Source organism: Marmota monax, unplaced genomic scaffold (genome assembly GCF_021218885.2).
Source record: "Marmota monax isolate L192 unplaced genomic scaffold, Marmota_monax_Labrador192_F-V1.1 WCK01_AAM20220418_F8-fsc00092, whole genome shotgun sequence".
NCBI classification, from domain to species: Eukaryota; Metazoa; Chordata; class Mammalia; order Rodentia; family Sciuridae; genus Marmota; species Marmota monax.
The window spans coordinates 7,210,983-7,281,661 of record NW_026692583.1 but is presented as its reverse complement, the minus strand read 5'-3'; the positions used below and the strand labels follow the sequence as shown (position 1 = coordinate 7,281,661).

At 49.0% G+C, this 70,679-nt stretch overlaps 1 protein-coding gene and 1 long non-coding RNA gene across 4 annotated transcripts; both read right to left on the bottom strand.

The window, feature by feature from the left end:
- Positions 1-25,516: 25,516 nt before the first annotated feature.
- On the bottom strand, positions 25,517-49,014 carry LOC124093524 (uncharacterized). 2 transcript variants are annotated; one of them, XR_006851982.2, is made up of 7 exons: positions 41,840-49,014; positions 38,389-38,546; positions 37,261-37,359; positions 35,780-35,915; positions 33,374-33,488; positions 28,411-29,251; positions 25,517-28,258 (listed from the first exon to the last, which is right to left on the bottom strand). It is a non-coding gene; the product is annotated as an uncharacterized LOC124093524 (long non-coding RNA). The 2 variants fall into 2 exon arrangements; XR_006851983.2 differs by having other exon boundaries at positions 25,517-27,358; positions 29,181-29,251.
- A 2,008-nt stretch (positions 49,015-51,022) lies between these two features.
- Tbx3 (T-box transcription factor 3) lies at positions 51,023-65,103 on the bottom strand. Of its 2 annotated transcripts, XM_046446241.2 has the most exons (8): positions 63,403-65,103; positions 61,526-61,793; positions 60,550-60,609; positions 60,139-60,285; positions 58,250-58,326; positions 56,965-57,122; positions 54,827-55,500; positions 51,023-53,108 (listed from the first exon to the last, which is right to left on the bottom strand). In XM_046446241.2, the coding sequence occupies exons 1-8, from the start codon at positions 63,789-63,791 to the stop codon at positions 52,647-52,649; spliced, it is 2,235 nt and encodes a 744-aa protein (XP_046302197.1). In that variant the 5' UTR covers positions 63,792-65,103; the 3' UTR covers positions 51,023-52,646. The 2 variants fall into 2 exon arrangements, with proteins under 2 accessions (XP_046302197.1, XP_046302198.1); XM_046446242.2 differs by lacking the exon at positions 60,550-60,609 and having other exon boundaries at positions 63,403-65,097.
- Between the last annotated feature and the right edge of the window lie 5,576 nt (positions 65,104-70,679).

Genomic DNA, 70,679 nt, shown 5'->3' with positions numbered 1-70,679 from the left:
GGGGGGAATTCTGGGAAGTGCCACTGGGGGAGCCTCATTCCTGGGCCGTGAACACAGGCAAATAGATGGCGTCAATGTTTATTTTAAGGGGGGGGGGTCATTTATTTTTCAGGCAGAAAGTTTATACAGCTTGAGAGAATTATTTGAAAGGAAATGAGACCCGTGGCATATGACGCTTATGGGCCTGGCCCGCCTCCCTCCCCTCCACCCCACTATGAAAATGAGAAAGGGGACCCCCTTCCCCAAGCCCCCCACACCCCACACCTCCCCGGCTCCCCCACCACCCGATGCCGAGGCTGCACAAGGGCGTTTCTTGTTGGAAAGGGCTCCACACTGTGGCCTGGCGGGGTCCCCAGTGGAGGATAAACTTAGGCTTATTTTCTAGACGGAACAAGGCTGGTTCTGGAAGCCAGGGGACCTGGCAGTCGGACTGAGAATTTGAGCCACGGGCCTCCCGGATGGAGGACCTCACCTGGGCTGTGGCACGTACCTGGGCCTCAGTTTCCCCGCTTATAAGTAGGAGGGTGGACTCAGATGGCATCTCGGGGAATAAAAATACCACACGCGCCACTCACCGTCCGCCCGTCAGGCTTGGTCATGTCTGTGGTCCTCCCTGGGTCCCCACAGCTTTCATTCATTTCACTTCACATGGTCGTCCAGCTTACAGGCCAGGTCTGCTGAGGACCCTGGGGCCCAGAAGGCAAGAGGACAGAGGGCCGCTCCGGGGTAAAAGCTCGCCTGGCCCGCACAAGGTCCCCGGTTCCATCCCCAGCACAGGAAGGGACCTTCCTTGGAGCGGCTGAGAGGAACCCACAGCAGCCGGGCCCAGGCTCAGGGCTTCCCTCTCCACCCTGGCAGCCACCTGCAGTCAATGGCAATCTGAAAAGATCACCTGGGAAATCCCCATTCCATGCGAGAGACAGGGAGAGAGACCACATTCACATGATTTCTATGACATGGGTCACTGTTGCTGATCGCTGACTGTGAATGAAACTATTATCGTAGGCAGGTAGTTAGAGGAAGCACATAGCGTCTATACGCTTCAGGCATCCTCTCAGGGTCCTGGAATGTCCCCCGCAGATAAGGAGGCACGACTGGGCTCTTACTATGCTCTTTCTCAACGGCAGGCCTGATGGTGCACACCTGTAACCCCAGGGATTCTGGAGGCTGAGGCAGGAGGATCTCAAATTGGAGGCCAACCTCAGCAACTTAGTGAAGCCTTAAGCAACTTAGCGAGAATCTGTCTCTAAATAAAAAGTATTGGGGACGTGGCTCAGTGGTTAAGCACTCCTGGGTTTAATCCCCGTACCCACCCCCCAACACATAACACCATAAAAAAAAAGTTATTTTTCTGACAACTTCCATCTTTATCTGCTCCTCCCTGACCTGACTTGTTGATCATGATCTCTTTGTCCCCATCCACAAATTCTAACACATCTATTGCCCCCCGTGATTTCCTTTTTTAAGTTGTGGTAAAACACAGGCACAGCATAAAATCTACCATCATGGCTAGTTCAAGCACACAGACAGTGGCCTGTCCATCTCGTTGGCTGCCGTCACCACGGTCAGCCCACCCAGCTCCTCTCATGGTACAAAACTCAGACTTTGCAGGACTTTGCTCTAGGTCCCTCACGTCCCTGGTGACCTACAGTATCTATCTTTTCCGTGACTGGTTGTAGTTGGCTTAGGGCCCTCACGGCGCATCCCCGTCACACAGGGGACACAATGTCCTTCCGTTTTAAGGCTAAGTTACATGCCGTGCATGGCCATTTGTTTCCATTTATTGTCTCCTGGACCCTTGTGAACTTGGCTTCTGGGAACATAGGTCTACATTCTCCCTTGGAGTCTCCGTTTTGGTTTCCTTGAGCCCATACCAGAAGTGAAATGGCTAAGTCACAGGGTGACTCTGTGTTTACCGTCTGCAGGGCCAGCAAGCTGTTGGCACAGCAGCACGCCATCGCCCGTTCCCACCACGGTGCCCACGAGCGCCCGTCCCTCCACGTCTTGGGGGGCATTTGTATTTTCTGTCTTGTTCTTGGAGATGGCCTCTCAGTGGGTGGGAGACTGTGCATCCGTCTGGTTGTGGAGTGATTGACATTCCTGATGACTGCTGAGGTGGTGTCTCTCTCCATGGACCATGGCCTCCTTTCTTCAGGTCAACAGGGGACCCCTTTTTTGAATGGAGGGGGTCAGTTTGGGGACAAGGAAACCTGGGTTGCGCTCTGTCACTTATTAGTTAGCACACCATGGGGCAGATCCCACCCTTCCTTAAACCTCCTAGTTTCTCATTGTCAATTGGAGTTGAAATGGTCGATCCCCACCTGACAGAGACCTGAGCACACAGACCCTGAAGCAGGCTACTCAATTCCCAGAGCACAGTAATTGGCTGTGTGACATCAGACACGTGGGTTTAGCTTTCTGAGCTTTAAGTGTCCTCATTCATAAAACGGTGGTGATAGCAGTTGTTATCATTAATCACCAAATTCTCTCCCTTCCCCGAGTGACATGATATAAATTAATACAAACCACTGCAACCAGAAACCAACTGCCTCCCCTCCCAGGCTTCTTGAACCCTGACTCATTTCCAAGAGAACAAAAAATCTAGTTTGACTTTTCTGACCACCTTATGTTTACTTTTATTGTTTTAATGATGCAGGAATACACGTTTGCTGCAGGAGAAATAGAAAATACAGATGTGCACTTGGGGAAGAAGAGGCACTCTTGGAATCCACACCCAGAGACAAACACTATTCACATTTGCATCTATACCCTTGTGGAAATGTATTCATGCATGCGATTTATTTTATTATTATTATTATTATTATTATTATTATTATTATTATTATTATTTGCTTATAGTGGTGCGTTATAGTGTATGTAACAGCTGGGTGCCGCAGTCTGGCTGGGCACAAATCACAAGCCAGTCAAGCAGGAACAAACTTTATTTCCGAACTCCCACAGCACTCCACGCACACTCCCCAGGGACCCTCCCCAACGCCACCCACGGGGCTCCTCCGGGAACACCACACACCAACCGGAACTCCCTCTCCCGGAACTTCCCCAACCAACGTGAACTCCCCAGGCAATCCTCCAAAGTAGGGGGGCCCAAGGCTGACAGTAAAGGTCTAATATACAATTGAATCAATCCAGCATCATCTTAATGGCTCGCCTCTCAACCATTACTTCTGGCAAAATGCCAGGGGCCATTCCGACTGGCTGTGGCTCTCAGCAGTTGGGTTCATTCCAACATAACCAGACATGCATGGAATTTAATTTATTCCCCTTCAGTCCCCAGTGACCCCCCTGTCCTCCCCTCCCCTCCCCTCCCCTTCCCCTCCCCTCCCCCTCCCCTCCTCTCCCCCTCCCCTATTCTCCTTCCTCTGCTCCACTGATCTGCCTTCTACTCATTGATGTATTTTAATTGATGTTTTATAGACATTCGTAAAGGTGGAATTTACCGTGGTATCCATGCACATAGCATGATTTTGACAAATTAATTCTGTAGGCCCTTCCCTTTCCTGTTCCTCCTCCGCCCCTCAATTTCCTGTGCTGCTGATCTCCCCTCTGTCTTTATGATATCTGATTTCCCTCCTTCCCCCTGCTTCCACAGAGCAGAGAGAACATTTGGCCCTTGACTTCCTGGGTCTGGCTGATTTCATTTAGCATGAGGTTCTCCAGTTCCATCCATTTACTGGCAAATGCCATTTTTTTTGGGGGGGGGGGGTGCTGGGGATTGAACCCAGGGCCTTGTGCATGCGAGGCAAGCCCTCTACCAACTGAGCTATGTCCCCAGCCCATACCACATTTCCTTCATCCACTCATTCATCAATAGGCACCTGGACTGCTTCCACAACTTGGTTATTGTGAGATGTGCGGCTGTAAACATCGATGTGGCTGTATCATTATAGTACACTGATTTTAGTTCTTCTGGAGAAACCCGGAGGAGCAGAATAGCTGGGTCACGGTGGTGGGGTTTTCTTCCTAGGGTTCTGAGCAATCTCCATACTGCTTTCCAGAGTGGTTGTACATAATTTGCTAATTATTAACTTACTAATGTCCCCATATCCTCACTAGTATTTATTACTGTTATTCGTTATTATTTGTATTCTTGATAATTGCCATTCTCACTGGAGTGAGATGAAATCTCAGTGTAGTTTTGATTTGCAGGCATACGATCTTTGATAATAACATTAAAGATACTATACCATCTTCTTACCAACCTTTTTTACTTAAAGTATTTTATTTGTCTTCCCAGGTCAATAAGACAGATCCACAAATTGTTTATTCTCTCATTGTTTATTGGTTCTACTTAGTCATGACAGGAGATTCTATTTTGATATAATTATACAAGCATGGAATATATCTTATTCACACAATGGTGTGGTTCACTGTGGTGTATTCACACAGGTACATGGGAAAGTTATGTCAGAGGCCACGTATTGTTTGTAAAGCCTGTATAATATTCCTTATAAATATACTATATTGTTTCAAAGCATCCCCACCTGCTGGGCATTTAGGTTATTCCCATTCCGCACATTTGAAGTCAAGTATGAAAAGAGTCCTCCCTCTACTCTGTGGTTTCTTCCGACTTCTCCTGTGGAGATCAGGGAAAGCAGCAGAGCCCCTGAAGACGTAAACACCGGATGAATTCAGCCTGCGGGCCCTGGCCCCACGGGGTCTGTCTGCCTGGGAAGTTTTCTCTCACTCTTTGTCAACACACGAGGTCAGCAAGAGGTCACAAGAAGGCCCCGATGCTGCTGCTGTGGGGGCCTGCCAACTTCTAAAGAACAGCCAAGGGCTCATTATTTCCTGATAACCTACCATTTCTCGGCGATTCCCAGCATGCTGTGAAGCAACTGCGCCCGCCCCATAAGTTGACTCTAATGAGGACTCTTGTGGCCCCCTGAGGTCGCATCCAGGGGAGAAGGAAAACAGGAGCACACACAGGAAGGCTCTCTCTGGCGGAGCCTCTCCTCCCACATTCCTCTGGTCTACCAGAAACCAGGTGCCGGAAAACCCCCCAAGCACGGGCCAGGCCCGCGAAGGTCACCCTCACCCTGGACCTGCCCATACGCTGCTGCAGGAGGGTTGCAAGTTCAAGGTCGCATCCCCCCCCCACCCCAAACCCTCCGACCCACTTCCCACAGGGCGGCCAGGAAGGGAGAGCGGGCGTCAGCTCACCCCCAAAGGAACAGGCGCACACAGCAGGCCTTGGTCACTGGCTGGACGGGGACCCAGACCCCTGCACGTACAGTCCTGGGTGACGCACACGGAATCCCAAGAGGAAGCTGTTCTTATTCCCATGTCCCCAAAGAAGGAAGAGACAGAGTAGGACCTCCCCGCAGCCCGCCAGCCACTATGACCCAGGCCTGGGCCATGGAGGAGGTGGAGGCAGCCACGGGGACATGGACCCGGGACAGGCTCCATCTCTCCTTCAATCCACACGTGACAGCCATGTGCACATTCAGAAGGCCGGTTAAGGAAATACACGTGCCTGGACATCCAAGCCCGTGTCCACACATGCGCATGTATTTCCCCTGTGCCCGGACCCGTGCACGTAATTGCGCGCAGGCATACACACACAGACAGATGCGCACACAGTCCCCGATGTCCTGATAGTTCATCTTGAGGATTTGTCACCTTGAGAGTGCGACAGTGAATCTGCTGTGGGGCCGTCTCTTTTTCTCTTCTTCAGCCTTTTTAACAATACCTATCTTTTTGCCTATGGCCCTTCCTGTGATCACCAAAATCTGAAGGGCAAAGGTGGAGAGGGGAGGAGAGCCTGGGTCACTCACGCCCTGAAGGGCTGTAAATACAGCGCGTTCAGGATTACTCTTTGCTACATTGTTGCGCACTAGGTCCAATTTGTATCCCCTGTGCCCCCCAATGCCTGACGCTCACCAGAATGGATGAAATTTAAAAGACTGTCAGTTACTAAGACTGGGCTCTAGAACAATCATAACTGTCACACTTGGCTGTTGGGAATATAAATGGGTAGCATCCCATTGAGAAACTGCTTGGCAATAGCTGATTAAAACTGAAAATATCTCTACTCCCCAAATCAAGAATTCTACTGCTAAATGGATACTCACCCCACTCGTGAGTGCTTATGTGCAACAAAAGACATACAGAAGAATATTTAGAGAAGATTGGCTTGCTTTAACTCTATAACTCCTCTGAGAACAGAATAGGTAAATAATATTGGCGTATGGGCATGGTCCTGGAGCGGAATAGTATAGGGGCATGAAAAGGAACAATCTTCAGCTATGCACAACAATATGGATGAATTCAGAGACATAATATGACTGAAAGAAACCCGACACAAAAGAGACTGGGCTGTCCTATTTATCTAAAGTTCAAAAAAAATAGATGAAATAGAGTGATAGAGGTCAGAACGGTGCTTATCTTTGCAGGATGCTAAATGTGGGAGACAGCAGCCTACTAAAGTCGGTGGTAAACACGTGAAAAAGTCATCCACTTGCACACTTAATATTGGTTTACAGATTCCATGTTCATAGATTCAACCAACTGCAAATGGAAAATATTTGGGGGAAAAATTGCATCTCCCTTGAATATGTCCATACATTTTAGGCATAATTCCTTGGATGATACAGTTTGACAATATTTGTGTGGTATATACATTTTATCAGGTACCATGAGTAATCTAGAGGTGATTTAAAGTCTATAGGAGGATGCACATACTTGCATATACAGGTTATATGCAAATATTTCACCTTTATATTTAAGAGACTTGAGTATCCACAGATCTTAGCATTCACAGGGCATCCTGCAAACAACCCGGTCAGACACCAAGGGATGAATGCACGTGTGCATTTGCAGTGTGGTGGGCCATTTGCAAATAAAGTACTTTTGTTTGTTTCTTAATAAAGGACTTTTTGAGAAACAAGGAGGTGGAGAACTTTCCAACCGGGTCCTCAGAACACAGTGGAGATATGGTTCTCTCTCCTCAAGTCCAGAGAGACCCCCCATGCTCCAATTCCCAGGAGACCAGTGGGAAACGCTGACCCTCGCCCGGCCCCAGTGTCCCCTGCCCACCGCCTCCTCCCTGGGGACACACATTGCAGGCACTTCCGCCGGAACTCAACCGGCCCTGTCCTCCTGCCCCAGGACACAGCCCAGGAGGCACTGGTCACTCTGCGGAAGTTTAATTGCTGGCCCCCTGACAGTAATTACACCCACGGCTGGAAGACGAAGCAGAGCGACAAATTTCAACATCCCGGGGCGGAGAGGGCCGCGTAAAGCAAAGTGCTCGGTCCTCCCAGTTGACGGCTCTGGGATGGGCCCAGACTGAACACCAAAGCCTTGGACCTGGGAGAGGAGTGATACGGACACCAAAAGGTCTCAGCAGCCCATGTTTCCTGCTTCACTAGAGGTCATAGGTCACTTGGGGTCTGCCTGTGGCTTGACCTGAAAGCTTCTCAGGTCTGGGCATGACTCTGGGTCCTGGACCCAACTATATATTCTTTTTTTTTTTTTTTTTTTTGGTACTAGGGATTGAACTCAGGGGCACTCAACCACTGAGCCACATCCCCAGCACTATTTTATATTTTACTTAGAGACAGGGTCTCTCTGAGCTGCTTAGGGCCTCGCTTTTGTTGAGGCTGGCTTTGATCTCGCAATCCTCCTGCCTCAGCCTCCCGAGCCACTGGGATTGCAGGCATGCACCACTGTGCCGGGCAGTCCGACTACATTCTTCTCAGATGCTTTTGGGCGTCTCAAGGGTGGTGGTCAAAATCAGTTCACCTCTCCTCTGCCAGCTGCTAGGGGAAGGTTCCCTAGTCATGGGAGAGGTGTTCAATGTCTGCTGAGATTTGCTTCAAAATGACCTGGATGGGGGTTAAACTTGGTAGACACTGGGGTGCACTCCCCTGCAATCCAAGTTCACCCCGTGCACAGGCAGAGATCTTGCAGACAAAGTCCTCAGTGAGTACAGCTCAGGAAGCCTGGAGGGGAGCAACAGTGTCTTCCGGGAACATCAGAATCAAAGAGCAGTCAGTGAGAGAGTCCAGATACCTGACCTATGAACTTATAGAGAAAGGGCACATTATCTGTGACATAATTAACTTATTTGGAAGTATATGCCCCTTCTTTCTAGTAATCCATCCTTCAGAAAGACCCACATGAACACACAATGATGTAATTGGCACAGCATTGCTGATAACCAACATAAGATGGAAACAACCTCCATGTCCATCAACTGGGGATTTACAAAGCACGCTGTGGCACGGCCATATTATGGAACACTCAGTACATTGAAACTGTAACATGCTGGTCGTGGAAAGCTGTCTGGGATATATTGCCAAAATTTCAAAAGCAACTTGTGAGAAAATGGGCTTATCTAATGTTTTCTAGTTTAAGAAAAAAATTAAATGAGACAAGTTACTCATCAAGCCACTGACCTTTATTTCCACTGGGGAGCAAGATTATAGGGTAAGAGCTAGAGTAAACTTTTACTTTCTTCTATATATACTTTTGCCTTTTCATTTTTACAACGAGCCCATATTATTTTCATAGTAAAACCAAGGCAAAATTATAGGTGCAATAGAAGTTCAACTTCTTGGCAGGGGGTGGGTTATGAGCAGAAAATAGGAAAGGATATCATCAAGGGCTAGCTGAATTCAGCTAAGAGGTGACCAGGACTCCCTCAAGGCCAGGGTGTCATTTGTGTGCCCTGCTGATTATAGCTGTGTGGGACAAACAATTGACCTCCAGTCTTCAATTCCCAGGCACTGGGTGCCCCTCAACTCCTAACTCCTAATTGCATTTTCTGTGTCTTGATTTCTGTGAGTTTAACATCTTCCAGCAGGTCACACTGCAAACCCTGAAATGCCAACTACACTTTTCTCACTAAGAGGCAGGACAGTGTTGTGTTTAAAAGCGTCCATGCTAAAGCCACACTGCCTGGAGTCCTACTAGCCAGCTGTGTGACCTTTTAGCAGGTTGTTCAACCTCTCTGAGCCACTGTCTCCTCATCTGTTAAATAGCAATGACATTACAACCCGAATTTCAGCATTTCCGTGAAAACTAAATGAAACATAGCACATGAAACTCTCAGCAGGAAGAGCTGGGTACCTGACAATGGCTCAATAAATGAGTTATTACAATTGTAACCACACATTTATTATCTACTGAATACCAGGAATTTTTGTTATACTATTTGTCAGTTTTCCAATTTTCCCACAAGTAAGGAGAATGTCTTAGAAAATTTGTATGGAAGGCTCAGATGGAGGAAGTGGTCTTAGGACTTGTTCTGTCTTTAGTACTTAGGAGAAGTGGCTATCGGAATTTTCCAAAAATGACCATGGTAGCTGGGCACAGTGGTGCATGCCCGTAATCCCAGCAGCTTGGGGGGCTGAGGCAGGAGGATCCCAAGTTCAAAGCCAGCCTCAGCAACTTAGCAAGGCTCTAAGCAACTCAGTGAGACCCTATCTCTAAATAAAATACAAAATAGGGCTGGGGATGGGGCTCTGTGGTCGAGTGCCCCTGAGTTCAATCCCCAGTACCCCCAAAACACAAACTGTGGAAATATGCATGTTGTCACCTTCTCTTCCGGAACCCTGTCATTCTGCATCAAAGAGACGAGACCATTTTTCTTCTCCTTGAAGACAGGCGGGACTTTGCAATGAGTCAAGGAATCCAAAGGTGCCCAGGACAAGCAGCATGACTTCTGAGGTGCCATCATAAAAGAGGACACAGCTTCCACTTGGGCTTTTTTTCACTTTGGGAACATTCACCTCTGAAACCCAGCTGCCATGTTGTAAGGAAGCCCAAGTCACATGGAGAGGCCACAAGGAGGTCCTCTGGCCAATGGCTTCAGTTAAGGTATCAACTTAAACACACGAAGGACTGAGTCATCGGATGGCCCCTGGCCCCAATCCTCAAGCCACATCATTGGATGTGCTGTGCAGAAGAGATGAACTGTCTTTACCATTCCACACCCAGATGGCACGAGTCTGTGAGTAAAATGAATATTGCTAACACTTTAAGCCACGAAGTATTAGGTGGTTTTGCCTCAAAGCTGGATACTTGAAACCTTAGGTGTCAAATTGCTGAGCAAAAGTATGGCCTAATTTAATCTTTGAAATGGCATCCACATGAGTATCCCTGTTTTACAGATTAAGAAGTAGGACTTGAAGAGGTAAGAGGATATGTTAGTCAGCTTTCCATCTCTATAACAAAAAACCTGAGGTAATCAACTTGTAAAGACAAAAGGTTTATTTTGCTTCACGTTTTGGAGGTTCCAGTCCATGATCCCCTGGCCCCATTGCTCTGGGCCTGTGAGGAGGCAGCCCATTATGGAAAGAGAGCAGGACAGAGTGAGGCCACTCAACTCATCGTGAGCCAAGGGTCCAAAGAGAGATTGAGAGGGGGCCCCAAATCCCCTTCAAGAGCACACCCCCAATGATCTCCCACTGGGCCCTAAAGTTTTTAATAGTACCACACTGGGGACCAAGCTTTTAACGTAAGGCCCTTTTGGATCCAAATCATAGCAGATAACTTGACCAAATCATGTAGCAAGCAAGAGGACAAGCCAGAATTCCTGTCCTGGTCCCTCTGGCCATAGAACCCATGTGCTTCCCACCCCCCAGTATTGGGGATTAAACCCAGGGGTACTCTACCACTGAGCCACCTCCCAGTCCTTTTTATTTATTATTTTGAGACACAGTCTCACTAAATGGCTGAGGCTGGCCTCGACCTTGTGAACCTCCTGCCTCAGCCTCCCAAGTCACTGGAATCACAGGTGTGCAGGACCCTGCCTGGCTAACCACACTCTTTTGTTGCCAAACACCTATGCAATACAAGGCTGGGAAGGATGAAGATGAGTCAGTATCTTTCAGAACCATGGAACCCAGAGGTGAGTCCTCCAAATGGACAAGACGGATGTAGGCATTTCACTGTGTGAACACGTTTTCCCACGTGAGAGTCCAGCATCGAGCATTTGGTAAACCCCTCCTGCTCCCCTAAGGAGACCCATTCCTGTTCCCTTCCACTGCCGTATTCCTTGGAGAGGCCCCAGTTTGTGGGAATAGGACATGCTGAGTGTGGGAAGATGTTTGTTTGGAAGCCCAAGGTTTTATGGGAATTCCTTCATCTCTGGGGATAAATGGCGGCTTACACGGAGCCCCCGACATACGTGCTGATGAACCAAGGCTGCAGTCCGTGCTGGGAAAATTCAAACAGAAACCTCTCCTCCAGTCCACCCCGCACCACTGACCCTTGACCATGGCCCCAAACACTACCAAGAAACAGCCTCCCACGACCCAATGTCATTCAGAGAATAGCAGGGTTGAACGCAGCCGTACCCATCTGGAGTGCCACGTGGCCTTGGATGAGAAATTACTCAGGTAAGTGATCCCACCCAAGTCAGAGACCCAGGAAGTAGAAGAAGTGGAGTCTGAACCCAGTTCCATCTTATTTGCAAATTGCTGCTCTTGATAACTACAGGACTGATTGCTTAGCGATGAGGAGGAGAGGGCAAACCAGCCAAGGGCAGAGGCCCGGCCTGTAATCCCAGGTCCAGGGGAGGCTGAGGCAGGAGGATGGCAAGTTCAAAGCCAGCCTCAGCAACTTAGCAAAGCCTTAAGCAACTCAGTGAGACCCTGTCTCTAAACAAAATATCAAAAAGGGCTGGGGATGGGGCTCAGTGGTTAAGCACCTCTGGTTCCATCCCCAGTACTGCTCCCCCACCAAAAGGGCAGGACAGAAGTGCATCTGATTCCAAATCTAGAGAATAAAGGCCCAGTGATGATCATGGAAAGTGCATGCTTTATAGAGTGACCACCCTCCCCTGCGAGAATTCCATCCAACCAAGGTTGATAGAGACACCATCCGAGCCTTGAAGACCATGTCATATGCCCACCAGAGCCAAAGCCATAATTATAATAACATGGCTGGCCACAACTGCTAATATTTTTAATGAATGTGAATGAGCATTGGTGAGGACCAATGATTGCAAATGAGAAAAAAAAATTGCATTTCTAAGAGGCTTAAAAAAAATGGACTTCACCGGTTCATGTTCGTTAGCAAAAAAAGTAGATTCAGATCCAACAATTTTGGCTGATCTTGACTTTCCTTAGCACTCTTTCACTTTTCTCCTTTGTGCTGGCCCCATTTTAGGGGTAGTTTAGCTGGAATTTTCTGGGGCACAGCGTGGCTGACATACAGCTCCCCCAAACTGAGAGAAAAATGACTTTTCCCTCCAGCATCCAGGTGCACAATATCAGAAAATGATCTGATTGGTCCGGCATAGGTCCTAGGGCCTTCTCTGAACTAATCACTGAAGCCAGGACTTGGAAGGCTTTGATTGGCTAAGGTCTGGTCACGTGCCTCCTACAAAATGATGGGATTGGTCAGGCCAGATCCTAGGGCCCTCCCTGAACCAATCACTGAAGCCAGGACTTGGAAGGCTTTAATTGGCCAAGTCTGGGTCATGTGGCTCCCTCCTCATTCATAACATGGAACCCATAAAATTGCCTGCTACAAAACTAATGACAGCATTAAATGAGTTAATATTTGTGAGTGTTCAAAAAAATACGCTTGGTGAATATTAGGTGTTCTACACACACTAGTCCTCAGTATCTTTCTTTCTTTTTCTTTTCTTTTTTTCTTTTTTTTTTTTTTTTTTTGGTACAGGACCCAGGGGCACTTGACCACTGAGCCACATCCCCAGCCCCCTTTTTGTATTTCATTACAGATGGGATCTTGCTGAGTTGCTTAGGGCCTCACTAAGTTGCTGAGGCTGGCTTTGAACTCGCCATCCTCCTGCCTCAGCCTCCCTAGCTCCTGGGATTCCAGGCATGCACCACCATGTCCAGATAGTTTACCGCTTTTTACACCCTGGAGGGATCTCAAGGTCCTTGACTGTTGAGGCCGGCGCAGCGATGGGCAGAGCGTTGTCACATTTGCTGCCTCGCAGGAATGCTAAGAAAATTTTTGTATTTGTTTCCATTTTAAAGATGAGGAATCTGCAAAGTTTGCATCTGCTTCAGAACCCAAATCAAATAAACAGATTTTGTTGCAATCCAGTAAAGAAGTTTTGAAAGAATGTCTTTGATGGAGGAGGAAATAGAGTCCCAGAGATCAAGGAAACCTGCTCTGTGTCTACAAGAACCAGGACCCCGATCCTGGACCCTAGTCTCAACCCAAAGCTCCCGCTGCAACATTAACATAAAGCTCCTTGCAGTATGCTTCTCACTTGTTTTCTTTTTATTTTCTTTCTTTCTTTTTCTTTTTTTTTTTTTTTTTTTGGTACCAGGGCTTGAACTCAGGGCACTCGACCACTGAGCCACATCCCCAGCCCTATTTCGTATTTTATTTGAGACAGGGTCTCACTGGGTTGTTTAGCGCCTCACTTTTGCTGAGGCTGGCTTTGAACTTGCAGTCCTCCAGTCTCGGCCTCCCAAGCCGCTGGGATTACAGGCATGTGCCTCTGAGCCCTGCCTCTTATTTGTTTTCTTATGAGTGTCCCAGAGGTCAAGAAACTCCTTCAAGGTTGTGTATCTAGAAGGTGGCAGAGGCAGGGATAGGATTTAGGATTGTTGGAACCTGGAAGCTATGCTCCAGGTCCCTGTTCCATGCTGCTTGGATTTTCCTGAAGGGCCACAAAGAGGTTGCTTATGCCGCCAGATGGGCAGGAAGTACAGGGCAGTAGAAAGCCAGCTCCCTGAGCACTAGAATTGAGTTCTACCTTTGCCACCAGTATGCCACGTGACCCGGGGGGAGGGGGGGGGTTCAACCTCTTTGAACCTTGATTTCTTCTCTGTGGTATGGGGATCATGGTCACGTTGCAAGATTTGGATTGATAGGGTATTTGAAAAACCGTAAGGTTTCTGGTTTCTTAATGAGAATTGAATACAACAAGGGACTAACCATCCAAGCAATGAGGCAGAATTGCCACAGGGGGGCAGCAGAGTACCAGTAGAATCCCCTAGTCGCACCACTCCCAGCCCAACTAAGGCCATGCTCCGTGGGGACCTCCCAGTCTAAACAGGTTTGCCTTTGTGGGGTTTGATTCTAGAGGGAACTTACCTGCGCCTCTGCTATAAGCAAATCAATTATTGAAGAGCCCAGGACTTCTGGAATCAGATCATGTTGGCTGGATCTTAGTCTCCTTGACTTTAAAATATGGATAATGGGCTATCTATCTGCCTCGAACAATGTTGTAAAAATTGAGATCACATAAAGTGCTGCAGGCAGGGTAAGGACCCCGGAACAAGAAACAGTCATTAAAGCCAAGCATTTGGGGCTGGGCTTGTGGCTCAGTGGTAGAGTGCTTGCCTCACATGTGTGAGTCACTGGGTTCAATTCTCAGCACCGCATATAAATAAATGAATAAAATAAAGGTCCATCAACACTAAAAAAATAAAAATTAAAAAAAAGCCAAGCATACAATGAAGTTTTTCACCAAAAAGTTTTAAGACTTAAAAAAATGCACTAAAGGATTATTGAGAGATTTAAACAAAGGTCTACACACAAGGATGTTCACTGCGGTATTGTTTATAATCCCAGGGAAAATGGAAAAATTAAAAGTCAAGATGATGATTTTTGTGAGGCCATTTGAAAGTGAGCTACAAAATCATCAAGATGCTTCTCCCCTTAGTTTTTTTAGCATGAATCTTCTAGGAGCAAAGATTTGCTTTTACAGAATCATAAAGTTATCTCTATTATCAAATGCAAATGTCATCGATAACATATATACAGACACAAACACATATGTACACAGATATACACCTAACATATATACACGCATGTATTTCTAATGTTTTCTATCAAGGTAACTTTTATTTTCCTTCTTGTATGTTTTAAATTTGTTTTATACTTTTAAGACTTCTATGGCTGACTGTGGGGGGGCACATGCCTGTCATCCCAGCACCTTGAGAGGCTGAGGCAGGAGGATCGCGAGTTCCAAACCAGCCTCAGCAAAAGCGAGGTGCTAAGCAACTCAGGGAGACCCTGTCTCTAAATAAAATAAAAAATAGGGCTGGGGAGGTTGCTCAGTGGTCGAGTGCCCCTGAGTTCAGTTCCCAGTATTTACTGCCCCCCAAAAAAGAAGACTTCTATGACTTTTTTGTTGCTGAAGACATGGAAGTCATCTTCCCAACTAGGTCTCTGAAGGTGTTTGCAGCTGAGGGTGAGAAACTAGAGCTCAGACCCCAGGTGGGCCAAAGGCATCCTCAGGACTGCCCCCCCCCCATAGCTGCCCAGCAAGGTTGCTCCTCCCACTTACTGTGCTGCCTGGGAGCGGCAAGGGGGTTGGGGCCTCTCAGCTGGGATCTTCCTGGCTGAGTCACTGCCAAAGCCCCAAAGACATCCACCCTCACAAACAGCGGTTCCTGCTGTCCTGCAGGCTCTGCCGGTGCCTGCCTCGGCAGGTCAAAGGAAAAGCCCCGCAGCTATTTGAGATTAAAAGTTTTCTTTCTCTTTCTCTCTCCTCTCCATTTTTTTCTAGGTTTTTTTTTTTTTTTTTGTACTGGAGATTGGACCCAGGGCACTCAAGCCCCCAGCCACCTCTCCAAAGCCCTATTTTTGTATTTTATTACGGACAGGATCTTGCTAAGTTGCTTAGGGCCTCGCTAAATTGCAGAGGCTGGCTTTGAACTTGTGATCCTCCTGCCTCAGCCTCCAGAGCAGCTGGGATTATGGGTGTGCTCCACCTTATTGCCTTTTTAGAGAGGCCGAGAGAGCTTCCAGGAGCTCCCGTTCTCAGCCAGGAGACCAAGAGTCAGGCACCATGAGCATGTTAGAGGACCGTGTGCCTTTAGGCGGCAAAGCTAAACGCTAGCCTCCTGATGACGCGCAACTCTACTCCTGGATCTGATCTCTAGAGAGATCCAGGCCTAGGGCCCCAGGGAGCACAGCCTGGCCTTAGCTCCAAACCAGGATGACCCTTGAATCGAATCAAAAAAAAACAAACAGAGAGACAAGGCCAGGTCCCTCCAGCCCCTGTCAGCATCACACCTGGATCTCGGGAGTGGAAGGTGGAGGGGGGAGGCCAGACCCCCAAACTGCAGACAGGGAGCATCACTTCATGTGCACAAAGCTTAAAGGCAGCAGAGGCCAAATTCAACTCTACATTTAAGGATCCTTCTGTGACGGTTAAACCACACAAGGTGCCGGGGGCACGGTGGCCCACGCCTGTCATCCCAGCAGCTTTGGAGGTTGAGGCAGGAGGATAGAGAGTTCAAAGCCAGCCTCAGCCATAGCGAGGCCCTAAGCAACTCAGTGAGACCCTGTCTCTAAATAAAATACAAAATAGGGCTGGGGATGGGGCTCAGTGGTCGAGTGAATATCAAAAAAAAAAACAAAAAACAGGGAAGCCAATGATGGTCCCCAATGCGGAGGAAGCTTTTCTTAGGGCTGAGGCTCCTGTTGACCCAGAGAACACGGATTCTGTCCTGAAGGAACTTAAAATCTAGAGGGGAGATAAGTCCACAGGCAGGCGTCGCAATGTCCCATGATAAGCCCTGCGTGCCAGGACAAGCTCAAGGGACAAGCTCAAAGACTTCCTCAAAGAAGGGCCCGAATAAGAACAAAAGAGCAAGAAAGATGAATCCAGGGTAGAGAAACAGCCTGCTCCAGGTGGTGACCGTAGAAGGCAGGGTCCCAGGGGCAGGGAGGGATGAGGACGCATGGTGAAGTGTGGGCTATAGTGAAGGAGCAAGATGAACCAGGAGGCCACAGAGGGCAGAGTCCAGGAGGGGGAAAGCCACATGGAGAAGTTAATACAGGGCAGGGGTGGTGGCTCCGTGGTAGAGCACTTGCCTGGCATGTGTGAGGTACTAGGTTCGATTCTCAGCACCGCATATAAATTAATTAAGTAAGTAAAAGTCCATCAACAACTAAAAAAAAAAAAAAAGGTAATACAAAGTCAATAGGGAGCCATGGAAGGATTTAGAGTGAGAACATGTTGAATTGGTCTCAAAGGAGCCAGGTGTTCTCCCTAACACCAGGCCAGGTTATATAGCTCATGATCTGGAGTTGTCCTGATCATAGGCAAATGAAAACCAGACTCCGCTCATTCTCTGCCTGCATTGCTCACCAGCCCCTGGCTTGGCTAAGTCTCGTGACCACATTCAGCCTTGGTTTCCTCAGCTGTAAAATGGGTGAGCTGGTACTCGTCCCAGCTGGGCGACTGTGGAGGCTAAACTCAGGACTTGGCAGACGGGAGCCCTGAGTTGTCCTCTGCTCCAGTCTGTGATTGTTTTCTGTTCAACAAATAGGATCAGCTGCTTCCTCAGCAACCTGAGCCAAGTCAGTAGGCAAACAAAACCTCCTCAAACTGACCTCAGAGCCCAGAGTACGTGACCCGAGACCTGGGACCTGGGACCTGGGACTACGTGGGGGTCCTCTGCTGAGGGCAGGGATCTGATTAGGGAGTCTCCAGGTTCAGGAGGGTCAGGTCAGCTTGGGCCACTGAAGCCTCTTCTGCTTTGGCCGCAGGGGCTTCTTGGGGTCCTCTCCGGGGCACTAGGTGACATGGCTGTCCTTGCTGCGGGGGGGGGGGGGGGGGGGAGGGGAGGAGATCTAATCATCCTTCCATCCAGGATTTTTTTTTAAAGATGTGCATTTATTAGCTTTGATCTTCTTTTCATGTTAAGAGGGCCAGAATGTCTGCTGGATGCAAATGATGTGATAATGACTACCTAGCCTGGTGTCCCTCCAAACACTTCGATTCTCATTTCTTCTTCTCCTCAGCGCCCCCCAATCCTGGCTGCTGTGCAGGGGGTGAAGCCCGGGGCTCCTGCATGCTCCACCCCAGAGCCACCCCCAGCCCCCATTATCACTGCTCACCCCTACAAGGGGGTCCCAGATAGTATCTCATTTTGCACAGGAACAAGGGGATCTCAGGAGATGACCTTGCTTGCCTCAGGTCACACATCTGGTGAGCAAGGCAGCTGGGCAGGCCCGCCGGGTGGCCCCTATGACAGAGAGGCACCTCCAGTGTGTGGCCCGAGGACTCCTGAGCCATGTGAAGGAACAAAGGAAATATTTTGCTGTCTTTTCCCCAAGTGTCATTGGGTACCGATTTTTTTCCTAAAAGTCTTTTGAGGCATATTGTGGCTGTCTCTGGAAGCATACAGTTGGTCTTGTTTAGGGCCTCCCCAAAACTGCAGAAGCTGGCCTTGAATTTGGGATCCTCCTGCCCCGGCCTTCCTTCAGAGTCGCTGAGACTACAGGCCTGCACCACCTCAAGGACTTGTCAATCGGTGGATCCTTTTATTTGCCCAACAGATTTGCACACCTGTTCTGGGCCCCGCCTTGGGCTTGATTTTGGGATCCAAGATGGGTAAGAAAAGGGCCTTCCCACGGTCCAGCTGGGGCTGTAGCCAAGGCCACAAAATGACCTTAAACCCAAAGAGATAGATGCAAAGGACAAAGTAAAACTCACCTGCTTTGCTGTATCAGAGGGAAGGCACATCCCGGGGGGACCCAGAGTTTGTACAGGAAGGGAATGGGGAGTCAGACTTTCCCAGGGAGGAGAGAAAAATCTCATCAATGAGCTTCAGATGCTCCCCAGATTCCACCACCCGGGGGAAAGAGACCTGGAGATGAGAAGCCAGCATCAGAGTGGGTGCCATTTTTTTTATTTTGGGGGGGAGGACTTTGTCACTCTCTGGACACACTACTTTAGTGTCACACCCAAGGTTAAGGGGGTGTTAATTTGCATCCTGTGGGCAGAGCCGGATGCTACTAAAGGGCCACAGATGAACAGATCAGCCTCGCACAGCGCAGAACCATCCGCTCCAAGAGGCCAGGAGCGCCCAGCTGAGGAGCCCCCCGGGGAGGTGGGTGAGAAGGTTCCAGTCAGCCCTTCCTCCAGGTGGACTCCCCAGAACGCCCTCTGCCTCTCTAAGCTCCTGCTGGAGGCGGATAATGGGGAATGTGGTGGCCCTGGGTGAGGAGGACCTGCCTCAGTGTCCGGCGCCGGGCAGGTGCTGCATAAATGCTGGGCGACAGGCAGCTTGGGGGTGACAGGGACTTGGAGAGGAACGGGCAGCGTCTGCAGCGCCCCAGGAAGATGCTGCACGTCGTGTTCTTCGCAGGAGGGAGGTGGGGTGCTTGGGCAGGGTCCGGCGTTAAGATACCGCATCTGATTTTCAAAACCCCCACCACCAGGCTTGATGCGGCTCCGCTACTAGGGAGGCTGAAGCAGGAGGATGTCAAGTTGGAGGCCAGCCTCGGCAACTTAGGGAGACCTGGTCTCAAAAAGTTTAAAAAGGATCGGAGGTGTGGTTATGAGGTAGAGCAGTTGCTTGTGGAGTGGGAGGCCCTGTGTTTCACCCCTAGCATTAATCATCATCATCATCATCATCTTCTTCTTCTTCTTCTTTAAACACACACACACAAAACCCTAAGATGTGGAGTATGGAGACTAAAGATAAGCAGCATATTTAATTTTTTTAAACAAGACATATATGTATAAATGTATTATATATTATATATAACTTTCAATTAAGGCATTTTATATATATTATATATATATAAAACATTTATTATTATATATAACTTTTATTTTATATATATATATATATATATATATATATATATATATCTTTTACAATTAAGGCATTTAACTTGAAAACTGTCCAGTTGTGGGGAAAAAAAATCTGTGAATGGAAAACACAAACTAAATATGAAACAAAATAAGATTAGAATAAGATAAATTAATCTCTAAAGGTTTTTCTTTTTTGGGTGCTGGGGATCGAACCCAGGACCTTGTGCATGTGAGGTAAGCACTCTACCACCTGAGCTAGATCCCCAGCCCCTAAAGGTATTTATTTTTTAAAATATCTTTTGGCCAAAGTTAAAGAATTCAGTTTTTCAATAATTTGCTATCCCACCCTCTATCTCTGTCACACACACACACACACACACACACGGATATTAAGCTTCAGGGCTATTCCAACCTTATTTCCAAAAAAAATACAGAGTTCTATATCCATGGTTTTTCTCCACTGGGCACTGAACCCACCTCTTGCCCACTCAAGTTTTGGTCATGTCAAAACTGACTGCTTGCTGGGCACACACCTGTCATCCCAGCAGCTCTGGAGGCTGAGGCAGGAGGATGGCGAGTTCAAAGCCAACCTCAGCAACAGTGAGGCCCTAAGCAACTCAGTGAGACCCTGTATCTAAATAAAATATTAAAAAGGCTGGGATGTGGCTCGGTGGTTAAGTTCCCCGAGTTCAATTCCCAGTACCAAAAACAAACAAACAAAAAACCCGATTGCTTTGCCTTGCACGCCTGTAATCCCAGGGGCATGGGAGGCTGAGGCAGGAGGATTGCGAGTCCAAAACCAGCCTCAGCACCTTATCGAGGTCCTAAGCAACTTGGTGAGATCCTGTCTCTAAATAAAATATTAAAAGGGCTGGAATGTGGCTCCGTGATAAAGTGACCCTGGGTTAAATTGCCAGTACCAAAAAATGTGAAAAACACAAAAATAAAACCCTCACTGCTTTGCCATTTGAGAAAAGGCTCTGGAGGCTCCTGTGGGCGAGCCCTGGTGGCAGAGAGGAGAGCAGCTTGCATGCAGACATCTATCTTCTGGGTTGCGGTGACCTTGTAAGCCTCCCTGCAAGCCAACTGTCAGTCACAGGAGCCCCCAGGGATCTCCTGCTTCCAACTTTCCTATCTCTCCTGAATCTCTGGGTGGGTGCCCGTGCCCAAGAGGCCCGTGGAAAGCACGGCCACCCCTGGGTCCCTTTCACCCACAAGCAGCCTGGGACCTGTTTACTTCTAAACCAGCAACAGGCAAACAGGTCTTCCCTGAAAGTTTTCCTTTGTAGCAGCAGATTTTAAATATAGGACAGTCAGGTCCGGAGGTGTTGCTCGGTGGGACAGCCCTTGCCTTGTGTGCTCCAAGTCCTCCATTCAATCCCCAGTGCCCGCCACGTGCACAAAGAAAATAAATGAATATAGGACAGTTAGTGGAGCAGGGGACTCACGCAGAGAATGGAGGACCAAGAGGTGGAACCGACCAGTGTGTGGAAAGTTCTGGGTCTTCATTCTGGTTCCACCACTTAAGCGACCTTGGGCATCACTTAACCTCTCTGAACTTTGGTATCTTCTTCTATTCCAAAGGGCTCATTGCCTAGCAACCCTGGAAAGCGGCTGGGAACATCAAGAGAGAGAGAGAGAAAAAAAAAGCAGAGAGTTCTGGAAAACGTCCAGTGCCTAGGAAGAAGGGGATGGTCACTGTCACACCTTCAGTGTGCCAGGCAGCCTGGGGACCCCTGCAGAACCACCAGCCCCCCACAAGCTCTGCCTCCTGGGGAGGCTGCTTAGGTTCCTCAGAGGTGACTGACTCCTTATCAGACAGGAGGCTGATCAGGGCATGTTCCCAGGTAGCACCACCTCCCGGGCTTCTGAGGTCAGAGATGGTAGATGATTCCAGGATTCGATCTTGATTTTGTCTTGAAAGGGTTGGCGGCGCTGCAAGATCGCCTATCTGGAGCCTTGGCTGGACATACCAGACCAGACCGCCCTGTCGGTGCCTCGAAAGTGGGTGTCAGGGAAAGATGGAGACAAGGAGAGAAGGTTCAGGAACCTTTTCCCAGGAGATGATTCACAGTCATGAGGGTGGGAGCCCCTGAGAGGCTCCAGGGGGGTCTTTGCAACCCCAGCAGGATGCCGTTTCTCTAAGGCAGGGGCTTTCTCTCAGTTTGGCCTCAGCCGGGAGCCACCTGGTGGTCACTTGATTACTGCCTTCCTGATGGTGTGCAGCTCCACCTGGCCCTTTTTCTTAAAAGAGAAAGCTTCTCCCAGTCCACTAGGAGGAAGCTGGATGTAACTTTTGTTGCGTGGGTCAGAAATGTTATGAAAACAGGGTGGGGGGGTGGGGGGTGCGGTGGCGCATGTCTGTCATCCCAGCAGCTTGGGAGGCTGAGGCAGGAGGATTGTAAGTTTGAGGCCAGCCTCAGCAATTTACCATGGCCCTGATGGCTTAGCAAGACCCTCTTTGTATTTCTATTATTATTATTATTATTATTATTATTTTGTTGTTGTTGTTGTTGTTGTAGATGGACACAATACCTTTATTTTATTTGTTTATCTTTACGTGGTACTGAGGATCGAACCCAATGCCTCACACATGCTAGGCAAGCGCTCTACCACTGAGCCACAACCCCAGCCCAAGACCCTGTTTCTATTAAAAAAAAAAAGATGTTGGGATATGGCTCAGTGGTTAAGCACCGTGAGTTCAATTCTCAGTGCCAAAAAAAAAAAGAAAAGAAAAGAAATGTTACGGAAACTATCCAACAAATGTTATCAGCTGCAACTCGTAATTAGCCAATCCAGTTAGTGCTGTTCCCTAACAAGTTAGACGTGTTACTCTCTTAACAACAGTAACCAAGCAGAAACATGCCTTTTGAGCAATACGCTGTTCTTTAAATATATGTTGGGCAGGGGTGTAGCACTGGGGTGGAACGCTTGCTTAACACTCTGCAAAACAACAGTGATAACATATATATATATATATATATATATATATATATATATATATATATATATATATAAAATATCACTTAGCCCTCATCAGAATTTCTGACTGCAGCCAGGCACGGTGGTACACACCTGTAATGCCAGCAACGTGGGAGGCTGAGCAGGAGGATTGCCAATTCTGAAAAAAGGCCACTGTCTAGGAAGAAGGCCAGCCTCAGCAATTTATCAAGGTCTTGAGAAACTTAGTGAAGTCCTGTCTCTAAACAACAACATTCTTTAAAAGGGCTACAGACTGTAGTTCTGGGGTAAAGCACCCCTGGGTTCAATCCCCAGCACCAAAAAAATCAATCAATAAAATAAAATTCTGAATGGAGAGCCAGGTCCACCTGTCCTCTCAACTGCTTGAAAGACTGACACAGAAGAATCACTTGAGCCCAGAAGTCCGAGGCCAGCCAGGGCCACCACACATCAAGACTCTCAAAACAAAATCACATTACGTTGCAATAAATTTAAATAACAAATAAGGACTGGTTAATGCCCTACAAGGCAATCACATCGTATTCTTTGAGGCTCTCTATTCTCCTGGACAGAGATGATTTGTATTTGTCCCGGGCAAAAAAAAAAAAAAATCGATCCCAGCTTCTCAGTCTTCCACAGTGTAACCCCAAAATTCCCAGAAACTGGGTCCTAATCAATAGCAAATGGGCTGGACATGGTGATCACACCTGTAACCCCAGCCACTTGAGAGGCTGAGGCAGGATCACTGGAGTCCAGAGGCAAATCTGGACACATAGGGAGACCCTGTCTTCAAAAATAATAATAGCGGGATGCAGTGGTGCATGCATGTAATCCCAGTGGCTTGGGAGGCTGAGGCAGGAGGATAGAGAGTTCAAAGCCAGCCTCAGCAAATTAACGAGGCCCTAAGCAACTCAGTGAGACCCTGTCTCTAAATAAAATATTTTCAAAAAGGGCTGGGGATGTGGCTCAGTGGTTAAGTGCCCCAGGTTCAATCCCTGGTACCAAAATAATAAGAAGAAGGACAACAGCAACCTGATGGTATTCTCATTTTTGAGGCAAGGAAAGTGCATTTTTACTGGGAGATTATGGGTAGTCATGGTAGGTCACTAAGAAGAGGAGGGAGAGGGGCACAGAGTGTCCCAGATGTGAACTTGGTCCAGGGTCAGGTGGGTTGCACTGTGCCGTGCCTGCCCAGCCCCCTCTGGAATAGAATCTGCAAATGTGAGATGGAGAAGCTGAGGTTCAAGCTGAAAGTTTTAATGTATCTCCTGAGGTTGTAAAAGCAGGGTGAGCATGAGAGCCTTGACCTTGTATAAACTAAATAGCTCACTAAGCCCTAGAGGCCTGATGAGGGGGACCTTGGAGTCAGGAGCTGCATAAATAAACCAAGGATCCTGTTCTGAGGTCCATGCAAACAAAGGGATTAGCACCTGGAAGGCCAGTCTCTGTGTCCTTTAGTGGCCCTGCCTACGGAGCAGGCGAGGAGGGCCAGATAGAGGATGCCGGTTCAGAGATCATTGGGCTTCACTCCCTATCCGCTCTGTGACCAGTGACAAGTTACCTAACCTCTCTGTGCCTTCATTTCTTCCACAAAACGGGTATGATACCTACCTTATAAACTTGTAAGGATGAAATTAAAATAAGGTTGACATTCATTGAGTATTTACAATGTGCCCAGCACCCACCCAAGTTCATTTGTTGGGGCTAGGAGTGTAGCTTGGTGGTGGCACTCAGCCCGGGTTCATTCACAGCGCCACAAAACAGCAAAACCAAGTTCGTCTATAACACAAACTCAGTTCTCACGCCTGCTAGTGCGTTCAATAGAATATTATAGCCGGGCACAGTGGCACACGCCTGTCATCCCAGCAGCTCCTGGGGCTGAGGCAGGAGGATCACCAGTTCAAGACCAGCCTCAGCCAGTTAGCGAGGCCTAAGCAACTCAGTGAGAACCTGATGATTCGCGCTTCCAGGTCCTCATCCCTTTGTCTGCATGGACATCAGAATAAATAAGATATAAAAAGGACACCAGAATAAATTTAAAAATATATGTAAAAAGGGCTACGGGTGTGGCTCAGTGGTAGAGCGCTTGCCCCTCAGGTGTGAGGCACTGGGTTGGAGCCATAGCACCCCATAAAAAAAATAAATTAATAAACAAATATATTGTGTGTCCATCTACAACTAAAAAATATATATTTTTTTTAAAGGAAAGGGGATGGGGCTGGGGATGGGGCTCAGTGGTTCAGTGCCCCTGAGTTCAATCCCTAGTACCAAAAAAAACCCCAAAAAAACAGGAATATTATATAAGAGAGTGTACCATTCAATAACAATTAAAATAATGGATGTGAAATCTATCTGGCAACCTGGGAAACACATTATAAGGAGTCATACAAAAAAATACAAAAAAAAAATAGATATATTTCAAAATGGCAGCTACTCTTGAGCAATGACTGAATTCCTGAATACAGAGCAGGAAAAGTGGTCCAGTATGTCATTGATTGTGATTATGAAATTGCTTTGGCAAGAAGCAAAATATGTACAGTATCTATTATATTTTTTAAAGAGATTTTTTAAAACAATTTTTGTGCCAATTTTATTGAGGTACAATTAACATACAGTAAGATTTGCCAGTTTTTGTATGGGCATGTGGTGCTGGGGATTGAACCCAGGGCCTTGTGCATGCGAGGCAAGCACTCTACCAACTGAGCCAAATCCCCAGCCCTATAATATTTTAAATAAATATATAGGAGTTAGCCAAGGGTGGTGGCACGTGTCTACAGTCCCAACTATGTTGAGAGTCCCTTAAACCCAGATGTTGTAAACCAACCTGGGTGACATAGCAAGACTCTGACTTAAAAAAGAAAAGAAAAAAAATCTACACATATGTAGGGCTGGGGATACAGCTCAGTTAGTAGAGTGCTTGCCTCACATGCACAAGGCCCTGGGTTCAACCCCCAGCACCACAAAAAAAAAAAAAAAAAAAACTCATTTTGAATCTAATTGCATGTAACCAAATAGCTTTATATATTGCTCTTGTCACTGCACATATAATTGTTCTAGAATTAAACTGCAGCAAGTGTTCATGCATATCACTTTGTTACTGTGCCCTTTGAGGAAACTTTGCCAAGGAGCAAATTTCGTGGGCAAACCCTGCTGGCAGGACTCCTCCCACATTTTAATGAGGCCTAGACCTTAGGAGGCCCCAGGAAGGCCTGCTATTCACCTCCTAGGAAACAGCACATGCCCAAAAGGTAGCTGGCCTCCCAGTCACAAGAATTCCTACACCAACCCCCAAGATCCAGGTCAGTAGCTCCTGGGGTCCTGGGGCTTGGAACCCAAGTGATCTCATTCATGAATTCCTCCCTCCCTTCCTGTAAATATTTAGAAAGAAACTACTATGTGCCTGGGGACAGGGGAGTGAGATGTTAAAATGTCACCTGCCAGCAGTTGGCCCTTCTGGTCCCCTGGTTTACAGCCCCTTTCAATCTGCTTCTGTCCTTCCTTTGTGAAAATAGCAATAGAGGTTGAAAAATAGCCGGGGAGAGGTTGTTGATTATAGGATGATCTCACACACCACCCCCTGGTGTAAACCTGTGACCACTGTCATACCAGTAAATATTACTATTATCTTGGTGTAACAGGAGGGAATGAAAACTCACAGATGCAGGAATGAATGCCAGGTTTGTCTGCGGACAATGGAAGCCACATTCTGCACCTAGGGGTCTTTAACTGCAGAGATCCCAGGAGAACTGATAAGTCTGAGCTCTCCGACTCCAATAATGTTGTGTGACCTCAGAGTAGTGACTTCAACTCTCTGAGCCTGTACCCTTCTGAAAGCCATAAAGATGAATATCCTTGGCTTGAGGATAAAAACAGCAGAACACATACATGACTGAGAGTTTTCAGTGCCAACACTGGACCACATGCTGCTGGTATCAATGCTTTTTATAGAATGTGATCAAGAAGAGGACAGCATAGTTAATTAAAGGGGCAGGCAGGGAATATCCCTTTATCTTATTTTATTTTTTTCATTAGTAGGGAAAGTTTGCCTAAATCTCCAGCACCTCCTCCTCTAGCCCCCCTGGGTCTCTAGCCCCGCTGGGTCTCCAGCCCGCTGTCTGAGGAAATGTTCCCAGAGGGAGTGCTGTTTTTTATGGATGTAGGTGTGATTCTTGCATATCTAAACCAGGGCCAATCTAATCTTTGGGCACAAAGAACAACTTCCCCCAGATGACTCAAAGCGACGGGTAGGCAGTTTGCCCGATTAAAACAGATTAAATATCAATAAAATGTAAACATGCCCAAGGGTCCCTGGCTCAGTGCTCTTGGCTGTATAAAATTGTTATTGTGGGTGCATTTTGAGATGTGGGGTAAAGGGGTCCCCAAAGTCAGAAAGCTTGGGACCTACACAAACTTTAAAAAGTCTCTGTCCCAAATTATGATAATTGTTGAAGCTGTATGCTGGGGAGTGGGGGGTGGGGGTGGGGGAGGTCCTTTTTGGGGGCTTGTTCAAAATTTTCCAAAACCTGTTTTTAAAGGTCGTTATCCCCCTAATTCCACCTCTGCTCCGGTTCATCTTATAAAGTGCTCCTTGTAGCCTGGAATTCCTGTCTGAAGCATTCCCTGGAGCCCCTGCCTCAGATCACTAGATCTGGAGGTGGTGTGAGACCTCAGGAGACAGCCCAAAGAATGAATAAGCAAATGTTTGTTTTCCCCTCTTTTCACATTCCTGCAGGCACGAGGCGGGAAGCGCCTCAATGAGTCCATCTCAGGGGCCCAGCAGGCCCCAGGGCCGCTGCCGGCTGGCTCCCAGGTCTTCCTCCCTTTGTTTTTCTAAGACTCTGGGGCTGTTGTCCCGGATCCATTGAAAAGCCGTCCCCTCCCCTGTTTTCAAAGAGAGGTTGCATTTCAATGTCGACTCCGAGTCTCCCTCCCCAGACTGGGATTCCCCGACCCGGTGGCGTCTGGCTGTCCCCACCAAGACGGAGAAATCATTAGCCCTAATTAAGTCCAACCCAGCAGGCTGGCCCGGGCCTCTTCTGGAGACTCCACAACCTCCCTTCTCGGTGGGAAGAAGGGAAGGACGCGGGACGGGCTCCCTGGACAGTCTCGTTGGGGTTCTTGTGTGAATCGGGGAAGGTCAGTTTGGTGACCTGTATCAGCCACCTTAAAACTAGGCTTCATCTACCTCCTGCCCTTCCTCCCTCTTCTCAGGATTTCTCCACAAGACCGGAGGAACCAAGGCCCTGGATGAGGGTTGTCAGAGCTGACAGTGACCAATTAAAGTGCAAATTAGGAATCTAGGCTGGCCAAAGGAGAACTGGTGACAGAATCATGAAAGGCCTTCTTTTGGCCAAACTTTGCATATATTGAAAGAGTGGGGAAGGGGTTGGGGGTGCAGCTCAGCGCATGCTCAAGGGCCTGGGTTCGAACCAGAACTCCAAGCCCAAAAGTGAGGAGAGAGGCGCCCAGGGTTGGGACAGGGAGAAAGAATGTTGGAAGGAAAAGAAAACTGGGTGACGTCCCATCCTGAGCACCTGGTTGTGTATTCGCTTATTTAAAACATCTCTCTTTTTGACTTTGAGCCCTAATTCCTTTTTAATTGTTTTTCTTTCATTGTGTTGTGGTGCTGGGGAGGGACACCTGGACCTCACAGGCCTTGGGCAAAGGCTCCACCACTGAGCCACAGCCAGCCCCCTGATGGCATTTCACCATGACAGCAGCAAAGCTATTGGGAAGGGGTGGCAGAGAGCTCTGATTGGGATGGTCCCTCTGGCCATTGACCTCTTTTAAATTTTTTATTTTTAATATTTATTCTTTAGTTCTCTGCGGACACAACATCTTTGTTTGTATGTGGTGCTGAGGATCGAACCCAGGCCGCACGCATGCCAGGCGAGCGCGCTACCGCTTGAGCCACATCCCCAGCCCCCATTGACCTCTTTAGATTGCTTTCCCAAGGCTACCTCCTAGAGCCCCTTCCTGGACCTCCCCGCCTTGAATGGCCCCTTTCTGGCTCTGGGTCTCCTGAGTTTCTTTGTAGTCTCTTCAGGATGCTTGTCACCTGTGGTTTTTATTATTATTAATTATTATTATTATTATTATTATTATTATTATTATTATTATTTGGTTTCCACTCTCCTTGTCTCTGCCCACTAGAACGCACAGAGACCTTGACTGTGCTGTCCCCTAGCTGCCGGTCCCAAGCAGCCATGTGAAATGTGCAGTGTCCTGAGAAGCAGCTTATTGAATGAAGATGGTGAATGAATTTGTGAATGGCCAAGGTGGCCAATGAGGCAATCGGGGCCGCCCGAGGGAGGCGGGGAATGAATGAACGAGGTAGTGAGTGGATGCATGGGTGGACGAGTGATTGAGCCCGTGGGTGAGCAGATGAGTGAGTGGCGAGTCTGTGGGTCCGGCGTGGGGGAGCAGGCTGTGAGCGAGCTGGTGGGCGGCTGAAGGGGGCAGAGTGTAAGCAGGGCATGAAATCTGACTTGGGCTGTCCTAACTTGGTCACCCTGCACAGTGACAACCGAGACGAGTGGGCCTCTGGGAGTTTGCAGGCCATACCCAGCCTCTCCAGTCCTTCAGCCCACACTGCTGAAGGCTCCGGAAACACCCACAGAAGTGGCCCGTCTTCCCACGTTTCTCATGAGCATCTGAAGCAACTGCTTTTTCTTCTGCCTGATGCTATTATCCCTGTTTTTACCTGGTGAAGAGATGGAGGCCCCGACAGAGGAAGGGCTTTGAACTCACAGAGGTTCTCCAGGCTCTGCCTGCCTGAGGGAGAGAGGGACAGCACTGTCACCGCCTTTATCTCATCTGATTTCCACAATAGGACGTTCACTTCCCAGCCATATTTAGGAACTGCAGGGAAGTGGGGGGGGGGGGGCAATGAGGAATCAAGAAAGAAAACCCCTGAACAGACAGACCACAATCGGGCAATCTCGGTGTCTTAGATTCTCACTGCCGATTTGCTTGAAAGAAAAGAAAATGGGCCGTGTAGGTGACCCAGGCCCATTACCCCACAAACTTTGGAGGCTGAGGCAGGAGGATCACAGGTTTGAGGTCAGCCTGGGCAACTTAGTGAGACCGTGTCTCAAAATTTAAAAAATGAAAAGGGCTGGGGATGTGGCTCAGTGGTAAAGGGCCCTGGGTTCAATCCCTCCTACCAAAAAGAAAAAAAAAAAAAAGAAGAAGAAGAAGAAATGAGCCATCATAAGCACACTCTCAGGGTCAGGCCTGGATGAAGTCCTGTCTTCCCCACTTTCCTGGTGTGTGATCACAGGTAAATGACGTTTACTTGTTCCATCTGAAGAACGGAAACACAGGAATGCTATGCTGACTGCGCACTCTGAGCGCCAGTCCTGCAGCACCCTGTGACTTACAGCCACTCTGCGGTCCCCACGCCTGCTATTTTCTGTATTCACCGTCAGTTGGAGGCTGCCCTGTCTTGAAGACACAGCTCTGTCAAGAGCTTTGGAAACAGGGAAATCTGGACTCAAGCAGGTGCCTGCAGGGATGGACTCAGACTCGTTGTGTGGCAGTGGAGACCTCAGGTGAGTGCCTCACCCCCCACCCCTGTTTCCTCACCTGCCCATTGAGATTCCGCCCCACAAGAAGTGGTAAGGTTTCCGGAGAATACCTCCAAAGCACCCAGCACAGAGCTGCCTGAGGGTCAGGGTTAGGGAGGTTCTGTGAGGTCCTCTTTGCAACCAGAAGCACCTCAAGACCTTCGCCAGGGGGTGGACTGGAAATGCAGCCAGATCCACAGGAGGAGGAGGAAGACAGCGCTGAACTGGTGGACCACCCAACAGCGGTCTCAGAGGCCTTTCCAGCACCTTGTGTTTGATAGGCATGGAGGGCGTTTGATGGGCCAGCATATAGGTCCTGCATAGGACTTTTGGTGACCTGTGGCTCTGAGCCTCAGAAGCAGCATGCCTGATAATTAAACCCTGAGTGAACCAGTTTTCTAACAATCACCTCGTAGCCAGGATCTAAGAATCAAGCTGTTGGGGCAACAATGTAGGATTCAAGTTAAGTGTTCTTAGAAAGCTTAACCTCAAATCCTGGAGGAGGTCTGTCTTGGTTTTGAAGAAGAAGTTGATCCTATGAGTTCCTGATGATAAAAATGACTCATGGTGACAAAATGCTTGCTATAGATGTCACACATTGGTTTAGCCACAATGGACATTAAGAGTTCTTTTTTTTTTTTAAGAGAGAGTGAGAAAGAGAGAGAATTTTTTAATATTTATTTTTTAGTTTTTGGTGGACACAACATCTTTGTTTGTATGTGGTGCTGAGGATCAAACCTGGGCGGCACGCATGCCAGGCCAGCAAGCTACTGCTTGAGCCACATCCCAGCCGATATTAAGAGTTTAAATCCATAGACAGCATTGTATTCTCATATCTATGTTTCATGTGAAAACATAGCTCAGAAGGGTTAGGTAACTGGCTCAAGGATGCACAGCTAGAAAGCAGCAAAGGTAGAACCAACATCATCAAAATGACGATATTACCAAAAGTTCTCTATAGGTTTAATGCAATGCCAATCAAAATCCCAACGGCATTTCTTGTAGAAATAGAGAAAGCAATCATGAAATTCATATGGAAAAATAAAAGACCCAGAATAGCAAAAACAATGCTAAGCAGGAAGTGTGAATCAGGCGGTATAGCGATACCAGACTTCAAACTATACTACAGAGCAATAGTAACAAAAACAGCATGGTACTGGTACCAAAACAGGCGGGTGGACCAATGGTACAGAATAGAGGACACAGAAACCAATCCACAAAACTACAACTATCTTATATTTGATAAAGGGGCTAAAAGCATGCAATGGAGGAAGGATAGCATCTTCAACAAATGGTGCTGGGAAAACTGGAAATCCATATGCAACAAAATGAAACTGAATCCCTTTCTCTCGCCATGCACAAAAGTGAATTCAAAATGGATCAAGGAGCTTGATATCAAATCAGAGACACGCCGTCTGATAGAAGAAAAAGTTGGCTACGATCTACATTCGGTGGGGTCGGGCTCCAAATTCCTCAATAGGACACCCATAGCACAAAAGTTAATAACTAGAATCAACAAATGGGACTTACTCAAACTAAAAAGTTTTTTCTCAGCAAAAGAAACAATAAGAGAGGTAAATAGGGAGCCTACACCCTGGGAACAAATCTTTACTCCTCACACTTCAGATAGAGCCCTAATATCCAGAGTATACAAAGAACTCAAAAAATTAGACAATAAGAGAACAAACAACCCAATCAACAAATGGGCCAAGGACCTGAACAGACACTTCTCAGAGGAGGACATACAGTCAATCAACAAGTACATGAAAAAATGCTCACCATCTCTAGCTGTCAGAGAAATGCAAATCAAAACCACCCTAAGATACCATCTCACTCCAGTAAGATTGGCAGCCATTAGGAAGTCAAACAACAACAAGTGCTGGCGAGGATGTGGGGAAAAGGGTACACTTGTACATTGTGGTGGGTCTGCAAATTGGTGCAGCCAATTTGGAAAGCAGTATGGAGATTTCTTGGAAAGCTGGGAATGGAGCCACCATTTGACCCAGCTATTCCCCTTCTTGGTCTATTCCCTAAAGACCTAAAAAGAGCATGCTACAGGGACACTGCTACATCGATGTTCATAGCAGCACAATTCACAATAGCAAGACTGTGGAACCAACCTAGATGCCCTTCAATAGACGAATGGATAAAAAAAATGTGGCATTTATACACAATGGAGTATTACTCTGCATTAAAAAATGACAAAATCATAAAATTTGCAGGGAAATGGATGGCATTAGAGCAGATTATGCTAAGTGAAGCTAGCCAATCCCTAAAAAACAAATGCCAAATGTCTTCTTTGATAGAAGGAGAGTAACTAAGAACAGAGTAGGGACGAAGAGCATGAGAAGAAGATTAACATTTAACAGGGATGAGAGGTGGGAGGGAAAGGGAGAGAGAAGGGAAATTGCATGGTAATGGAAGGAGACCCTCAGGGTTATACAGTGGAGGGGGTAGAGAGAGAGGAGGGGAGGGGAGGGGAGAGGTGGGGAGGGGGGATGGTGGAGGATGGGAAAGGCAGCGGAGCACAACAGACACTAGTAAGGCAATATGTAAATCAATGGATGTGTAACTGATGTGATTCTGCAATCTGTGTATGGGGTGAAGGTGGGAGTTCATAACCCACTTGAATCAAAGTGTGGAATATGATATGTCAAGAAATTTGTAATGTTTTGAACAACCAACAATAAAAAATTTTAAAAAAATAAAATAAATGAAAGCAGCAAAGGTGGATTTTGAATGTACCAGAATCTATATGCTCTAGGTCAGAGTTTCTCATCCTTCTCATTATTGTACACCATAAGAGACCTCTTCAGACATTTTCCCCCTAATTGCTCAACCCCATGAATAGTTTTTCTTAGATTTTTTTGAGGGGTACCAGGGATTGAACTCAGGAGCACTCAACCACTGAGCCACATCCCCAGTCCTAGTTTGTGTTTTGTTTAAAGACAGGGTCTCACTGAGTTGCTTAGTGCCTCCCCTTTGCTGAGGCTGGTTTTGAACTCGCGATCCTCCTGCCTCAGCCTCCCAGGTGACTGGGATCACAGGCGTGTGCTACCGTGTCCGTCTTTGCTTAGAATTTTTTTTTTTTTTAACAATTCTATTTTTTTTAAGAGAGAGAGAGAGAGAGAGAATTTTAATATTTATTTTTTAGTTTTCGGCGGACACAACATCTTTGTTTGTTTGTGGTGCTGAGGATCGAACCCGGGCCGCACGCATGCCAGGCGAGCGCGCTACTGCTTGAGCCACATCCCCAGCCCTGCTTAGAATTTTTAATTGAAGTATAATAAGTTTGCATTTTATGGGGTGCAGTGTGACATTTCAGTACCTGTATACAATGTTGCCGTGAGTGATGATCGGATCAGAGCAGCCCGCAGAGCCTTCGCCTCAGACCTGGAGCGCGCTGCTGTGTCGGGAAGGTTCCGAGTCCTCCTGTCCGCGAGCTTTTTTGAAATACAATTAACGGTGGTCAGCTGGAGTTATCCCACATGCTGATAGAAGTGACCCCCTATCTGTCCTGTGTCACGACATAGGTGAGCTTAGAGGACCCTGGGCCAAGGAAAAGACGGGGGAAACCGAGAGATGGCCACTGCGGGCCCCTGTGGGAGAGCGGGAAGTGTCCACCTCCAGGAGCTGAGAGCCGAGCAGCGGCTTCCAGGGGCCGCGGCGGTGGAGAGAGGGGGCCCGAGGGAGGGCCGCGAGGGGCCACGGGCGCTGCGGGAGACGAGGAGTAACTCAGTGCTATTTTATTATCCGCAGTGCACTGCGCATGTGTGCGGATCTGTCTCTCTAGCTTTATGCGCAGAGTCTGATTTTCAGCACCCCCAAGAATCAAGTTTCACCCCATCCAGAACCTTCGCTCTCGCCCCGCCCCTCCTCGCTGCAGCCCCCCCACCTCCAGGTGCTCTCTGCCTTCCCATCCTGATGTGAGACTAAGGGGCGGGGGGCTGTCGTGTCCCCCTAGATTAGACAGGCCGGGGGCAGCTGGCACCGCGTGCAGAGCGTTTCTTTTCAGAAAAATTGGGTTTGTCCCTAGTGCCACCCCTGGGTGGCTTCCCAGTCTGTTTCTTGGTTGCAATGCCTTATGCATGGAGGATGGGCACCTTCAAAAGCAGCTTTTTATCTTTTTAAAGTAAATATGTGGCTGCTTCGTGATTCCCCATCAAAGCCTCAGCCCAGACCCTCGGCAGCTGGGGAGCACAGTGCGCAGGCTCCGGCTTCCCACTTGACTTTCAGCAATCTGCAGGACTCAGGGGCCTGTCTGAAGTGGGGGTCAAGAGGCTCCTCTGGAGCCTGCGGGGGGCCACTCCGGCCTCCCGGGCCTGCGCAGGGACGCTGCATTCTTCCCCCACTTCCGTCCAGCCAGGGCCCTCTCCTGACCCTCAGAAAAGGGAAGGACGTGGAGGCTCCTATTGGACGTCGCTGACGTTGTCCTGCCAGCTCGTGTGGTCTCCCCAGTGTCAGCAGGATCCGCCCCCCCCCCCCCAGCTCCATGGCACTTCCTCCCCACTCCAGTCCCTGATGTCAGTTCCAGAAAGAATAGATTGTTCTCCAGCTGGGTGGATGGTCCAGGCCTGGGGACAGGTGGGTGTGGAACAGAGGAAGCACCCAGATTCCTGGAGGCTCCTTAAACCTCCTGCCAAAGACCCCCCCCCAATCGAGGGGTGCCCATCCTGCCTTCAACAACAGAGCAGGGGCCTGCTGGTATTCCTGACCAGGGAGGGGGACCTTTGTTGTCCCTTCTGCGCTCGTAAAATGAATCCTGCCACGGGAAGGAAATAGAGCTTGTGTACGTTTTGAAGCCCGGAGAAAAGAACAGAGGATGGTCTTGGGGTTCTCTGGCTATAAATGTGCCACTTCCTTTCATTTATCATTTTCTCTGAAGTCCCACGGTTTTCAGACAATTAAATATCATTCAAGAGTTTTATAAAATAATCCAATTAATATGTTACTTTATATACAGAGATATGAAAAATGGTGTTCATATGTGTATAAGAATTGTGATGCATTCTGCTGTCATGTATTTAAAAAAATAAAAGCAATCAAAAAAAGAGTTGGGTGCTCACCAGCAAAGAATCTTGTAGAAGAAGGAGAGACGGAAGTTTGAAGCCCCCTGAGCCTTGAATCTGACCTTGACGCTTTGGGCAAGAGCCTTGAGTATTTTCCATGGGTCCAAGGTGCCCATTTCCCGATAATAAAAATAGAGGACCCAGAGAGAGGAAGGAGATTACCCGAGGCTCCCACAACCCAACACAGTCATTCTGGGGTCCTAATGGGCGAGATCTGTTTCTGCGACTGGTTTCTCCTGTCCAAAGATTTCTATTGCATTTCACGTCTTTTATGAAGGCCAAATCGGGATTCTGTCCTTAGAGGATGCACAGGGATACAGCCTAGAGTCTCTGGAATTTTAATCCACTTATTCACTGCATGAGTTTGGATGATCATTCTAGCTGCTCAAATGTTCTGTCTTTCCACCAAGAAAGAAAGATCAACCTCATTATCAGGTCAGTGAGAAAATTAAGAATGGCAACGTACCCAGTTGCAGTGGCACATGCCTGTGATCCCAAAGGCTAGGGAGGCTGAGGCAGGAGGAGCTCAGGTTCAAAGCCAGCCCCAGTGCCTTAGCGAGTACCACAGGAAAATAAAAAGACTGATATTGTATGAGGATGTGCCCAGCACACAGCATGTGTGTTTCGGGGCTGCCCTTACAACCTCACAGACTAGGGGAGCTTACACAATAGACATTTATCTCCTCCAGCCTTCAGAGCTGAGATCAAGGTGTCATCGAGGTTGGCTGGAATCAGCTCTCCTGCTTGCAGTCTCGATGGGCTCACATGAAGGCCTCCCTGTGCATCTGTTCTGACTTCCTCCTACAATGGCACCAGACATATTGGATTAGAGTCCATCCCAATGACCTCATTTTAACTTTTTTTCTTCTTTTAGTACTGGGGATTGAAATCAGGGGTGCTTCACCACTGAGCCACATCCCCAACCCTTTTTTTTTTTTTTTTTTTTTTTGTATTCTGTTTAGATACAAGATCTTGCTGAGTTGCTTAGGGCCTTGATAATTGCTGAGGCTGTCTTTGAACTTGTGATCCTCCTGCCTCGGCCTCCCGAGCTGCTGGGATGCCAGGCATGTGCCACCGTGCCTGGCTTAATTCCCTTTTTAAAGACTGTGTCTCCAAATAGACACATTCTGAGGTACCCGGGGTTTAAGACTTCAACATAGGAATTGGGTGGGGAATGATTGGCAGACCCTGGCCTGTTACTTCCCTGGGCCTGCTGACTTTATTTGAAAGGCCTTCAAGCTGAGAGTGGTTTGTACCTCTTTCAATTGTTGGAAAAAATCAAAAGAAAACTATTACTTAATATAAAATTTACAGTGTCTTTAAGTGGTCACACATCTTTGTTTGAGCCAAGCAATCATGTCAAAGCCTGGGTGGCGTGTGGCTTACGAAACCTGGAGTATCAACTACCAGGAAGCCTGCAGTATCGACTATGGGGCCCTTTGTAGAAAATGTCTGCAGACCCTTTCTTTAGAAAAGCACCAATAGCACCTAATTTAAAATTTATATCCTCAAGCCAGGCATGGTGGTGCATACTGTAACCCCAGATACTCTGGAGGCTGAGGCAGGAGGATTGCAACTTGGAGGCCTGCCTGGGCAACTCATGAGGCCCTGTCCCAAACAAACAATACACACACACACACACACACATACACACACACACACACATCATGGGAGTCAGATGTATCCACTAGAAATCCAAATTATGAAATCACAAGGAACCCTACAACCGCCAATCAGTTCCTTGAGAGTCCCCTAACCAAGGCATCCTCTTCTAAAAAGAAAAAGGAGAAGGAGGAGAGAAAAAAAACTTCAAAAAAGAACCAGACAGCCATTTCTTTAGAAAAACCCTGTGGGAACTGGGTGCAATGGCTCATGCCTGTAATCCCCGCTACTGGGGAGGCTGAGGCAGGAGGATTCTAAGTTCAAGGCCAGCTTGGGCAATTTATGGAGATCTTGTTCCAAAAATAAAAAAATGAAAAGGTTTGGGGATGCAGCTCAGTTGGACCCTGGGGTCAGTCTCCAATACAAACAAAACAGAAAAAGGAAGGAAGGAAGGAAGGAAGGAAGGAAGGAAGGAAGGAAGGAAAGAAAGAAAGGGGAATAACTCAGGGAACATGCAATGCATTCAGCATAAGGAATGACTGACCTGGAGATTGTCCAATAGCCACACATCTGGAGCACGGCGTGGAGTGCAAGTTGTCAACCTACCGTGGCTTGCACCAAGGACTTGAGCCCTCATCTGCACCTTGGAGATACAGACATTCTCTAAGCCCAAGCAAAGGCCAAAATAACCCATTTTCTTTGAAATCCTCTGTGTTTTATGTTATTCATTTAAGAACATTCATCGGGAGGCTGAGCTGTAGACTCCTGGCCTCCTATGCCCAAGGCTCTGGGTTCAACTCCCAACACCGTGAGAAAAAAAAAATCCATCCGCAAAGGGTGCTATTGGTTTCCTAAATCCATCAGACGGGTCGATGGCTCAAAAAAAGGTAAAGGAATTCCAAGAGGTGGGCAGTCCTTCCCTAAGTGGGAAGTGACAGCAACAAGCTCCCAGGAGGAGAGTCTGATCATCGCTGTGGCCGTCAGCCACAATGAAAGGCACACAGTAGGTGCTCAATAGCCCTCAGGGGACAGGTGATGGGCTCCGTCCCATCCATCTGTGGCTTCAGCCAAACTCCCTCTGGCTCTGTGCGAGGCATTTGGCTTCTCTGCTTCCTTCGGCTTTCCCCCAGGATGCCTGATGGGTCAGAGACTGCTCCCGGGTTCCTGGGTCTGCTGACCACCGCATGCTTCATCTTTTCAATACCTACTCATCACCCACTGAACGCCCATTTGTCATTCACATCTCAGCTCTGAGGACAGACACATCCAGGAGAGCTTCCCAGGCCAGTCTGGACACGTCCAGCTTATTCTTAAATGCCTCATGGATGCATCTGAGTTCAGGGGGCTTGGGCATCAGTCTGGGTGACAATTTGACCTGGAATCCCATTGTCCCATTTTTGAGCTGAAATCCTCATAGCACATGGGTGCGTCTTCAAAGGGGTGTGTTTCCCTGCTTGGGGACTCTCCTGCAGATTGGGAACTCCTTGAGAGCAGGGGTGTATCTGTTTGGGGCTTCCCTGTATTTCTTTTTCCTGTGCTGGGAATGGAACCCTGGGCCTCTTGCAGGTTGGACAAGTGCCCTGCCACTGAGCTGCAGCCCAGCCCCCATCCCTGGTGTTCTTAGCACTTGGCACAGGGCTTGGCACGAAGGCGGGATTCTGCAGATACTCACTGGATGGATGGATGTCAGTCAATAATGGAAGAATGCAGAAGAGCAGCATTCAGCTTGGAAATTCAGCTTGGAAAGGAAAGACAGATTCAAGCTGATTGGGCAGTCCTCTGTGTCTGCGGGCTCCCGCGTGTGAATTCAACCAAGCTCGAATCGAAAACCTTTGAAAAAGAAATTACATCTATACTGAACACATAAGGACATTTTTAGAGAATAACAACTAGACAACACAGTGTAACAAATGTTTGCTTAGGGTCGGCAGTGTCCTCGGTACTCTAAGCAACCTAGAGATGATTTAAGTATGCAGAAGGGTGTGTAGGTTGTATGCAAATGCTATGCCATTTTGCGGGGGAAAGTACCAGGGATTGAACTCAGGGGTGCTTAACCACTGAGCCACATCCCCAACCCTTTTTTCTATTTTATTTAGAGACAGGGTCTTGCTGAGTTGCTTAGGGCCTCTACAAGTTGCTGAGGCTGTCTTCAAACTTGAAATCCTCCTGCCTCGGCCTCCCAAGCCTCTGGGATTATAGGTGTGTGCCACCACACCTAGCCCTATGCCATTTTATATAAGAAACTTCAGTGTCTGCAGATTTAGGTCTCTGAGGGAGGTACCTGAATGGGTCCATGATGGCTATCATGGACTAAACTGGCTTTGAGGGTATTGAAAGGACACAGGTGTAGAGACACCTACATGGTTCTGGAGGTCAAGAGAAAGATCTGCCCAGATATAGACCTTTAGAAGTGACCGGCATGGTGATGTTTCTTTCAGGAGCCCTGGGAACAAGGAGAACATGAATATTGAAAAGACAGGGGGACGAGTCAGAGTCTCGGCTAACCCTCTGCACCTCCACGCCTTATCTCTGCTCACAAGTAGGCCAAGTAGGCCGCCAGCTCCTGCTGCCCCAACTGGTGGGTGCAGTCATAAATAAACAAGAACAGAGACAAGAAGTTTATGCCCTTTGGGGCTCCTGGTTCTACTTGATGTCGTTGGACACCAGTTTGCTTTTCTTTAGAGCCTGTTTCTTTTGAACTGGCCGCTGCAGTCTATAAAATTTTAATGCATGGATTTCCCATTGTTGGAGTGTCCGTGGGGCACCAGGCTTCCTGTTTCCCCGTGGCATGCCTGCGCCAGCCAGGAAAGGAGCTGGCTGGGAGGTCTGGGGGTGGCTGCTCTGTTCTTAGCTATGCAGATGGAATCTCAATCCCCATAAATAATAGCAATGACAGGCGTGCGTCAAACTTACTGTGTACCCGGGCTGTGCGCCTGATCTGTATTATCTTCCAAAAACCCTATAAAGCAAGGATCATTATCGGTCCTATCTGAGGGAGGGAAGGGGTGCTGGGGATAGAACCCAGGACCTTGTATGTGCTATCATTGAGCTATAACCCAGCCCCCTGGTACTGTTTTAAAAGGAAGGTAAAAAGTTCTGGAAGGGTCCAGGGTCCTACATCTATCTGGTAAGCAAACTGCAGGTGGGGGTGGGGGGCACAAATATTGGACTCCAAAATTCCCTCTCTTTTTCTAAGAAATTATAGGAGGCTTTTATTTTTTTTTCAGTTTCTTAAAATTCTGCATCTTTGCTGGGCATGACGATGCATACCTGTAATCCAGGAGGCTGAGGCAGGAGGACAGCAAGTTCAAGGTCAGCCTGGGCAACTTAAACCGAGGTGCTGGATATGTCTCATTGTTACTTTGAGATTTGGGAGTGTTTTCATGATGCAGAATGGCTAGGGGCTGGGGGTGCCTCCTGAGTAGGGTTTTGTGGAGTTACAAAGGTTATTGACCTCCAACTGCAAATTGGCTTGGCCCTCTGAGGTCCGCCCCCTCCCTCCCTGGGGTTTTGTTCTTGTCCTTTCTCCTTAACTACCGGGGGCCTTGTTCCACAGGGACAAAACAAACAGGGGCTGTCAGGGCAGAATTGGCCTCTTCAACTGCACAATGATAAGTAGGGGTGGAAACAATGACCCCAATAATTCAGACACGGATGTTAAAACACTCAGGACACAACCCTGAGGTTTACCTAAATTATCTGGGTAATTGCTTCCATTTTCAGCTTGGATTTGGGTTCTGAAAATCCTAGGCATTCAAAATGAAAAAAAAAGAAAAAGAAATAATGAGATTCTCATTTAGGCCAAAGTCGGGAGGGAGCCGGAGCCACGTCGTCATTAGAGAAGGACAGGCCCCTGGGTTTTGTGATGAAGCCCCAAGGAATCCATGGGTAACTCTCCAAGCCTCAGTTCCCCCTGCCTGACCCTCCAGGCTGTTATCTGGAACAGGGAGGGAGGGAATCTGGGAAGGAAAGAAGGAAGGAAAGGAGGGAGGGAGGGAGGAAAGAGAGAGAAAGAGGAGAGAAGAAAATTATTGCAGCCTCTTTTGTGCTCAGTGAATTGCTGGGAGAATTAGTGACCTTATGTCTCCTCTATTCAGCCTAAAGAAAAGCAAGCCACAGAAAAAGCCATTCAAAAGGGCATGTTGGCCTTTGTCACCCAGCTTTAGGCCTCCTGGGTTTTGCTGGGGGGAGGGGTGGAGTGGAGTCTAAAACAAACAAATCTCGCTTCACCTGGAGTCTCTGCCTTCCCCTTCCTTCCACTCTGCCACCCTGAATGTGGGCTGAGCTGCTGTAAACCGAGGCCACCTCCACCCTGTGCCCAGCAGAGCCTTTCCTCAGGACCCTGTCTCCTGCCAGGCACAGTGGCACATGCCCGTCATCCCATCAGTTTGGGAGGCTGAGGCAGGAGGATTGCAAGTTCAAAGCCAGCCTCAGCAACAGGGAGGCACTAAGCAACTCAGTGAGACCCTGTCTCTAAATAAAATACAAAACAGGGCTGGGGATGAGGCTCAGTATCAGAGATAAATGCTGCTAAGAGACTTAGACCAACAGTGGGCAAACATTTTCTGCAAGAGGATGAAAACTAAATATTTCCTGTTTGGGGTATAAATGGCCTCTTGTTTGAACAAGACAATATGTAAATGAATAGGCGTGGCCGGATTCCAAATAAAATTTTGTTTTGAATCCTAAAATTTGCAAGGCAGACCATTTTCGATGTCATTAGGTATTGTTCTTCTTTTGATTGTTTTTCCCGCTGTAGCCTTTTAAAATAACGGAAACCGCTGGGGTTGAGGCTCCGTGGTACACAGCACTTGCCTAGTGTATGTACAGCCCTGGATTGGATCCCCCACCCCCAGATAAAAATAAAATAAAGTGAAATAGTAAAAACTTTTTCTTATCTCATAGGCTGCATGAAAACCGGTGGGCAGGGTTGGTCTGCAGGCTGCTGATTGATGCCACCTACGTCTGTCTGTTTGTGCCCCTGGAGTCCTTTGAGGACTGCAGAATGGGCTGCAAACAGGCAAAGTCCAAAGTGACCCGGGAGCTAAAGGAGACTTGGAGGGCAGGCTTGGCCTCAGCTCCTCATCCCGCCCAGCGCCTCTCCTTTGCAGTCCTCCCCATACCTGGTTTAGTGAAGCTGGTGCAGGGGGCCCCTGCCCTCTGGTTGCCTGTACTCTTGTAGGGACACACTGGACACCTGGTGCTGTCTGCTCCACAGAAGAAGTCAGAGAACCTGAGAACCTGCAGTGGGAGACCCAACCCAGCCTTGGAGGTTAGGGAAACCTTTATGGAGTGACACGGACATCCATGTTGGCATTAACCAAAGAGGACAAGGGTGAGGGGAAGCTGGGGGTGGAGCTCAGTGGTAGAGGACTTGCTTAGTGTGGGTGAAGGCCTGGGTTCCATCCGCAGCACTGAAAATAAATTAAAATTAAAATTTATTTATTTTTTTAAATTTTTTTTAATATTTATTTTTTAGTTATCGGCGGACACAACATCTTTGTTTGTATGTGGTGCTGAGGATCCAACCCGGGCCGCACGCATGCCAGGCCAGCGCGCTACCGCTTGAGCCACATCCCCAGCCCCTAAAATTTATTTTAATAATTAATCTGGGGACATAGATCAGATGGTAGAGTGCTTGCCTCACATGCACAAGGCCCTGGGCTCAATCCTCAGCATCACAAAATAAATAAATATATAGGTAGATAGATAGATAGCTAATTAATTAAAAAGATGGTTTGGGGATTTGGGCTAAGGTGGTGGTTCTCAACCAGGGCTGATTTATTTTACCCCTCCTCCTCTTCCCCCAGCTGGACTCCTGAAATGTCTAGAGGCATTTTTTTTTTTTATTGTTGCCATTGAACAAGAGGATGGCACTGACATCTGACAGGTTGGAATCAGGGATAAATGCTGCTAAGAGACTTGCAATCCCAAGTCAGCACCCTGCACAGAGAATTATCCAGTTCAGAATGTCAACAGTAGCCAGGGGTGGTGGCACGTACCTGTCATCCCAGTCTCAGGAGGCTGAGGCAGGAGGATCACAGGTTGAAGCCAGCCTCAGCAATTTAGGGAAGCTGTGAGCAACCTAGTGAGACCCTGTCTCAAAATGTAAAATAAATAAACAAACGAACAAATAAATAAATAAATATAAAAATGGGGTGGGGATGTGGCTCCAAGGTTAAGCACCCCCTGGGTTCAATCCCTGGTGTAAATAAATAATTTTAAAAATAAATAATAATTAATTTTAAAAAATGTCAACAATGTCCCGATCAAAAAACCCCAGTCTAAAGGAACAGTATGAAGAAAGATCTTGAGTTGGGGAGGAGGAAAATGTGGACTTGGAGTTGATGGTGTGAACCCAAATAATTGGGCAAAATGTGATTGGACAGAACGAAGCAGAGGCCAGATCAGACAAGCCTTAGGACCAGGGAGAGGGAGTCACTGAAACTGGAGGCTAAAGAGGCCCTGAGATCAGTCTTGTTGTGAGGTGACCAGCAGATCTCAGAGGAGGACAGCAGAAGGCCATCAGACCAGAATTGCCAGTGGTGAGCAGAAGCTAGAGCCGGCCAGATCACTTGAGACCCCCTCAGGAAGTATGTGACCAGGAGAAGGGCTCCTAGGAGGACAGGCAGCTGGAATGCCACCTTCCTCTTGTGCATCTGGGAGTGTTAATCCATATCCTAAATCCCTGTCCAGATGGTTGAATTAAATTACTGGGGCCGGCTGAGGCAGGAGGATCATGAGTTCAAAGCCAGCCTCAGCAACTTAGCAAGGGGCTATAAGCAACTCAGCCAGACCCTCTTTCTAATAAAATATTTTTTAAAAAGGAATGGTGATGTGGCTCAGGGTTAAGTGCCCCTGGGGTCAATCCCTAGTGCAAAAAAAAAAAATTAAAAAATTAAAAAATAAAAAATAAATTGCCAGGGATTGGTGCAGTCAGGGTGAATGACAAAGCAACTCTCCAGGACCCTCAGGAGGAAGGAGAAGCTACTAAGCAAACTCTGCCCTTATTGGAATTTAGTCTCAAAAGTCCAAAAGGGGAAGGAACAGGAACTATTGTTGCTCTTCACAGCGTATCTGCTTGCAGGTTTGTAGATTTCATTGTTTCTACTTTTATTTTATGATGAATTGAGACCCAAAGCAAGCCAAGTGCTGCACCATGGCTATGTCCTCAGCCCCTGTATCTTACCTTTATTATCATTATCAACATCATTGTCATCACCACTATTATTATTATTATTATTATTATTATTTTCTGGTGCTAAGGATTAAATCCAGGGGCTAAGGCATGCTAGGCAAATGCTCTTCCGTCTTACATCCCCAGATAGCTTACTTTCAGAGAATGGCCTTAATTTTTGCTTCACTAGAATGCAAAATCCATGAGAAGAAAAATCATTTCTCAATAACCGTTGAAGGAAGAAAGGATAATAAATCAATGCGACAGATTCCCTGGGTTGGAAAAGCCCCATGCACTTCCCCCAGGCCACCAGCAGATGACACCAGAGGAAAGGCCTAGCCGAGGTGCGCCAGGCTGGCGGGCAGTCCTTGCCATTTCTATACCCCTCCTGCCCTGAGCTCTGCAGAACAGGTAGCTCGCTCGCGCTGATACACTGCAGTCCCCCCTTCCTGTTTGACTTTTCAGCCCCCAACTTGCAGAGAAGAAGATTTCAAGAAACCAGGGAAATAAATAACACCAGGAGGACTTTAGTGTCAACCCAAACCATCACAGAAGTGACATGTGACAATTAGAGGAAAGGCACCGGGTCCCCTACTCCCAGCAGGGCAGACAGTCACATTTTCTTTGTCATCTCCTTTCAAGACATTGGCGGGGGGGGGGGGGGGGGGGCGGGGAGTGGCAAGTTAAGAGTAAAATAGAGATTGGTGGTAAATTTGTTTGGGGGGGCTAGGATCAGTGGGAGGTTGATTTAGAGATAAGTAGGTAGCTTAGCTTACATCAGCTGTTCCCAACCAACCTGGCCTTGACTCCAGGGAAAAACAATGCATCTCTAAGTGGCCAAGCAGGACCCACAGGGGTGTATTAAGACAGGCTTTAGGGTTCCTATTTTTATCAGAGGGGAGAAAAGAGGAAGGAGCCCTACTTGTGGAACATTCTGCAATGTCTAAGATGTTTCTTTTCATGTGCTGTTCATATGTTTTGCTGAATAAAAAGTGAAGGAGACATAAGTCAAGAGAACGATAGAAATTTCACCCACTTTCTGTCACCTCTACTTTCCAATTAGAGGGGTCACCTTCCAATCAGAGTGGTGGCTAGGCATATTAGGACTCAACCCATAGGTGTGGTAGGCTTTGTTGGGTGATAGAAATACAAGGAATTATCTGCATTGAAAGGGTACCATTCTTCACCTTGTTATTTTTTTGCCCTGGGGAAAAAGAAAGACTCAAGTGACCCTCAGACCCCAAATTCTCCCCTTCTCTCTCTCTCTCTCTCTCTCTCTCTCTCTCTCTCTCTCACACACACACACACACACACACACACACACACCTACCTTCCAAAATTCAAACCCCCAGTTACACCAGGGGGCTTCTTTAGTCAAAGAACTAAGATCCAAAAATGATCCCAAAGAAGAAAACTGCCCACATTAAAACCATACTGTTATGATGCATGTAGAGGCCAAGGAAGCCCCAACCTTGGCCCCTGTCATCCTCTCCCCACAAGGGGGGGCCTCCCCAGCAGCTCCTTTTACCCTTGATCTTGAAGTAGGAGGCATCTAGTAAAAAGTAATTTCGTTTTATGAAAAGTGGTTCCCTTTTATTACCTGTGCTATGGAGGGAGGGTGACCCCAGTAACAGGAAATTAACACAGAACGCAGTGGGGGCGATAATGACTGTGCATAATCATCTGGTTGATAAGTTAATATCATTAGTTAATCAAGAAATTATATAGTGCCTGAGGCCCCTGGGGTCTGTAAACTTAGCTTCCAAATGTGTATTGGGGGGGGGGAGCTAAAGTTAAATTCTACCTAGGGAGGACCATCCCAAATGTTTCCCCTCTATCATTTCTTATTGTCCCCTGAGAGACAATAAGAGAGTGGTTCTTAATTTGGTTAAGAATTTGGGAGAAATTATAGGGTCCCCTCAGAAATGCACGTAAGCACAATAACCACCTTTGCGTTTTCAGGGGATTCAACTGAGCAACCCCGCCCTGGAAGCGGTCCGATGAATTCCTTGCTGCGGGCCTTCGGGACAGGGGGTCCTGGGGGAGGAGGGTGTGCTATTTGGCCGCCGCACTGTCAGCGCTGGCTCTCCCAACCAGCTCGCACCTCGGCTCTCCGCCAGGGGTAGGAGGGTTGGGGGCTGGGAGTAAAGACCCGAGGCGGTTGACAGTACAGGAGTGAGGGGCTCCTGGTCCCCGGCATAAAAACAGATAATAAGCTACAACCAAGATGCCGGCTCTGGGGACCCGGGTGGAAGACATCGTGCTAAAGGGGCAGGAAGGAAGTTCGCTTCCAAGTGTCACTTTGGTGCCTGTAGTGTCCCGGAAGCTTGCGGGGAGCTTAAGAGAAGCCAGGGACGCTGGTTCCTGGACCTGCTGTGCGGGAGGGAAGAGCACCCAGGCGAGGGTTGGTTGAGGCGCCCGGGGAGGCAGCTCCGCAACCCGAAACCACAGTCCAGGTCCTTAGTGGGAAACCCAAGGGGCACGGGGATCGCATTTCAAAAGCTCCAATAGATTGGCTCACTGGGGTCTTGGGACCCGGATGACTGAGGGTAGAGGGAGTGGAAAGCCCGACACTTGGGTGGTACCCGGCCAGGTTCTGACGCCCCTCTCCAACCCCTACTTTTGCCCCCCATTCCAGGGACTGCACCAAAGTGGCGAGATCCAGGGTGCAAGGGCCAGATTTCATCCCAGCCTTTGGGCACAAAGAGCCCTGCGTTCGGGATTTAGGCGCTATTTCCTACCCAGGCAATTAGTTTTCACCCCTATCCAGTGGGCACCCAGACCCGGCCTCGGCTCTCCAGGTGTGTGGGGCCCCGGCTGCGCGCTGCGTGCTGAGCACCCCTTCTGCACTTTCCTGGGAGAATCCATCTCTCCACTAGTTGAGTGCTTGGCTTCCAGCTGGAAGTGAGGAGTGGGAATTAATAGGGCAGGAAAAACTATTTGCTTAGGTTCCTAGAAGCAGGTTAGGGTTGAACCAGAAGAGGAAAAAAAAAAAAGCAAATAATCCTTGTGCCTGGAGAGTCCCCACCTGCAGGCCACATATAGTGCTCGGCCTTCCCACCTGGTTAGATAGGGCGCAGCAAATGCTGGGGACTTGGGGTAGGATATGAAGCGGATGGAGGAAAGCCCGCGACATCCGCAGCCAAGTCTTGCTCCCCGACCTGGCAGGAGAGAAACCGTGTATTAGCATGGTCACCTCGCTGTCCCTGGCGGGCGCCGGCGCTATTCTCATTCCCTCTCGCTCGCAGCTCCCCTCCGGCTCAGATCCAGCTGCAAGCATTTTAAAATGCGGGTTTCCGCACACGACTCAACCTCTGTCTTAATCTACCTGGGATCGAAGGCCCCAAACCCCACGATCTTCACCTACATAGGTGTTTCAGGACGCAGAGGAGAGTGGGACGCCGAAATAAAAGCTGTGCTTCCACACTGCACGACAGATTCAGGAAGAAATTAAAATGTTCTTTTAGAGAGACAGAGACACAGTCTCCCAAATCCAGAACACACCCATATACTTCTCTACATCCGGGACATACAGTGGGTAAGTGTTTCATCTGAATTAGGAATTGTGATTAGAAAGAATTCTAGTTCCATAATCCCCCCCAACCCACCGGTGTGATCTTGGGTAAAGTGACTGAACTCTTCTGAGACTCAGTTTCCTCCCTTGTAAAATGGGGATAAAAAATCGTACACAACTTATAGGGTTAATAGTGAGGACCACACGAGGTCACTTTTGCTGGGTGCTTAACCGAGTGCCTGGCGCGTGCACGTGGCCCTTGTATGCCAACTATTTTTATTATCGTTGTTCTGTGTACTTTGAACGCCGACATCTGCAACATATACTTCTTGATTATACGCATCTTGATTATAAAACAACCAAATGCATCTACATCCGGAACTGTCTTGCGCATGAACTTCTAAATCCAAATTGGAAGAGACGGCGACAGATGGAGCGCTCACAAGTACACGCAAACACACACGTATCCTTTCTAACACCTGCAGTTCCTGGCCTCAGAACGAGAACACCCCAGGAGCTACCCAAAGGTACCTCCAACTAAGGCTACGTACATAGAGCCCAGGTCGCCGCTTGGGCTCAAAGCTACACACTCCAACAGTCACTCTCTTGGCTGGGTGCCGTGAGGTCAAATTTGAAAACCAGCGAGGCAGAAAGTGCGCGGACGCGAAGCGTTTCAAGCGTCTTGCAGCGCCCGAAGGCGGCTGCCTGTCTGCTGGCTTAGGGGAAAGGTCTGAACCCGGGTTTTCCTTCTTGGATGGAAATTTTTTTTAGGGCCTACTCGTCGGGAACTTTCCCCAAACACAGAAAGGGCGGGTCCCAAGACAGCGTAGATCCAGAGACAGGCCCTACGCACGCACACACAGTCGCCGGCTTGCACACACCCCTCGCTCCTTCGGGGCTGCGAGGACGCTGGGGGGGGGGGGAGCGCAGGGTCGTGACCCCTGCCTCTGCCCGAGCGCGCCCTTCGGCCCCAGCAATTAGCGCCGGGAGGTCAGCAGGAACCCGGACGCCTTTGCCCGCGGCTCAAAGCACAGCCAAAGGCGACCCTACCCCTCCCCTCCGCGGGTCTCAGACGCCAGGGCGCTGCCCGGCTTGGAGCCGACCTTTCCAACGGGCGGGGACCGGAGGGCTCTGGCCGGCACCCGCATTTGTCACCTTAAATCTACACATCACCGAGTCGCTCGGCCCTGCAGGCTCCGATTGCTGACCACCGCCGGGGGCTATTCGAACTGCTGCTCCCGCGAGCCGTGGCCTTTGTCCCTGTAGACGCTGCCAGGTTAAAGAACGAAATTTTGCTGTGGTTAAAGTAAGAAAGCCGAAGGAAGTTGGACCCAGGGTAGAGTTCGAGGTGTGCATATCGGGGAGAGGGTGTCCTTTCTCTGTCTGCTCATCCCGAGTTCAGGTTATTCCCTGCCGGGGTAGATTTCCACTTGGCGAGAGAATTATGAGCGACGGTCCCCTCGCTGAATTTCCAAACATTCTTTGGAAACCCAAAGGACAGGGCTGTTTTTCTCATCTGAGGCCCAAACAGGAATGAAAGTGATATCCAGGAAAGAGATCACGGCCGCTTCTTCCGAGGGGAGTGGGGTCGGCGTAGGGGTGGGGTTGCGGGCTGGAGTTGGCGGGGACGAAAAGGGGCAAAGGTGAAGCGCCCAAGTTCCGGAACCCGGGAGGCGCTGGGGCGCCTAGCCAGAGGCGGCTACCAGGGCGCATTTGTGGGCCAGACAGATAGGTGGCACTCGAAGCCCGGAAAAAAAAGGCGAAGGCGCCTGCCCCGAGTGGCCTCGGCGGCCGCCGCCGCCACCATAAAGCCCGCGGCGAGATTGCGACCGGCGCCAGGTGAGTAATAGGCAACGAAATCCAGAGAGATTGCAAGCCGTTCACCCCAGTCCATCAGCGCCAGGAGAGTTACTTATTAACATCGCTATATACAAATAAGATACACAGGAGATTAAAAAACAGTAAGGAGGAAGGAAAGCCCGCAGGAGAGGCCGGACACATGTTTGAGCACTGTCCCTAAATTTGGGGGGCGGGGGGCTAGGGAGGAGGCAAGCGATCTGGGCTGGAAAAGGAACGCATTTTTCTCTCTTGGAGGCCGAGTTATTTTCTCCCCAATTTGGAAGCGCACAGCTGGGCGCAACCAGCCCACTACTACCTTGTCAGGCGCGTGGGCACCGAGCATTTTCGTTGCGCCGAGAACCAGCCCCCTTGGGCACCAGCCACCGCGCGTCCGGCTGCACACCCTGGCCCGATGGGGTTGCTTTGACCCCAAAGGTCTTCAGGCCCTCCAAGTCCCACCCCCCACTCTGGTTGTCTTCCTGCTCACTCCCTGAGACAGCTCTGGAGAGGCCGTGGGGGTCCCCACGTGCCTGATCGGGGATGGAAGGGGTTTTGCCCCCCTCTCCAAAAGGTCTCGACCTCAATCCTCTTCCAAGTACAGGACCGGGAGGCCCGGGGCGGGGGATGTCCTCCTCGCCGGCCGTTCAAGAGGCCTGAAGGTGATAGGGACGTGGGGCCGGGCAGGCGGGCTCCGGAGGGGGGGGGGGGAGCGAGTCAGCCGCCAGCCAGGCTCCAGTTGGGCCCTCGCGTCATGGGCCCCAGGGCAAGAAAAGGCCTAAGGACTAACCCTGGAGAAACTTCCCTTACCTCCCCCCACCCCCAAGACATAGAGACAACTCCGAGGTGAGCCTGGGGGTGGGGAGATTAAAATTGACTGGGCCCTGGCATTTTTTTAAATTGAATGTTTTAAAGATAAATTGAACTTCAAAAGGCAACTTCCTAAACTCTTGGAGACGGGTGAGAAGTAAGGATCGCCCTCGGGGGCGACTTTTACCTTGGAGGAGGTGAAATAGGCGCCTTTCAAATGCAAGGAAGACTTTCCTCCTCCCTCTCGAGACACAGCTAAGTTTGCGCAGAACTGTCGGCGCCCTGCACGCACAGCCAGAGGATGGATGGGGCCTCGTAGAGGCGCCCCGGGCCAGCCTGGTGGGGTCTAAGACACCCGGGACTGCCGGGTGGAGTGGGGGCGAGAAGCCTTCCTCTTGATCCATTTCTCCTACAACCTGGAGGAGTCACCGGCTGGCCAGCGGCTCTGGTCGCCTGGGGATTCTGCTAGTCTTTCCCCCACCCCCCCCCACCCCCCGCGCCCAACACATTGTGCAGGAGATATTTTTGACTTGGAGTTCCCAGATCTGTCTCAAAAGGGAGAGCGAACTTAAACCGAAAAAAAACCGTTCCTGGAGCTCAAACTTATTTTTGGTCGAATTCCTGTGGGAAAAGCTGACTTCGGGACAGGACGGGTCTTTCCCTATTAAAATTTAAGTATCTGAAATTACTATTCTTTCGAATTCAGATCAGGCTCCTTTTCTCTGCCGTTTTGCTCCCTAATTTAAAAGAAAAGTATTTTCAGATTGAAGCGGCTCCGCTGTAGTACGGGACTTTTGTTCTTAGCTTTGTAACTTGAGTGACATCTCATTTTGGTTGGCTGGGGGCGGTCTTAAAATTATTTAAAGGCAAGGGAAAGGGGCGGGGGGGAGGCCAAAGAAGAGACAGAATCCTCTCCGGTTCTCTACCTTCAGGGAAAGTTGCGAGAAAGCATTTAACACAAGGCCCAAAAACATTTCAATAAAAATTTATTGAAATTTCAGTGATGTTTTAAAGAGGAAAAAAATACAGAAAACCAAAGAACTCGCCAACTATAACACAAAATATACCTTCATGGATTTTTGTCTTTTAAACCATCCCTCAGCACCTGACTTTTGAACTGAGACTCTCCCTATAGGCACCAATTCAAAACGCCATCAAGATTGACAACAGTAGTTAAATTCCACTTCATTTGGAGGAAATCAGAGACTAGCAGATACAAATATGAAAGGAAAGTTGGGAAGTCAAACCACAGTCTCTGCACTCCCCCCAGCCCACACCAATCCCAGGACCACTCTCAGGGTGTTATATTTTCAGGAATTTCAAGTGGAGCTGGGAAGTGCTAACTCCTCCCCAATTTTGGCTAAAATAGGAAACAGCACTCCCCCCACACACACAACCCCTACTCTTGACATTAAAAAAGAAAAATAAATTTTGCAGACAACTCTTTTGAAAGTGTGTAGATGTCGGTGCAGAAAGTCTTGTTTTCTAGTGTGAACAGCAATTCTGTGACCTGGAAATAAAATTGACTAAAAGAAAACAAGAACAAAAACCTGACAATTGCAATCATATTTACACAGAGCTATGTACAATGTCAATAAATTAAAGTTTAATTTTCCAAGCATTTTCATATTCCACCTATTTACATGAGTTATCAAATAATTACATAAATACTTTGTCTAATAGTCTCGCTTCTTCTTTATTTTTTTTTAAACCTTGTTATTGCATATACAGGAAAGAACAAACTGTCGAAGAGGGACGTCAATCCAGCTACAGAGCTCAGATAAAATAAATTCAGTTTTCATTTCCCCCACCCCTTCTCTGTGTCCCCCCCACCCCCCCCACTTCCTTGGGGTTGCAGACTTGAGCGCACAGGTTGAGAGGGGATGGGGTTGTGTTGTTTTCTCTAAAAGCAAGCGTTCAAAATAAAAACCACAAATATACTACTGTGGAACATGCAAGAAGAGACCTATAGCGGCTCTTAAAACATCACAAGAATATTAAAAAGACACAGATTTCCTTAATATAGACTAAACAAGAATGGCAGGGACCTCCCTCCCCAAACAAGGCTGCTCAGTAATTTATTGAGAACCAATATGCAAGTCACTATGAAGTTTTTCACTCTTCACAATCATGTTTAATGTATGCATTTGCCCCCGATTTTTAAAAATTTTATTTGTTTCCACTTGACACGGTGAAAGGAAAAAAAAAATAGATCATATAAATCCACATTGAGGGAAATGCTTTTCAACACCTCTCCCCCCTGGAGGGCTCAGCTACCTCTTCCTGGGGCCACAGCTTCCAGACCAGCCTGGATGGCAGTCTCAGGACACACATGCCATGCTTCCACCGGGTGGCTCGATGCAACAGTGGTTTCTGAGCCCCCCCGAATCTGAGCCAGAACTGAGATCTATAAACCTTGCCAAGGCGACAGGGTCTGTCTCTCGGACATTCTCTCAAGGGAGTCGATTGCCCCTTCCCAGACACCACTGCAAAAGGAAGGGGGTAACCCCACAGCCCGTGGTTTAGTTTACATCCAACAAAGTGCGCTGCAGATTTGACTGAACTGGAATGAAGAGACTTTTCAGCAGGGGGTCTAGGGGGACGCGCTGCGGGACCTGTCGGGCTTGGCTTCCAAGCCACTGACCAATCGCTGGATACTCTGAAGTTCGCTGGTGGCCGCCTCCTTCTCGGAGCAGAGTTTGGGAGACAAGGACACAGAGCTGGAAGAGAGCGTGGAGGAACGGCTGTTCAGTTCTGAGCCCGAGTCCACGGCCACCGAAGCGGGGCTGGAGGCCAGGGCAGCGGCCTTGCCGTCCAGGGGCCCCGCGGCCGGCGCCATGGAAGGCAGCGCGGTGGCCAGCAGGCTGCTGCTGTCGGGGACCGGCACCGGGATGGAGTAGGGGCTGTAGCGCAGCCGCGGGCGCATGCTGTTCAGGCTGAGGAACGGGTGGCGGTGCACGGAGCTGGAGGCCGCAGCCGAGGAGGCGGCAGCTGCTGCGGCCATGTACGTGTAGGGGTAAGGGAAGAGGCTTCCAAAAGGCGACATGGCCAGGCCCTGGGGAAGGAAGAGAAACCACACTGAGATCAGGGACTGCGGGGCCGGGAGGAGCCAGTCTCCTCCAAATCCTCCCCACCACCCCGGCAAAGCCTTTCCTTTGGGGCACTGGGATGATATGACATGTCTAGATTCCAGTCTTAGCTATGTCCCCCTAGGCAGAGGAATGGAACCACTGCATTTCAGCCTCCTGATATGAACAATCAGGGAACAGCAAAGCATCATATACTGATTGAGGACTGGTGTTTGGAAATAAGGTAATGGCCACAACTGTCACACATAGTATCTGGCCCACAGCACCTAGTCCCACCTACCCCCCGCCCCCACAAAAAAAAATTTGCTGCACCTGTTAAGTGGGCTATGGATTCAGTCGAACCCAGAGATGGCTGAAGGAAAACCAAGGGGACATGTTATGAGACTTTTTTGGGGGGGTGGGGAGGCATTCTTATCCTCTCCAATCTTTGATTCCAGTTGCAAGTTTCCCAAATGAGACCCCCAAATAAGTATGGAATATGTGAAGCAAAGCAAACTGAGTGGGGTGGCATTTGGCTGTCCGAGACAAAGAAATCACCTGGCCTAATTGTTGAGTGTCACAGGTGGGAAACTGAGGCAGGCTTCAGGGGCCCAGGGATTTATTCAGCTAATAAGTGGCAGAAAGAGACTTTAAAATGTAGGGAGCCTGGGTCTGCACCATGCCTAGAGTGTTTGAATGCCCAGGCCGGTGCACATGCACCTATTACTGCTACCTGTGACCCAGTCTCCAGGAGAATCCTTCAGGGGACAGGGGAGGAACTGAGAGAGGCCACAAGCCAGCCCTTTTTCTCGGCCCCCTCCTCCCCAAGAGGGGAGGCCAGTCCTGCCTTGTGGCTCTGGCAAGGGAGACAAAGTGTTCAGCAAAACAAAAAGCAAGGGCTTGCAGAAAATCCCAGAGAACCTTTTCAGCAGGTTCAGAGCATTCTGAGCGGCCTGAGCCTGCTCCCCAGCACAGCTGTCTGACCATACAGAGGCCTGCCACAGCCCCTGCTGGTCCCTCTCCTCCAACATTTCCCACGCGTGCTCAAACTGTTAACCCTATGGGGGACAGGCTGGCCTACTTGGGGTGGGGGTAGGGAGCAGAGACTGAATGAATACTCAACCCAGAAGTCACTTCCCACCCCCCAGGCCTCAGTCACCCTCTAGTCCTTGGATTCCTGGGGAACAGTTGGCTCTCTGACACTAGAGATTTTAGCTCCAAAACTAAAATCCAAAAACCCTGAAAAAGGCCCTGGAGTCAGATAGCCTGGGACAGAGTCTCAACTCCACCAAGGACTAGCTGTGTGACCTCAGACAAGTTACTCAACATCTGCAGGCCTCTTCCTCTCCAGCTGAAAAGTGGAGGTGTCAAAAGTCCCACTGAAGGTTTAGATCAAAAGAGTCAGAAGAGATGAAGGGCCTAGGAGACAGCCTGCTGCTCGTGAGCACTAGGTCCCGCTGTTATCTCTAGCACTATCTACTCTGCAGGAAACAGCCCTGGGGAAGCCTTTTTAGGAGGGGGGGGGGTGAGGTCATGATGACTCAGTGAGTTAAATCTTGCACCTAGTAATGGGTCGATTAAAAATAATAGTTTGTAATGACTGTTATTATATATTATTATTCTAAGGCAAGGGAGCTGCTGCGAGGGTCTGGAATCAAAAGGTGGGAAAACCGCAGCTGCTGAGGCAGAAAGAGGGGACACCTACCTGAGAGGCCAGGACGTGCTGCTGGAGATGGAAGGGCAGGGTGGCCGCAGATGCCCCAGACAGTCCCTGCGCAGCGGCGGCAGAGGCCATGGCCGAGGAATCCAGGCCCGAGACGCCAGTAGAGGCCCCGGACACGGTGGCCAGCAGGGGCCCCATGCCCGCGGCCATGCTGGAGAAGGCGCCCCCCATGGCGAACTGGCCGGGATGCAGGAACAGTGGGTGCCCGTTGAAGAACTGCTGGCCGGCCAGGCCCGGCGCGAAGCCCAGGCCGGGCAGGGGGCCCTGGGCCAGGTGCGCGGCCGCGTCCGTCTGCACGGTGAGCGGCGCGAACGCCTCCTTGCCTGGCAGCGCGCGAGCCTCCTCGACCTTGGCCGTGGCCGCGCCCTCGCGGCCCGGGCTCCGGCGCTCGTCGGCGCCCAGACCGCGGGTGCTGGAGGAAATGGTGGCCGGACTGTGGCGCGAGTCCGGCGACGCCTTGTCCAGCCGCCCGCTGTCCCGGGGACGGCAGCCTGGCTCCGCCGCAAAGAGGTGAGCCTTGATGGTCGGGCTGCCCTTGTCGCGACACGGCTCCTCCGACGTGGTGGTGGTGATCTTGGCCGAGTCGCAGGCCTCGGGGCCGTGCTCTTCCTTGCTCTCGGCCTCCGCGTCGCTCTCAGCCTCGCTGGGACACAGATCTAGCACAGAAAGAAAGTGGGGGAGACAAAAAGCCAAGCGGAAGGGCGTTAGCTTCGAAGTGCACCAGCGGGGGTCCAGTTCCTGATCTGAATCCCAATTGGCTGTGGAAGCCCGGGCAGGCCCCTTAGCCTCTGGCACCTCAGTCTTCTCATCTGCAAAATGGGAAGGGAGGATACCTAACGCCTTAGCTTTTAGATTCAATAAGCTAACAAGGAATTTAAAGTGTTTGGAAGGAGCTTAACCCACCTCTGGGAGAAATTCCCCAAACCAGTAGCCCTTCTTATTCTAATGAATTGTCCTTCCCCCTCCCCTCTCCCCCCACCAGAAGCACGGATTGAGCTCCTACAGCGTCAGAACCTTCACTAGCTTTCTCCATTCGATTGCAAATTAACTTTTTTTAAAATAAAAACTAAGTTACTTTAAAAGTCACTGCTGAAGCACATTCCAATTATCACCAGTCTTTGTTGGGGGAGTGAGATGCAGAGCAGCACCTTCCACAAATTTGTGGATTACTTTGGAAAGATTTGTTTGGAAAGAATCCTGACATCTGAATTGGTAATGGCTGAAGCAAACACCCCTCCCCCAGCACACACTCAATTGAGCCTGCTCCATTTGCCCCAGTGCCTGCCACAAAATGGGTGATCAGCAGCTCCCCCCCCCCCCCACTGCCCCAGGACAATCAGAGACTCCTTCCTTTTCTTTCTCCACACCCTCTGTGGGTGTCCTACAAAAAAAAAAAAAAAAAAGAGGGGGATCCTATTTTATGTTTAAAGCTTAAATGGATTGAAGACATTAAGGATTTCACTTAGAAACAGTTTTCCTCCAGTTGAGAGGCTCTGTGTGTCTTTTCAAATAAATAGTGCTTGCTCTTTAAAAACACAGGAAACCAATTGGGGATTGGAACCATCTCATCCACCCCCAACCTCACCGGCTGCTCATCTCCAGTGCTCCACCCCCCACCCCAGGTGAATTGTTGTTCTCCAGTTGAGTGTCTCCTTAGCCACCTCCTGAGTTCCAGGGGCAGAGAATGCCTTCCCTCCTGCCAACCCAACACATTTTGAGGTAGAATTCAGGCCAAGGGTATGTCAGTAGTTGAAGACTGTCATGGTGGGAGGTTTGGGGGTCGGGGATTGGGAGGGTAGACCAAGAGGGAGAGAGAGAAAGTGCATCAGGCACCCTTTCAACGTGGCCCCTGCCAAGAAGTAATATACAAACACACCACCCCACCTGAGCCAAATAAGGCAGTAGGAGAAGAGACTCTGAGCTTTCCCTCTATGACCTCAGGGAGAGGGGACTCACCTGATACCCCCTTTTTGAACTTTGGCTCCTGTTTACAGATGTCTGGAAGGGTCTGCAGCTTGCACTAGGTGAGTCTCCAGGTCTAGGCTCCAGGCCTCCCCACCCCCAACATCTCCAGGCCCAATGACCTGGAGTCCAGGTCCTGCCGAGGTGGCCAGGCTTACCTTTGAGGTTCGATGTCCCTACAGTGGACACTGCTGGTGAGGAGGCCTGAGTGAAACAGGTGAAGGCCGCCTGTTCGCTAGAGGACTCATCCGAAGTTCCTGTCTCCTTCTTGTGTCTTTCATCAAACACCCGCATGGACTGCAGGGTGAGCTGCTTTCTGTGGCAGAAGCCCACACCCAGCGTTACAGAGCAAAACACACACTTCCCCTGTTTCCCTCACTCCTGTCAAAGTGGCATATGCACACCTCACTCTCTGCCACACACCCCCCCACACAACAGATTTCCTTCTCTAAAATCTGATGGCCCCAGGGCAGCCATGCAGCCCCAGCCCACTCTGACCCTTTAAGTGAGATACAGAGTATTGCAAAGGGTGGGGGGGGGGCGGGCTTCAGGTGGATATATTCAAGATCAGGGTTTCACTGGGAAAGGACATTTGCTTGAACTAGGACACCTTGTTTAAAACCAGGAGGACAGAGGGCAGGAGGTGGCCAGGGACAGCTGAATGCCAGCCTTGTAGAGGGAGGCAAGTGGGTGTCCAACCCTGAGAACACAATGCTGTCTGTCCCCAGCCTACCCAACTCCTGGATGGTTGCTAAGGTCGGGAGGAAGTGGTTATTTCATGGTGCACTCTACAGTAATTGGTTCACCAACACGTTAACTGGAGTTAAAATTCATTTAGATGTTAGCAAAAAATAAATAAATAAATAAATATTCAATGCGCACTCTCCAGGGGCAGGATGGAAATTTGAGGCATTTTTCTGGATTTTAGAAAAAAATTTTTGAAAACGGGTTGGGGGAGGGAGAACTGCTCTCATATATTCTCTAGCTGTCTGCTTAATGCAAAATGATACATGTCCCTATTAAGAGTGGGGGGAACTAGATTTCTCAAGGGGCCTAGCTCTGTCTGATGGTATTTGGAAGGCAAGATTGCAAAAATTCCAAAGCATTTTGTGAATGGCCTGGTCCTTGTCTGGGATCTGCCCAAGACGAATTTAAATTAATTACAATTAATAGGCATCCCTATGTAATCTGTTATCCTCAATGCTTTTTTTTCCAGAGACAACTATCGTATAGACTCATCTGTTTCTTTAAAGGCTACAAGTCATATGTAGAAAAATTGCAATGTACGTTCACAAAGTGTAGTGAGTGGGAAGTCAGTTAGCTTCTACCCGCTCTTCTGAGAATAAATTCCTGAATCCCACTTCTAACACTTGAAAGTTTAGTCCTAGAAATGTAATTTTTTCCCCTAAATTATCCGAGAAATGAATAATTATCTCAACCCACCTTTTTTCTCTCCTGCCATTTCCAGTGTCCCGAAAACCTTTCGCAAATGGGTTGTTGTCTATTTTTAACTGAGTTATCTAGAGGAGGAGACACAAGCAAGACAGAGGCATGAGCTTCACTTTCTAGAATGTTCTGAGATGTTTCCCCCAGGTCAACAGCCTCCTAGAAGTCTGGGTGCCAATAGAGGTCATGTGGATGTGCCAGGTTAAAGAGGAGTCTGTTCCATAGGAGGCAGTTGACAGCTTGGGGTTAGCAATGCAAAGTTTCTTGAAGTTGTCAAGAGGGACAACCTGTTGATCTTAAAATTGTGTCTTCATTTTGAATTTCTATACAATGCGATTAATCATAATATATGTTAAGGCACACTCCTCTCTGCCTTTATATGCAATCTTTCTCTCTCTCTCTCTCTCTCTCTCACACACACACACACATACACACACGCGCGAGCCAACCTTTTCCATGAATCTAATAAAATGATTTATGGGATTTCGCTACCCTTGGGCTAAAGTTTGATTTTTTTTTTCCTCCTAGGGTGGGGGGTGGTTTGAGGAATTACACTATTGACAATCACGGATTCTAAAAAGACTGAAAGATCTCTGGAAACATTTGTTTTCCTTTATATTCTTTGCCACCACAATGAGGTGGAGGAGACCCAGTGGCCTCTTTGTCTGATCAAAAATGCTCTATTTTATTATTACATGAACAACTTAGTTTCATAGGATTCTGGGTCTAGAGGGGACCTGCACTTTGCACGCTGAGGACAATGCCATAGTTTGTCATCTTTCAAATCCCTTCCCTTTGGGGGGTGGGGGCGTGTCACATATTCCAAGTTACCAGAGGTGGGAAAAGAGCCCTGGGTTGGCTTCTGGGTCTTGAAATGTCCCTGCAGGATGCCTGACTTCAGGTTTTGCATTTGACAGGGGGAGAAGGTGATGATGTCCTCTTAGTCTCCAGCCTACGGATATCTACCTGGAACACCTTGATCATTCCACAGGGACCCATGACAGTCAGAGTGAGTTCTAAATGCAGGATGGATGCTGACAGGTGAGCAGAGGGCTCAGCAGCTGAAGAGCAGGAGTCCCCAGCCCTTGCTGTCACCCCCATTACTGCCTTCAAGTAGCCACGGTTGGCACTGGTCAAGCACTGCTTTCTCTGGACCTCTGTGCCCTTGACCTTCAGGCCTCAGAACAGTGCATTTCAGGTGTACTGTTGAGGGCCCTTCCAGCACCCAGCATCAGGTCCAAGGGAGAAAAAACTTTCAAATAAAGTGGTGACTTTGGCTACCTCAAGTAGAAAGCCACAGACAACTCCATTCACATGACCCTGTGATCAGGATAGGTTCTTCCAAACACGCGCGCACACACACCATAAAAAAACACAGCAGCATAAAAGGTAATAAAAACCAGACCAGCTTCTCGGGGATTTCTGGCTAGAGGAGAAAAGCTGGTCTCCACTAGAATTCTCCTCCCTGAATCCAAAAGACTTTTTGCCTGAAATTTTTAGCTTCCTTTCCCCGCAACCTTATTTCTGGATCCTTCTTCCTAAAAGGGGAAGAGGACGAACATTGAAACCAACACAGAACAGCCCCAGGGCTCAGGGTTTAGAGTGTATCAGGGACCTTGGGTACAGGAGCTTCTTGCTGCCAAAAATCAAGGAGGCTTTTCTTGCTCAGCTTTGGGTCCCTAGTTGGTGGAGGAATGTTTTGTTTCTTCCTCCTGGAAGGTGCCAGAGCCTCTTCCCATACTGGCTCCAGCCGAAGGTCAAATCACAGAAGAAAATCCGAGGCTCACATCCCAATTCCCTTTAAATGTTCCCACCCGGAACCAAAGCAACTTTTTAAAGGGGAGGGGAAATATCACCATTAAAATAAGAAAAGCCCTCTCAGTTACCTTATCATTCTGGTATGCGGTCACAGCGATGAATTCAGTTTCGGGGAACAAGTACGTCCGAAATGTACTATAAGGGAGTTTCAAGATGTCATTGGCTCTTACAATGTGGAACCGGGGCTGGTATTTGTGCATGGAGTTCAATATAGTCTGCAGTGGCAGGGAAGAGGAGATACACAATTTTTTTTTTTTTTTAAGGATTAGCAGGACAAATGCAATCTTAGGACCCCTGTTAGGCTGACATCTTCCCCCACCAGCAGGGTCCCACACTTGGATGGGAGTACCTCTTGGGTACAGTTCACTCCACAGATGTAATCTTCTGGAGAATCCAAATTGCTCCTCAATTTCCAATACGGAACCCCCCCCCCCACCCTCGCCATCTAAGGTTCATTTATGCCTTGAACCCTAGCCTACCTGCGTCCCAAAACTATAATTCCCCTGCCACGTTGCGTGATCACTTGGGAAGGCCAAAGTCTTAAAAGATAGAGAAAAACATGCATTTTAATTTAGAAAATGATTCAGTACTTTAAGCGCCCACTAATTGACGAGCCCGGTCCACTTAAAGCCCTGAAAGGCTGAACTCAGAGAGGAATATTTATGCCCTAATCAAATCAAGGGCTTTAAATGCAATTCCTGCCCGAGGAAGATATTTCCGCGCCCTTCACGTCTTCCTGGGCCTAATCTTTCTCCTTATTCCTCGCTTATCACTTTGTTTATTTTATTGAAATGTTGGGGAGGGGTGGAGGAAGGGGCAAAAGGTGCCTCGCCTGACTTTTACAAGCAATCCCAGTCTTCTGAAAGTTTCTAAGCACGGTTCTCACTGAATCCACATCTAGGCACTATTTTCACACCGAAAGACCTCACCCTCATTTCTTGTAAACCTGACTGTCACCTTGGCCCAATTCTTTTAGAAAAAGAAAACCACATTATCACAACCATATTCACACCCTTGAACCAACACAATCAAACCTGGGAGACTTAAACTCTCCCAAGAAAGAGGACGGCTGGATTCCAAAGAGAAGAAGTTGCATATGTTTGCAAACAGAACAAATCCTGAATGCAATGGATTTCCACTGTCAGTTGTGGGGTTGAAGCTTCCCTGTCAGGGGGGGAGAATCTACCAAGGACCTGGGGTAGCTTACTGAACATGAACAAGGGTGCTTTCTTGCTCCCATTTTCTTTAGAAGACCAAGGCCTTCATTATTTGGAGAGAAGCACCCCGGATCCTCCCCCAGCTCTGCGGAAACCGCAGAAATTGGCCAGGCTTTACCTACAGCGATCAAGGGAGAAGTCTGACCCGAAACGCAGGAGTTTAGAAGGAACTCGAAAGAACTACCTCCGAGAGAGAGGGGTAGAAAGCACATCTGCAGGAAGCAGCAAAGGAACTTACAAATCCGTGTTTGTCCGAAATGTTGTTGGTGAGTTTCAGTTTGTGGAAAGTGACAACTTTAGACATCCACTGTTCCCCGGTAGCCGGGCTGTCCGGGTGAATGTACATTCTCTTTGGCATCTCAGGGTCGGCCTTACCCGCCACCATCCACCGAGAATTGTGAAATTTATATCGACAGTCATCAGCAGCTATAATGTCCATCAGTAAAATATATTTGGCCTTTTTATCTAGCCCAGAACATCTCACTTTAAATGGAGGAAACATTCGCCTATAATAGGAAAAGAATGAAAGAGAAAGAAAAAAAAAGAAAGAAAAAGAAAAAGATAAATTGCTCAGAATCTTGAGGTTGGCTTCCTGTTTATTCTTTTAAAATTTTTTATTGTGACAGAGGAGCTTATATTTTTCAGACTAGAGCAACATGGTACAAAATTATTCTCTTCCACATGGAAGTATGAAACATGCCCCGATTTTCTATATTTAAATATCTCAAGATTCAAAACAAATGAAGGATGGCACTGCATTTCTCTACAGAGACTAACAATGTCTATTTTTTTTTCTATGTGCCTGTACAGATTGCCCTCTGTACAGAGAAATTCTTGCCCCTATCTTTTTTTTTTTTTTCCTTTGTGCATTTAGTTCTAAACAGCTCAGGGTAGGATTCCAGTGAAGTGCTACTCATGGCTAGAATTTTCCACCACCCATTGATGAGAAAATGCTAAACTTATCAAGGAAATAAAGGTCAAGTTGCCCGGGTCCCTTCGGTGCAAGAGCAATCCCGCTGCTGGCGAAAGTGCAAACGGGCTTCAGTTAAGTTCTCTGAATAAATTTTGCAGATTAGGGTGAACTCCCCCATGCCTGCTGCCAGCCCCAAACTCCAATGTTGTGCCACCAAATTGCTGTTTAATTTCACACAAGTGTTGGCATTCTGTACTTCTGACTTAAAAGGAAGCACTCTGCTGGGAACACTGACTAAATGTCTTGTGGGTTTAAGGAAGAGTGTATGCCAAACTTTGGCCTCGTGTAGCTTGGAAGGAGACAGAAAGCTACAGACCTCAAGACGGGGACTTTATTTTTATCCTGATAGAGTCCAACACTGTAGTTAAAAAAAAAAAAACAAAAACAAAAAAACTGAGTGATTGTAAATGATAATCCTGGGGTCCTCTTTTCCAAACATGTTTCGTTCAGGCGAGGACCACTAAACATTATGTAAAATATGGCTTATAATAATTCACATATACAAAAGCAATGTGCATGTCCTCGTGGACTCCTTAGGTCTACAAACATAATCTTAATTATCCAAAATTGCCTGCTGAACTCTTCCTCGGGTTACAGACATGTGAAGTGGTGTGGGCAAACAAACCCATTTGCCCTTCCATTTCTTTCTGACCCTGGCAGGCTCAGGCCCCCTTCAGACTCGGAGGCTAGGTGGAGGGGCAGAAGACCAGGGGAACAGTGTCAGCCTCCCCCTACCATTCAAAAGAAAGGAGCTTTAAGTTTTTCTCCTGAGAACAAAATAAAACTGATCAAAACACATCAGTAATGAAATAGGGGGCTACAAAAAAAGCCTTGGAGAGTAAATTTCCTGCAATGGGGTGGTTTTCTTGCTTCCTAAAGGGATGTCTGTACTCCCCTGGAATATTTTGTCTGTTCTGTAGAGACCCGAGATCTGTTTTCTACCCATGCACACGCCCAGGTACACTGAAAACTGCCGTCACCTGGAGCAGGGCTGTGGAATCTCTTCACACATTTTTAGGAGAACTAATTTTTCGCCCCAGCCGTAACAACTGGCAAAAGAGACTTTTGGGAGAGGAGAGAGATAAAGGGAGGGGGGAAACCTCGGAGAGCTTGGGGGGAGAGGATGGCCACCGCTTGCTTACCTTCCCGACTTGGTAATGACCATCTCGGTGCCCCTCTTGTGGAACTGATCCCAAAGTTCTTTAGCCTCCAGGTGCACCTTCGGATCATCCTCCACCTCTTCTTCGGGCTCAATGGTCTTCAGAGGCCTCAGATGCGCCTGGGGCCCCAGGGACGAGAAAGGGATGCCGGTCTCTGCCGCCCCCACCAATTGATCCATGATCGGCTTGGCCAGAGCGCCCGGCAGCGAGAGCGCCGCGGCGCCGTTGGGAGGCAGCGTCAGCGCGGGGAAGAAGGGCGGCTGGTGACCCAGCACCGCGCTCATGGCGAAGTCCGGCGCCCGGTGAGGTAGGAACGGATGGTAGGCCATGCTTGTCCCAGGAATGACCGGATCTCTCATGGAGAGGCTCATCCACTTCAGGCGGGGACAAGTCCGCAGCGGCTGCCTTGCTTTTTTTGTTTTGTTGCTTTTTGCTTTTTTTTTTTTTTTTTTTTTTTTTGTTCAACAGCAGCACATACTTTTTTTGAAAAAACGCAAAAAAAAAAAAAAAAGAAAAAACAGGAGGAAGAAATCACAAGTAAATCACTTCAAAGAGAGGGGGAATTGTCTTTTGGGGAGGGGAATGTCGCTTTTAAAGAGGACAAGGCGACAAATCAGAAGACATAGTCGCTGGGTGACAGTCCTTGTGCCTTGTGATTTTAAAAAGCCGCTCCTGGAAGTCGGTTTCCGAAGCCAGACGAGCGAGCAGGGTCTCGACTCGCGCCTGAGCCCGGCCGCTGAGCTCGAAATAGACACCCCAGCCCTGCGTCCCCGGAATCGCTCCCCAGCCCCCAGGTCCTTTGTTGCAAATGCGAACGGTTCTCCTAGAAGACTCTCCCCCTTTTCCTCTTCGTCCCCCGCTTCCTATCTTCCTCTCTCTTGCTGCAGCTAGACTCGGCTTTAGCAGGGAGCAAGAGTGTGGAAAAAGTCTCTTCTTAAAAACAGAAGAAGAAAAAAACCCACACACACAGAGAGAGAGAGACACACACACACACTGATTTAAGCCTCTTCTACCAGCGCTATCAAAACTTGAACTGCAAACTGGCTTCCGTTCGCCCTCCTCCTCCTTCCTCTGCTCCGAGCTCCGGAGGGTGTCTCGGTTTCAATCCGAATCTGGCCGGTCTCTCCTGCTTCTCTTCCTTGTCCTTTAAAACGTGAGCGAAATCGCTTCCTAAATCTGTGTCCAGGCGCGCAGGGCAGGGAGGATTCGGAGGGGAAAAATAGAAAGGAGGGAGAGAGAGAGAGAGGAGAGAGACAGAGAGACAGAGACAGAGTAGGCGAGGAGAGGGAGGGAGTGAGGGAGGGAGCGAGGGAAAGCTAGTGAGAGCTGCTCGCCACCCTCCTCCGCCTCTAGAATTCCCCGGGCGTCTGCTCGGCGGCTCTAGAAGGTCGGGCTGCGCTGTGGGCTGCGGGGAGCCGGAGGCCTCTTGATTGGCTCTTTGACGCTTTCGGACCAATTGTGTTGCTGCATAGGCGTGGTTTTCACAGGTCGAGTGCTGGGGGATAGAGCCGAGTTATAAAAAGAAGGTGTCGGAAACTGTAACGTCGCAGCGCCGCATCGGTACTACTGCCTGTCCTGTGAATATGTCAACATGATCAGAGGGAGGGCGGGATCCACTGGGGAGTGCGCGCACAGAGTCGCCTCTAGGTGGCTTATCGAGAGATCGCTGCAGACCCAGAGCTCGCTTGCTCTCGCTCAGCCCACGTCTGAAATGCCTCAGTCATCTAGCCCGGGATCGAGGGAGGAGGCAGGGCCTGGGAGGAAGGGGAGGGAGACAGGGAGGGAGCAAGCCGGCTAGCCTGCCGAGCCGGGCGGAGAGCGCGCCCGGGCGCCGGGCAGGGGCGCTCGCCTCTCGCGCGCTCGCCTCGCCTCGCCTCGCCTCGCCTCTCCACCAGCCGCGGCTCGTTCTCTCTCCGGCTCTCCCTCTTCCTCCGACTCCCGGCGAACGAAGCGGGCGGCTGGACCTCCTGCGAGTTGGCGTTCGGCCTCTGGGCGCGACTAAACCGGCGGCAGCCGAGAGGTGCGCGCCTAGACTCCAGGCTGCGGCGCTCTTCAGCCCCACGTGGAGCGGAGCTCCGCCTGGCCGCCGCTAAGTAAGGGTCCCCAAGCTCGTGCATCTTGGTGCGGGTCTCCCCTACATCTGGGCTCGCGGGAAAGCGAGCGCACGGTTGCGGCAGGATCTCAGCACATGAGTGCGTGGGCCCCTTTCCACAGCGCCCCACCCCGCAGCCGTATGCGGGGCACCCAAGTACCCTCAGTGCATCTGTACTCTAATACGCGCCGAAAAACACGTACACTCAAACATGTACACAGCTTGAGCCCCCGGCCCTGTCTGCACTCACTCTGGGAGATGGTCTCTGGATTTTATAAAAACGCATTTACCAGCCCTTTCAGATCTCGGCTTCCATTTAGATGAGGGCTCCTGGTATTCTGCCTGGATGTGTGTGTTGGGGGGCGGGAAGGTGTAGACAAGGGAGACTCCGGTCAAAGTGAGTGCAGTGATGGACTAGGGTCTGGGCCTGTCCCTTTCAAGACGCTGCCTTCACCTGGGGACCAGCTCCTTGTGGAACTGCTGGTAAGGGGAGGACGAGCTGGTTGGGGGAGGTGCGCCAGCCTCCTATCATCTCCAGGCATCGCACTTATCTCTTGGTGTCTCAGTTCTTTCTCCACCCCAGGACTTATCTCACCAGAAGTCGGGGGCGAATTTGTAAAACAAACCGTGAAACGCCCCCACCCCAGAGGCGAGGGGATTTGTTCCAGTTCAGGTAGGGTGGGGGCCTCATTGAGGGCAGCTGGGAGGGAGGCAACCAGACCTTACTGATCAGGCCGGTCCCCGAAATGGTTACCGCACGGTGACTCCTGTCCGGGTCAGAAGATTCTCCCAAACCCACAGTTCTCGCTTTTGGGGTGGGGTGGGGTGGGGGTGATGAGGCGGTCCCTGATTAGGTGAATGGAAATCTTGACGATGCTCTTTGACTCTTGCTAAGATAAGAGCCTACTTGGTTGGAAAGGGAATGGAGAAACGGTTGGTTTCCGGGCCTAGGGGTTAAGAAACCCATGCCTTCGGACGCGTGTCTGCGTAGACCTGCAGAATCCCCTGCTACATTTTGCTTTGTCCACCCCCCCCCCAACACCCCAGCTGCCGGGTCCGAAGTGGCAGCTACTGGAGGATAAAAAGGCAGTGCCATGTGGGCCAACCGCCTCGAGATAGGGGAGGGACTTTTGAGGAGACAAGCTTTTACAGCCGCGCATTTTTGACGCACATGGTTAAGAGCGCTTGGCGCCAGCGCTGAGAATTCCCTGAAGTCACCAGAGAGAATAGAGTCGTTCTGCGAACTTGGTCTGGCTCACCATCTCTCCCCTTTCTCCTCCTTTTGGTCTGTTCTGTGTCTCTGCCCACGGTTAAGCAGAGAGAGAAAAGAAAGAAGTGCGGCCCAGAGAGGTGGCTCTTAACACCCCCTTCCATGTCTCCAGCGCAGGATCCTGAAGGGTGCAAGAGGCCAGGCCTTCCCCCTCCTTACACCCACCGCCGAGGTCACTTCAGGGTTTCAGGATTCTCTGGAGGCAAAAAACACCCCCTCCCCCATAGTGCTCCCGGCCGGGCCTGGGGCCGCTTGCAGCGCTATCAAGAGCGGCCCCAAATCCCCGAGATCTGGTTTTGTCTGCACTCGCCGGCCAATCTCTGCCCTGTCGCGTCCAGTAGAAGGAAAATAATGCTGCAACCTCGTTGTGACTGACCCCCTCCTCACCCTCCCAGTGCCCCGAAGGCCCACAGGCCTGGCAGGGAGAGGTTGATACCAGGTCCTCAGCATTATGGCCTCCCGATTGCTTTGAAAAGAGCAGAGGAGTTGCGGATTTTACTTATAAACATCTCGACCTTCTTTCGGCTCCCCTGTGGACCTAGTGCGATTTCTGACCCTCACCCCGCGTCCCCTCCCCTACACCCGCTCCCCAGTTGCCTGTTTGGTCTGTAGCTCTAATTTAACCCTGGGGTCACCCCAGTTAGCCGCTTCTGGTCCCCGCCCCCACCCCAGCGTGCAGGCGAGGCGGGGTGAGAGGAAAGTTTGAGGGGTTCTCTTAATCGAAAATGTCGACTTCTTGCTAATGGTCTGCAAACTTCCGCCAATTATGACTGACCTCCCAGACTCGGCCCCAGGGGGCTCGTATTAGGCTGGGAGGCCGCTGTAATTCTGGGATCAAAAGCGCGAAGGTGCGAACTCCTCTTTGTCTCTGCGTGCCCGCCGCGCCCCCCTCCTGGTGGGTGATAAACCCACTCTGGCGCCGGCCGTGCGCTGGGTGATTAATTTACGAACAAACAAAAGCGGCCTGGTGGCCACTGCTTTCGGGTTAAACATTGGCTAGCGCGTTGCGAAGCCCTGTGCCAGGCCTGGCCTCCGGGAGGACCCACAGGCCCGCGCGTCCCCAGTCCTGGCTTCAGAATCCAGCCGCTGGCTCTGCGCGGTCTTTTTCTTTCTTCCCTTTCTGCTTTAGAACCTGGATCTTCTCTCCCTCGTCCTCATGGTTCATGAAAGGCACTTGGGAAACGTTGAAGGGGCCGTTCCCTCAACAGAGTCCAACAAGAGGGCGTCGTAAGAGCTGGAGAAGGGAGAGACCCAAAATCCAGGTCTAAAAAAGACCCACCTACGAATCTTCCTGGTATCCCCGAAATACTCTTACACCTTTTGAAAAAAAGAAAAAGTTTTTACTTAATTGTGGGCCTGGAATTTTAGAACAATAAAAAAGTTTTTAAAACTCCCTCTATAATCTGTAATGCCTGCAGCGTTTAAATGAAAAAGAGTAGTGTGTGGACATAGGCGAGGATTCAGGATGGGGGACTCAAGGTGCCTCTGCAGAGGGGGCGGGGAACAAAACCAAACCAACTGCGCTTGGGTCAGGGGTGCCAGCCTCACCGGAGAGATGCCAGGATTCCTGTGCTGTATCCCACATTTTGCCCATGGTATCTCCTGCTTCAAACTATAATGGAATCCTTTCGTGATAGTGTTTATCTGCAGTTTGCACACACACACACACACACAGAGAGAGAGAGAGAGAGAGAGAGAGAGAGAGAGAGAGAGAGAGAGAGAGAGAGAGGAAGGGGCCTGGAGGGTGGGTAGGCGGGGTCGTTTACTTTGGCGAGTTTGCTGTAAGTACTCTCTGCAGCATGTGTGAGGTCTGGCCAGGAACTATGACACTCCTGCGTATTCCCTTTTCAACTTTCACCCCGGTTTGCCATGAGCTCTTTTCAATCCAAGGTGTCATCTGTTGGGCCTTTCTGTAAATAGAAGGGTATCCATGTTTCTCTTGGGGTCTGAGGCCTAATTAAGAAGTTTCCTACTAGGAGGTGGCAGAGGGTGGGGGGGCTCCATGTGTAAACTTTTATCAGCGAGGAACTTGCTGCATTTGATCCTCTAATGCTGTCAAGCTTTGAAACCGCCCGACTGTGGGACTTCCATCCTCTTTCAGGCTCCACTCCCAAATGGGGATGTGATTTTCTTATCACGGATTTCAGCGAAAGAAACTCCCTCCAGAGTACCTGGTTTACAGTTCATGGTTCCTCCTGTCTGCGGTTGCTGGCACCCCCACACAGCCGCCCTCCACCCGCATGCATTAGCACCCCTGTGCTACCCTGGGCTCCAGCTCGCCCACGTGCAGATCTGAACCCAGCTTGGGGGTGGGGTTCAGGTTTCTGGGCAGAGCTGGAGGGCTTCCTTTTCATCCCGGAGTCTTGGAATCACCATCTCTCCCACCTCCTGCTCCCCAAAGTTTGCTCTGAGAACTTCCTTCCTCCCAGGAGTCTGGTGTTTGGTCCCTTTGAGAAAGCAATCAACTTGCCCACCTTTCCTCTGTTCAGGATAGGCAGGAGCCTCCAGGCTGCACCAGACAGGGCAGGGCATCTCACCTTTTGTTTATCTGTTGCTTTCTTCCTCTCCCCCTCCTTTTCTTTTCGAATGTAGGCGTGTGATCTTCTGTAATCTTTTATTTCTCCTCCCTGACTCTAGCTCTTGCTTGGTTTCAATTTCTCCTTTTCTGTGTCCCTCTCCCAGCCTTAATGTCTTTCCCTTTCTCTCTCCCCTCCCCCTCCTGACTTCTCTATTCCTTCTTTCTCTTTATTTTTCTGTTTTTTTCTTCTGTCTTGGTTCTTTTTTAATTTATTACCGTCTTTCTAACTCAATATTTCTCTTCTCTCCCTCTCTCATCTTTTCCAGTGACTTTGACAGACTGGAAATACTCTTCCTGGGGCCCAAGGAAACATCTTTCCTTCCCTTCCTTGGCTAGGAAGATACAAAGTGTCTTAAGAGATAGAAAAGTGGTTTGGTTCATCTGTCTCATTAGAAGTTTTACCTTCTCTTCTTGGCTTTTGCAGAGTCACTTTTTCCTGGAGTTGGCCCCCATCCCCATTCTCTCTGCCTGTCTGAGAGCTCTAGTGCTCTTCCCCACCCCAAACCCTTTCTGAGGCCAGAGCCCAGGGTGAGGGGCTGCATTCCAAGCTCCTGCCTTGCTCCAGCAGCACGGAGTTTTCCTGTAACACATATTTCTCTGTCCTCTGACATCCTTCTAAATTATTGATCAGGGTGATTCAGAGCAAGAGTCTGAAGTGTATGTGTGTGTATGTATGTGTGTGTGTGTGTGTGAGAGAGAGAGAGAGAGAGAGGATTGTCAAAGTTGTCTAGCTTGGGGAAGCAGTATTTTTAGTACAGAGACTCACTTTGGCGCCAGTTGGTTTATGCTGTTTCTAGAGCATCGTTCGTTATACACTTAATCCATGCTCCCCTACTTCTTTTACATGTATGTCTATTTTCGATAGAGGTGAAATGAAAAGATCATGCTCTCCATATTATTCTCATTAGCACCTACCTTTCATCAAAATCCCTCACCCTTCCAAATGGCAAATTTGTACACAGTGATTTAGATAAGTTAGAAGGGAAATGGAGAAGGTAAGGGTGTGTCTAGGAAGGACACTTTTATACATCTGGGAAGGGTTTTTTCCTCTTTCTCTCTCTCAGGAAAGTAACTAACTGTGGTTTCCTAATGTTAAGCCAATCTACATCTTCAGTGTTGTCTCCTCCGGGTGTGTGTTTTACCCAATTTCAAAAAACTGAAAGAAGATGAAAAATATAGTGTAATGGACATTACTTAGTCGAGCAGAAATGAATTCACAAGGAAGGGGCTGGAAATTTTCCTTTTCCTTTTTATTTTTTAATTTTTTATTTTTCTGATTCAGAATCAGCAAGATGCTGGCTAGAGCTAATTTTTACCCC

Coding starts and splice junctions, on each gene's coding strand:
- Tbx3 (XM_046446241.2), bottom strand. CDS start 63,791: ATGAGCCTCTCCATGAGAGATCCGGTCATTCCTGGGACAAGCATGGCC. Junction 60,610..61,525: donor TTTCGGACAAACACGGATTT/GTAAGTTCCTTT, acceptor CTATCTTTTAAG/ACTTTGGCCTTCCCAAGTGA. Junction 57,123..58,249: donor AATGGCAGGAGAGAAAAAAG/GTGGGTTGAGAT, acceptor CTTCTGCCACAG/AAAGCAGCTCACCCTGCAGT.